This window comes from Zingiber officinale, chromosome 5B (assembly GCF_018446385.1).
Source record: "Zingiber officinale cultivar Zhangliang chromosome 5B, Zo_v1.1, whole genome shotgun sequence".
Taxonomy (NCBI): domain Eukaryota; kingdom Viridiplantae; phylum Streptophyta; class Magnoliopsida; order Zingiberales; family Zingiberaceae; genus Zingiber; species Zingiber officinale.
The window spans coordinates 127,345,840-127,417,928 of record NC_055995.1 but is presented as its reverse complement, the minus strand read 5'-3'; the positions used below and the strand labels follow the sequence as shown (position 1 = coordinate 127,417,928).

At 37.2% G+C, this 72,089-nt stretch overlaps 4 protein-coding genes across 5 annotated transcripts; 3 read left to right on the top strand and 1 right to left on the bottom strand.

Moving 5' to 3' along the window:
* The first annotated feature begins 11,797 nt into the window (after positions 1-11,797).
* LOC121985919 (ABC transporter C family member 14-like) lies at positions 11,798-20,713 on the top strand. Of its 2 annotated transcripts, XM_042539634.1 has the most exons (11): positions 11,808-14,086; positions 14,646-14,966; positions 15,066-15,152; positions 15,711-16,340; positions 16,623-16,787; positions 16,889-17,183; positions 17,440-17,654; positions 18,910-19,215; positions 19,293-19,356; positions 19,438-19,677; positions 20,145-20,713. In XM_042539634.1, the coding sequence occupies exons 1-11, from the start codon at positions 11,957-11,959 to the stop codon at positions 20,243-20,245; spliced, it is 4,554 nt and encodes a 1,517-aa protein (XP_042395568.1). In that variant the 5' UTR covers positions 11,808-11,956; the 3' UTR covers positions 20,246-20,713. The 2 variants fall into 2 exon arrangements, 1 of the variants encoding a protein (XP_042395568.1); XR_006113294.1 differs by lacking the exon at positions 17,440-17,654 and having other exon boundaries at positions 11,798-14,086.
* Positions 20,714-22,975: 2,262 nt separating this feature from the next.
* Positions 22,976-25,715, top strand: LOC121985918 (serine/threonine-protein phosphatase PP1-like). The gene is made up of 4 exons (XM_042539633.1): positions 22,976-23,311; positions 24,351-24,910; positions 24,980-25,171; positions 25,366-25,715. The coding sequence occupies exons 1-4, from the start codon at positions 23,116-23,118 to the stop codon at positions 25,387-25,389; spliced, it is 972 nt and encodes a 323-aa protein (XP_042395567.1). The 5' UTR covers positions 22,976-23,115; the 3' UTR covers positions 25,390-25,715.
* Positions 25,716-26,649: 934 nt separating this feature from the next.
* Positions 26,650-36,593, top strand: LOC121985917. The gene is made up of 6 exons (XM_042539632.1): positions 26,650-27,263; positions 27,356-27,573; positions 34,471-34,696; positions 34,775-34,860; positions 34,988-35,076; positions 36,062-36,593. The coding sequence occupies exons 1-6, from the start codon at positions 26,898-26,900 to the stop codon at positions 36,325-36,327; spliced, it is 1,251 nt and encodes a 416-aa protein (XP_042395566.1). The 5' UTR covers positions 26,650-26,897; the 3' UTR covers positions 36,328-36,593.
* A 2,854-nt stretch (positions 36,594-39,447) lies between these two features.
* LOC121985916 (protein disulfide isomerase-like 2-2) lies at positions 39,448-43,981 on the bottom strand. Its single transcript, XM_042539631.1, has 11 exons — positions 43,773-43,981; positions 43,164-43,248; positions 42,890-42,987; positions 42,733-42,788; positions 42,500-42,617; positions 42,364-42,391; positions 42,162-42,253; positions 40,977-41,133; positions 40,772-40,896; positions 39,845-39,944; positions 39,448-39,755 (listed from the first exon to the last, which is right to left on the bottom strand). The coding sequence occupies exons 1-11, from the start codon at positions 43,931-43,933 to the stop codon at positions 39,687-39,689; spliced, it is 1,089 nt and encodes a 362-aa protein (XP_042395565.1). The 5' UTR covers positions 43,934-43,981; the 3' UTR covers positions 39,448-39,686.
* Between the last annotated feature and the right edge of the window lie 28,108 nt (positions 43,982-72,089).

Genomic DNA, 72,089 nt, shown 5'->3' with positions numbered 1-72,089 from the left:
AGGCTTTTACACTGCAGCTACTCTTTTCTCGTGTCAGATAACATGCGATCCACGTGTTGTTGATATATTTTGAATTGACTAAATTTTAAACCAAAATAATATTAAGTATAAATATTAAATACTTTGACATCACTTTTAATTAAAATATGTTGCTTTGTAGATCGAGATGTAATATTTTATTAAAAAAAGTTGACAAAGTATATAATATTTACTACATTTAATTTCTTTTAAAACATTTTTAGATCAAATGTTATTCATCCTCTTCCCCACTTCTCCTCTAGCCTTTTTAATCTGTTACCATCGATTCAAATAGTTATTTCAATTGACAAATACTTTGTTTGGTCTAAATATCTCGAAAGATAAATTTATCATTATTCATCTCTTAATAAAATATATATTTCTAAATTCTCACTAAACATCAAATACCTTCAAATATACTTTCAAAGTATATTAAAGGGAAAATTTGCATGTGGTCCTTAATCAGAGATAAAATTTTACATATAATTTCTATTGATAAAAATTTTTATTTTCAATTTTTAATTCAATATAATGGATATTAATTTATCTAATTACTCTTGATATTTTTAGCTATAAAAAGTCTAAAAATAAGTATAATTTTTTTTAAATTTAGCACATTAAACTAGAATCTAGTGTATAAAATATACTAGATTTTCTGCTGAATTTAAGAAAAATTATATTAAGTAGGAAAAAATCGTGCCTTATTTGATAGAAAATATACTCGATTCTAATTTAAAATATTAAATTTAACAGAAATTATATCTATTTTTAGACTTTTTTTACTTAAAAAATATAAGGAATAATTTTGATAAAAAAAATATACTCGATTTTAGTTTAAAGTACTAAATTTAAGAGTAATTATACTCATTTTTAGATTTTTTTATACCTAAAAAATTTGAAAAGTAATTAGAAAGTCGTGCTCAATTTGATAAAAAAATATACTCGATTCTAGTTTGAAATACTAAATTTAATAGGAATTATACATATTTTTAGATGTTTTGTACCTATTAAGGGTAATTTTGATAGAAAATATATTCGATTATATTTTAAAATGTTGAATTTAAGAAAAATTATATTTGTTTTTAGATTTTTTTTTTTTTATCTAAAAAATTTGAAGGATAATTAGATAATGATATTTGTACGAAAGAGTTAAGTAAATAAAATTTTATACATAGAGAATGAAAATAAAATTTTTTAAACATGAAAATTACATATAAAATTAATATTATGATTAAAAAATATTCTCTAATTTACAGTATATTTATTAAAATAGAAATACTTTATGAGTTTGTTACATTATTGGACCTGGGACAGTCAAGCACATGCAAGAGTATTGGTAGGGAGTCAATTTATGTTACACTGTCATGAAAAAGTGTACCATATCAATCTACATAAAATTATTTAAAAATATTAAATTAATTAATTAAATTAAATACCACCAGAGTAAAAAACAAAAATAAAAAGTGATGAGATAGTTTATCCTGAGATAGCGGACCTACATGAGAATTGACTTTATTGTTAGGAATATAATTAAAATTTTATAATAAAAATCATAAGTTTAAAATACTGAGGATATATATACGGAAGATATTTATATTAGTATGAATCATTTTGAATATAACTTAAAAATAAATTAAAAAATAACTGAATATTTGAGGGGATTAACAAGTTGTATCAGAACGTTTAGACTGGATGTCATATGGGGTGATCTTGGATGAAGTTGAGAGAAGACACAAAATATGTCAAAAGTGACTGAATACTTTAAGGAGAGACCCAGTTCAAGTCAAGAGTGATCGGATATTAATAGGGAAGTCTAAAATAGGTTAAGAGTAATCGGATACTTGATGGGAGGCCCAGAGCAAGTTAAAAGTGACTGGATGTTTGTTGAGATACCTGGAACAGGTCAAGAGTGACTGGATATTTGATGGAAGGCCTGGAGCAGATTAAAAATGATCGGATGTTTAAGGGGATGCTCGAACCATACAAATAATGGTGGTCTTCATTTGAAGGGAGGATTATTAGGAATACAATCAAAGTTCTATATTGAAAATACATGAAAAAAAAAACATGAATTTAAATGAAGAAAGATATCTCCATTGATATTAGACTTTTTAACTAGAGACTAAAAATAAATCTATAATGGCTTAAGTCCAAAGTAAATAATACTATACTATTGTGGAGATATACGATTTTTTTTTTTGTCAAATTTCCATGCAGATACTATGGGGCATTATATAATATACCATGATCATTCAATTGTAGATTTTAATGTTTCACTTAATCAGAAATATATGAAATAAAGAGGTGAATAACTCGTTTCATTTATTCAAACTTAATTTACAATGGAAATTTGAAATGAAGATATTCCACAATGCTAACTCCTTTGATTTTTTTACTTAGTATCTATCTCTTTGAGATGATAAATCCAATGATCCACTTCTCACACTTACAATTCCACCATGAATGACTCCTTGGAAATGTTCTGGAGGCGGAGAAGCCCCGTATAAATTCAAACACGAGAATACAATAAGAAGAGTAAAAGTAAATACAAAGGAAATCTAAAACAATTTTATAATAATGAAATCTTGCTTAGATCATTTTCTTATTGCTTGGAAATACTTCTTTATCGGTTGAAATTCAGCAGCACTTCGCTTCTATCTTCAAAAGAACCAACTTAGAATAAACTCTACTAAGCCCCCTTTTTTAGGATTACCTTCGGCTTGGAAAAAACTTTTCAATCGATTGACCTTACCTCCAATCGATTATCATGTAGGATCCGACCATTCAAACCTGTAGAACGACGCTTTTTTGCTCGATCAATCGATTGGTGGGTCATACCAATCGATTGACAGCTTCTAATCGATTAAGCCAATCAATTTCTAAGCTTTCTGTTATCTCGTGTAGAGCCTATAATTGATTACCCCATCTGGTTAATAAGGTCCGAATCAATTGCCCCAATCAATTCCACTGTATTTTGTGCTCATGCGAAAAATTAGTCAATCAATTGGTTTCATCGATTGACACCTCTAAATTGATTAGGCTAATCGATTCAGAAGCCTCTATACTATGCTTCATGAAAAAATCAACTAATGTCCCCTCGGATGGGTCTAGTGGCTAGCGCATGAGGTGTTGCCACAATGAGGTCTGGGATTCGAATCTCAGCAAAGCCGAGGTAAATCATCCCTTATGTGCTAGTCACTATTCCAAAGGCTAGTAGTTTCCCGTGATTTACCTCCTCCGTGTTGGCCTTGGGACGGGTTGACAGGGGCGCTGGGGGCGAGCGTATTCGCCTTTTACCACAATAAAAAAATTAACTAATCAATTGCCCTAATTGATTAGGGATGTTGAAATTGATTACCCTGATCAATCGGCTATTTTCACAAATTAAGCTTCCAATTGATTGTTGATGACCACCAATCGATTTGCACCGATCAATCAATTATGTCAAACAATTGGAGAACAAAAACTTGAAGGTTCAGGTCTAGAGTTTGCCCATTGCTAACCCTAATTCAATCTTTTCAAGGTTGAATCCACATCTTGCTTGTATCCGATTGACTTGAACTGACCGGGACTTTCATTGCTCAACATATAGTCATTCGTGAGCTATTGAGACTTCCCATTGCTTAGCATTCGGTCATCCATGACTTGCCAGGGCTTCCTTGCCAACTGTCTAATCAACCTTTGACCTATTTGGACTTTCTTACCAAGTGTCCGGTCCTTCTTGATCCACTTGAACTTTTCCTTTATTAAGTATCTGGTCCTCCTTTACCTACTTGGATTTTCTCTTGCTAACTTTCTCGTTGGTTTTTCTATCACTAAGTGTCTGGTTCTCCATGACCTACTTAGACCTTTCTCACCAAGTACTATGAATATTTTCTTGTCAATCTTCCGGTTGGACTCCTCTTGCCTAACCTCCAGTTAGAACTAATCACTCAATAAACTTCTCGCTCTTGCCTAACCTCTAATTAGGACTTCATTTGCACTCGGTAGGTTTCTTACCCTTACCTAACCTCTATTTAGGACTCCCTAAGTTAAGTATCCGATCCTCCCTTGACCTACTTGACTTCTCTTTCATATATTGTCAAACATTGAAACTCAAGCTCGAGTCAATTTGAGATTAGTCAGCTGGGTCAACCTTGACTCGATGTCAATTTCACAAACAATCTTGTATCAAAAATTTGGGTATAAGAAAAAAATATACTGATATCATATCAAAAATTTGATATATTGGATTTGTTGAAATTGCAAGATTATAACAAAGTCCCACAATAAAAATACATAGGAAAGATCATGATAAGAGAAAAATATCTTTATTACTATTAGGTCTTTTGGTAAAGTCTAAAATTAAAACTATAAAGACTTAGACTTAAAATAGATAATATCATGTCAATGACATGTGCATAAGTTCTATGATTTGTTTATAAATTCTAAATTATTAAATTATTAAATTATATAAATAAAATTTATTATAAACATAATAATCTTAAATGTTTTTTAAAATTTATTTCCCCTTCGATTCCAAATAAAAATTAGAAAATCCCAGTAGAATTTTTAAATCTTAATTAAAAAAATAAGATTTATGAAAGAATTTATTTATATACTTATATATTAAAAAATAATAAATCTATATTATGCTGATACCGGAAAGTCGAATACAATATAGTGCCGTATTCAATTTTTTTTAAAATATAGAAGTTTGGATATAAATAATATATATGATACCTACGGCGATCTGTCATTTTAAATGAGGCTGGGGTGGTCACCACGTGTCATAACTTCGTACTCACGTGGTATGCAGTCGCTTTTTGGGTAAATGTTTCTATAAAAATTGATATTGCCTGAACCCGACAAACACGGTACTATTGTATAAATATAAATTATGATTTTTTTGTTTTATTATAAATTTTTCATTCATAATTTAAGTAAATTTTCAGTCGAACTGATGTAAAAGTGCTCAATAACGTTAAAAAAAAAATAAAATAAGAAAAATAAATGCATGTACAATCAGAAAATTACAAAAATGTAATAATATATGGAGTTTATAGAATCGGCAAATATTGTTTAACAAATTTTTTTTTTTTTTTTTTTTTACTCTAATTAGGTCTCAAAATAATAATAATAAAATGAATATAAATAGAATCAGTGAACAACAAAAGGATATTAATTCCAAAACTAAATGGACCCCTTTAATAAATGTCGATATATTAATTAATTTAAACTGTTTTGTGCAAAATAACATTAATTATCATCTCTTCTCTTGTCTGTCTTTTTTTTTTTGTTTTTTCAAAAAAATTAATTAATTTTACGCAAGTTTTTTGCGGTGCATGGCAACCCGCATAATGGCTGGGGACCATGCCTCATTTATTAGCTTACCGTGTTATTGAGCCCTCCCGTCAACCCCTTCAAATTTCTGTCCCTGAATCTCGTGTTTCCTCTATGGGCGAATGTAGTGTATATCAATAAATTACCATAGGCATCCGATCGACAAAGACACCTGGGAACACGGAATCTAAGGACATTTAAACTCTTCACCAACTGCTCTCCTTCAGTGGTCTTAGTCCCCGTGGCCTTAGGTTCTGGGTACTGGGTTACGGTGGGATCATGGTATTTATGTGTTTTTAGATTTTTTTTTATTTTTAACTGGACATTTAATTAAGAGATGTTGAATTTCTATGCCACGCGTCACAAGTGTTTTCTGATTGACTTTAGCGATCGATGAAATTTTTCATAAGATTAGATCAATCAATCAAAGATTCAATCAAAAGTTAATTTTTTTTCCCGCCTTAGGCAACTAATTGCAAGCCTCCATGAAACGCCAACTTGTTGTTTTATCGATCTGTAAAGCTATTTAACCCAGCGTGATCTCATTCATACTCCCGAAATAACTACATGTGTTGTTGGGGATGCATGACGATTAAAACCTCAGCATTTCTCTCCCGTCTCACTATTTATTCGTGAAAAAATAAATCTCCCAATTTCTTATTTATTCGATTCAAATTTACTTCTTCTTTTTAAAAAAAAAACAAATTTAACTATTAAAATCATATCTAAAATTTGATATCAAATTTATCTACTTCCAACTCTACTCTGGTATGTAATTATAAATTCATAAAAATTCAAATAGTCCAGGTGTATAGGTAAATTTCTATAAAAATCTATTCATCAATTACTTTGATTGCTTCCATTCTAAACCTTGTGAGTTTTTTAAATACATAGGAGTCAAAATTATTGGTACATTTGGCACTTATGATGAACTTTAAGTTTTGATTATTGGCAAATAAATTAAAGTTATAAATATTGTTTGATCTAATCTTGTTATCGAGTATGCAGAGTTGACTAATTTGACTGGTCAAGAGGACTTGACACTAGGCCGGAAGTCCAGTCGAATATGTGATTCCTAATTGGCGAAGTCCAAATGTGGGATTCTAGTAAGAGGTCGGGATGTTCGATTCTCGATAGGGAGGAAGTCCGGATGTGTAATTCTAGTAGGAAGACCTGATGGGTCAGATTGGACGTTGATAAGATAACTCGACACTTGTTAAGTAAAGGTAAATCACTAGAGAATAGTGACTAAGTGAGGGTGTGTCATGGTTGAAGGGATAGTAGGCGTCAGTCCGATTTAGGTCTATTTCAGAAATCTAAATTGAGACTCTGACTAGATGCTACTCTGGAGGGCAGGATCTAAGTTATAAATTAATCATAATTATTATGGTGCTAACCTTGTTTTTACAGGTTAAATATCTTTATATTAGACTAACACTTGTTGCAGGATAAAAGGAGCACAAAAAACCTCTACTGAAAGTACCCGAAACACCTTCCAAGCGATGGAATGTGCCTTCAGTATTATTTATGGAAGGTGCTTTTGGGAGTTTGGAAGGTGTCTTTCATCGAATAAAATTAGATTTCGTCGACGATAAGGAGTAGGATTTTTTGGGATAGATTTTTACCTATTGACGGCGCCTTCAAGGTTATGGAAGACACCTTCCACACCTTATAAAAGACTATCTCGACCAAGGCTTTGAAATCATCAATTCTACAAGCTTCTACGTATTCGATTGAGGTTCGGACTACTCCAACTTCCTGTTGATGCCCTGCTATGACTTTGCTACACCCAATTGAGGAGTCATCCAACACCTAGCTCGAGCTAACTGTCTACAAAAAGTGTTGGGTAACCAAGTTTAAATTATGTACTTAATTTGTGTTACACTTGTTCATATTCTTTTGTATTCGATCCCCTCTTCCAGCGGTTCCAAGAGAGGTCATTAATGAATTATCCATCAATAAATTCGTAAAACTTAATCTTAGAGTAGGGATCACCGAAAATCTCCAAATCAAATAAAATCGAATTTGTCTATTTTTTATTTTTATATTTTCCTGTTAGGTACTTATGTTTAAAAAAAATAGTAAAAATAAATACATACATACTAGAGAATTACAAAAAATGTAATAAATATATAAAGTTTATAAAATCATCAAATATTGTTTAATAATTTTTTTTACTCTATATATCTCAAAAATAAAAAAATAGAATCAGTGAACAACAAATGATGTAACCACAATCAAATACTCAGGGGAATATATTTAAAAAGTTATCAATATATTATAAAAAAAATAATTAATTGATCAAAAACTAAATGCACACCTTTAATAAATATTAATATATTTATTAATCTAAACCGCTAAGTTATCATTAAAAACTATGGCTTAAATAAAATTATTGCAAGCGGTGTGCAACACATGGCACCTGGCAATTAATTACCATCTCCTTTCTCTTTTTATTTTTTATTTTTTTTGAAAATTTTAATTAGCCTATCGGTCGCATAAATAGGCCATATGTACTGTTTAATTTTATCTAACTTTGTGTGACCTTCGGTGTAATAATTGAGACAGATAGGGCTGTAAATGAATCAAGCGTTCGTGAACAAATTTACTATTCAGACTTGATAAGAGCTTGTTTATGTTCGTTCAATATACATAAAAATAATTAAACAAACAAGCTTGAACAGTTCGTTAAGATAAACAAACAAACTTGAACGCATGTGTGTTCAACTCGTTAACGTTCGTGAACACACGAACCGCATTCATTAATAAAATATTTTTCAATAGGCTAAATAAATAATAAAATAAATAAATAAATTTAAATTATTAAGTTCAATAATCAATCAAACAGTAAAAAGTTTCAAACAATCAAACAAGCTTGAATTGAGAACATGATAACATCTAAACGAACCAAACTCGAACTAAACTCAAGTCAAGCTCGAACCAAACTTAAGCTAAGCTTGAATTGAGAGTTTGATAACATCTAAATGAACCAAGCTCAAGTCAAGCTTCAAATAAGTTCAAGCTTATAAAAAATAAACGAAGTCAAACATGAACACTCATTTCAAAAATTTAGTTCATTTTAAGCTCGATTCGGCTCGACTTGATTATCTTATCAAATAAATTTGAATATCCTAAAATTCAACTCGACTTGATTTATTTACAACCCTAGACATAGATATTGTCATATAAAATTTTAAAATTAAAATTTAGTTCTTCCAAGTATAGATATTAGTACTTATATGCACTAATAACGGATAGTCATTTATAATTTATGTTTTTTATATTAATTTAGAAATAAATTAACAGGAACAACACAAATAAGATGATCGTTTCGCCTGCTTTGAACAGTGGAGCACAAATAACGCTGGCGTCTACCTGTGATTGCTTCAATAGTAACGCACATAATGGCTGACCTTGCCTCATTTATTAGTGTGCCAGTTTTAGTGCGCCTGCCCGTCCTGGCTCTCGTTCCCAGGTTTGAATCGCCCCCTTCTCAATTTGGTTTATACAATCGTGGTAAAAAAAAATAATTCGCTCGTTTTATCAGTCCGTCTTCAAAGTCAATACAATAGAAGGTGATAAACACCCGATTACTAAGTAAGATTTAATTAGGGTGATAATACAGCCATGCACTAGTTGGACTCAATTTTTTTTTAATACGAAATGCGCATAAGTGGTAGAATCGTACCCTACTATCCAAAACTTATATAATTAATAATTATAATTATTTTTTAAAAATTAATTATATATAAATATATTCATAATTATATTATACATACCGATTTCTCAAATAATATTATTACATATATAAATTTAAATTAATTAGTAATTTAACTACCATTTTAACACAATAATATTTATATTTTAATATCATAAAAATGAAAGAGAATAACATTTTTAATAACACAATAATAATAATAATCATATTTAATCTTAAAAAATATTCTCTTGGTTCATACCAGATGATTGAATTTAAAGGTTAACAAAACAGTAACATAACGGAAACTATTAAAAACTTTATTTCAAATATAAACATCGAAAATAATTTTTTAAAGACATGTTGATTTCACATAATATCATGCAGCTAATAACTTATCGTTTGTTAAAAAAATGGTAGGATATTCTCCATTAAAAATTAACTCAAAATAACTAAATAGATATTTAAATAGTCTTGTAATCCTAATTTTATTTTTTGTAAAAAAAATAAAATACAACATAGTCAAAATATAGTAAAAAAATTGTTGGACACGCCGAGTCAACATATTTTTTGAAAAATATTATAAGTCGTGTATTTCAACTTAAGTCAAAAGTTATGGAAACATGTTCGGGCACACCGAATTTCAATCGTATGATCTAATATGATAACACTCCATATCTTAACCACTGCACCGTCTTAAAAAAAATTATGAATGTCATATAAAAAATCTTATTATATAGAGGAGATAAAAAAAAATTGATAATACACAGATAGGGTATGATTTTCTCTAAGAATCTCTTTCATTCTAGAATACATATATTTTTCTCTTTCACGAAGTCTTATTTAAACATTGGAAGGGTATATTAGGATAAAAATTGATGTCCTCTAAATAGAATATTCATACAAATTTCTCTACAATATATTTAATATTTGAGATAAATCATCCACTTTATTAAATTTAAACAATCAGTTTTAACTACGCACTACATCAGTTTTCTTAAAATTTTTATTATCTTTATATTTTAAATTATTTGATCCTCTTTCACTTTTTTATTATTTTTATTATTTTTTCTTTCTCTTTATTTAATACTTACTTTTTATTATTCAATCTAGTTTTTTTATTTTCTCTCAAATTAAATAATATTTTAATATTTAAGAAATGCATTTCAATGTTAAGTTTAAAGAAATATTATTTATAAAATATATAGGGTAATTAATGTAAATACTTTTTTATTATAAAATATAAAATTTTAAGTAAATTATGTATTTAGGGAAATTGACGTGGTATTGACTTCACTTTGAGTAGAATATAATTGCTGGATAAGGAAGTAGCAAAGAGTACTTGACAACACAATATCCGAATTTCACCTTAACTTCTCTCGCAAGGAGTTGCGTGTCTAATCTAACCAATTCGATAGGTCAGGCCAAAACATGAAGATAAACATCACTCTAGTTGGCAACACGAGAGATAATTTGACTACACGATCAGATCGGGCTAAACCAACTGACGGACATTAAACAACGGAAAGTGACCTAACACTATTTGAATATGTGGATGGTGATAATACAAATGAATAGATTTATAAAAAAAATTGACAATTAAATTCATTTTTAAAATATAGATAATCAGTTTTATATAGTTTTTATGGCGCGATTTAATAATTACTGCAAGTTTAACGCCCCTTGAGCAAGACTAGCATTGTTTAAATGATCGTGGCATATAATAGGATTTAAATTATTATTTGCTATTTTTATTATTATTATTATTCCATTTTGGTCAACTCGATTTGGGTTTAGATTATCAAACCACGTGTTGCTTGCTTGACCATGGTTTAATTAAACAATAATCTAACCAAAAAAAAAAAGGGGACAATTAAGAGATTAATTGATTGCCAGCTTCTATTGCTGCCTAAGTGCTAGGTTCCTTTGATAGGTTATAATAGATAAGTGAACCATGCTAAATTGTTTAGATCTTTTAGTCATTGGCTATGAATTAACTTGTAATATATTTTTAGTATAATCCGAAAGTGAAAGGTAACTTGGATGAGCATGATCCATTTTACTAGCCACATTATTTTGAATTTAATTAGATTAAAAAAATTATTATTAGATTAAATGAAATATTCTTATTGTTTTTTTTTCTTTAATACTATTTTTTTTAAAAGCTCTTCTATATTAATTTTGTCAGGTGACGATAGGGTTATAAATTAATCAAACGTTCATGAATAAATTTACATAAGATTAATTAAGTAAACAAGCTTGAACAGCTCGTTAAACTAAATAAACAAACTTGAACAGCTTATTAAACTAAATAAACAAGCTTGAACGAACAACGTTCATGAATAATATTCACGAACTATATTCATTAATAAAATTCTTTTCAATATACTAAATAAATAATAAAATAAAATTAAAAAAATAAATAAATTTAAATTATCAAGCTCAATAATAAATCAAATAATTAAAAATTTCAAACAATCAAACAAGTTTAAATTGAAAGTCAAACTCAAGTTAAATTCAAACTAAACTCAAATTAAACTTAAATTAAAAGCTTAATAATATTTAAATAAATTAAGTTGAAATCAAACTTCAATCAAACAAGCTCACCAAACTAAACTTAAATTCTCACTTCAAAATGTAAAATTCAGCTTATTGAAAAGTTTGAATATACCAGACTCTCTGACTTATTTACCGTCCTAGTTGGCGCCTGGCGGAAGCGCTGAGATTTCATGGACTATTTTTAATTAATTTAATTTTTCGTAGTATTTTTATGGGGCGACATTGGCCAAGAGGAGTCTGAGGAGCAGAGTAATTGCCGCACGTTCTGATTCTGCGAACGAGCTCGGATCGGAAACAGCGGCGGCGGTGTCGCCGGTGGTTCTTTTTTTTGTTCTTCCGTGATCCCGCGGACGATCGGCGATGTTTTCTGCTATCCCTCCATGGATTGGCTCGCGATCGTGCTCGCCGTCGTCGCTTGTGCTGCAGCCATCGCAGTCAACGACGGCGGCTGACTTCTTCCGATGGCTCGGGGTGGTGTTCCTCTCGCCTTGTCCTCAGCGCGTGCTCTGCGGGGCGGTCGACGCCTTCTTCCTCCTCGTTTTGGTTGTTTTTTCCGTGCAGAAGTTGTGGTATCGGTTCGGTCGGCGACGTGGGGATGGCGGCCGAGAGGAGGACGCTAGGAAGCCCTTGCTTTCGGAGGAGTCGCACCGCGTGGTGGTTAAAACCGGCTGGGGGTTCAAACTCGCCCTCGGCGTCTCCGTCATCCTCGCCGCCAGCTACGCCGCGCTTCTCGCCTTCGCGCTCGCGCTTCTTCCGCGGTCCCGGTGGCTGGCGGCCGAGTCGGTCTTCCTGCTCCTCCAGTTCCTCTCCCACCTCGCCGCTGCCGCACTTGTTGCCCATGAAAAGAAGTTCCGGGCGGCCGCTCACCCTGCGACGCTCCGCATCTTCTGGGCCGCGACCTTCCTCCTCTCCGCTCTTTTCGCTTCTTCCGCCGGACTACGGATTGCCGGCGGCGCGGCGATTCCCGTCGACGACGTGGTCTCCTTCGTTGCTCTGGCGGCCGCCGTCCCGCTGCTCGTCTTGGCGATCTCAGGGTCGACCGGGGTGTATGTCAAGGATGCTGCAACGACGGAGGGATCGTCGTCGTCGGCGGCGGCAGCAGGGGAGGAGAATACCAACGTAACGCCCTACGCCACTGCCTCTATTCTCTCCCAGCTGACGTGGGCGTGGATGAACCCGTTGATTAACAAGGGGTATCGCTCGGCGCTCAACCTGTCCGACGTGCCGACGTTGTCACCGGAGCACCGGGCTGAGCGCATGTTCCAACTGTTCAAGTCGAATTGGCCGGACGGCGCGACCCGGGCGGACAACCCGGTCCGCACCACCCTTCTCCGATGCTTTTGGCCGCGCCTGCTCCTCACCGCCGGTCTCTCCATCGTCCGCCTCTTCGTGATGTACATCGGCCCCAGCCTCATCCAGCGTTTCGTTGACTTCACCTCCGGCCAGGGCTCCTCTCCATACGAGGGCTACTACCTCTGCGCCATTCTTCTAGCGGCCAAGTTCGTGGAGGTGCTCTGCTCACACCAATACAACTTCCAGTCGCAGAAGATGGGTATGCTAATCCGCTCCACCCTCATCACCTCCCTCTACCGCAAGGGCCTCCGCCTCTCTTGCTCGGCCCGCCAGTCCCATGGCGTCGGCATGATCGTCAACTACATGGCCGTCGACGCGCAGCAGCTCTCCGACATGATGCTCCAAATCCACTACATCTGGCTCATGCCCCTCCAAGTAGGCGCCGCGCTCAGCCTCCTCTCCATCTACTTCGGCGCCTCCGTCGTCTCCGCCGTCGTCGGCCTCGCCTTCATCATGGTCTTCGTCCTCTTCGGCACCCGTCGCAACAATCGCTTTCAGTTTCAGCTAATGGGGATGCGCGACAAGCGCATGAAGGCCACCAACGAGATGCTCAACTACATGCGCGTCATCAAGTTCCAAGCTTGGGAGGAGCACTTCAACCGGCGCATCAACCAGTTTCGCGACGGCGAGTACGGCTTCCTCGCCAAGTTCATGTACTCCGTTTGCGGCAACATCATCGTACTATGGAGCGCGCCGGTGGTCATCTCCGCACTGGTCTTCGCCACGTGCATCATCGTCGGCGGCATCACCCTCGACGCTGGTCTCGTCTTCACCGCCACTTCCTTCTTCCGCATACTGCAGGAGCCAATGCGCAACTTCCCGCAGGCCCTCATCTCGGCCTCGCAGGCAGTCATCTCGCTGCAGCGACTCGACAGCTTCATGACCAGCGCCGAGCTCGACGACTCCGCAGTCGAACGCTCCGCCACCTGCGGCAGCGAAGACGGAGTCGCCATCGAGCTCACCGGCGGAGCTTTCTCGTGGGACGACGAGGCCTCCGACGAGAGCGCAGCCTCACTGAAACAGATCGACCTGCGGATTCAACGCGGCGAACTGGCCGCCGTCGTCGGCACCGTCGGTTCTGGCAAGTCCTCCCTCCTCTCCTGCATCCTCGGCGAGATGAACAAGATCACCGGCAAGGTACGAATCTTAACGTTCTACTCGCCGATCATTCTTTACTAAATAATTAAGCCGACAATTTTATATGGATGTGTGTTAAATCAAACTTTAAAGACAAGGACTAGAACAGGTATATCGTCCCTGCCTTGAGCGGCAGTGGCCCCTCGATTGGCCTTGCCGATTGACAAGTCCTCTAGATAATTAGGTGAAAACGGCGGAGAGTTGGGGTATGATCGGTTTAGCGAAGAGTTCTAGTCTTCTAGAAGAAAATACAGGCTTAAATTTGGTCTGACCAACTCTGTTGGGGGGGTATTCATTATCGTCATCGATGTCCCTTGCGTCACTGAGTGCGTATAAGAGCCGTAGACCTCTTTGAAACGATCGCCAGACGCCGTGGTGGGCACGGAAGAAACGATCTCCACATCAAAGCCAAAGTTTCTGTTTTTTTGCTGAATAACTTTTTGGATTTATCTAACTATTTGTTGTTTTTTACTGAAAGTAAATTTGTTTTAACATTCTTGATTTTGGAATTGCGGGGGTTTGAGATTTGTGAGTATGGCGATGCAATCGGCAATGGCAGGTGAGGGTGTGCGGGAGCACGGCGTATGTGGCGCAGACGTCATGGATCCAGAACGGCACCATCCAAGACAACATCCTGTTCGGAGCGCCGATGGACGGGAAGAGGTACGAGGAGGTCATCCGCGTCTGCTGCCTCCAGAAGGACCTCGAGATGATGGAGTTCGGCGACCAGACCGAGATCGGCGAGCGCGGCATCAACCTCAGCGGCGGCCAGAAGCAGCGCATCCAGCTCGCCCGAGCTGTCTATCAGGACGCCGACGTCTACCTCCTAGACGACGTCTTCAGCGCCGTCGATGCACAGACCGGCTCAGAGATCTTCAAGGTGCCTCCTTTCTTCCTCATCGATTCATCATCTCCTTGCGTCGAATCACAAGGTGTTTGCTGTTTTGCTCGCTTTGCCTAAATGATTGGGCGGTTGCAGGAATGTGTCAGGGGCGTCCTCAAATCCAAGACTATTGTGCTCGTGACCCACCAAGTGGACTTCTTGCATAACGTTGATCTCATTCTGGTACTCTTTTATCTAGACCGTGCACCTTTTTCTGTGGAACATCCAGTGGGCATCTTGATGGTTCTTTTTGTTTTTCCAGCCAAATACTGCTAAAATCCTAATTTCTTTCTTATTTCTCTCTGACTAAACTGGCATTAAGTGTGATTCGCAGCTCTATTCTACATAGATGATGATTTCCATATAAGTTCTCGATGTAGCTATTTTCCTTGCAGTTTCAAAGTTCTTGGCAAAACTTTTCTATTCAGTTAGTATTTCAATTGGTTGCCTTTTCTTTTCCTTCTAAAATACTTATGTGTTACATAACTCATACATATACACACTTTCTAGATTAAAATGTTAATGTATATTCTTGCTTCACTGGCAACCATCACCATAAAGGCTTCTTTTAAGACTTAATATATTTGATTGGGTAGCTACTATCCTATAAACTTAAGTGGTTAGAACCATTATCTTATAGCTAAAGGAGTTCACTTTACACGATGTTTAAGAAAATGTTGTATCCTATAAATTATCCTTTTTTCTTATTTTTCACTATTGTCATATTAATCTGAAAAACAGGTCATGCGAGATGGACAAATTGTACAGTCTGGAAAGTATGATGAGGTACTAAAATCAGGCACTAACTTTGCTGCACTAGTTGCTGCTCATGACAGTTCGATGGAGCTTGTAGAGAAAAGTGGGTTTTCACAGGAAAACCATGAGGAACAAGGGACCCAACAACATGCACCGGAACGTGAGCAATCTAATGGTGAAAATGGTTCCATAATCTCGCCAAAGACTGAGAAAAAGAAAGGAACTTCTAAACTTATAAAAGAAGAAGAGCGTGAGACTGGCCATGTCAGTTGGAATGTCTATATGGTGTACATAACTCAAGCTTGGGGGTGGTGGGGAGCAGCTTTGGTGCTTCTGATAGCATTAATGTGGCAGACCTCTCTAATGTCAAGTGACTATTGGTTGGCATATGAAACATCAGAAGATAGGGCTGCTTCATTTCGTGGGTCTATATTCATCGAAGTCTATGTCATCATAGCATTAATTTCTGCGCTACTTGTTGCTGCCAGATCTTTTCTTATTGCATACTTGGGTCTCAAGACAGCTCAAATATTTTTCAGACAGATTCTCAACAGTATTCTTCATGCTCCAATGTCATTCTTTGACACTACTCCTTCTGGAAGAATTCTCAGTCGGGTGAGGTTACTTATCCTCTAATTTCACTCTGCTTAAGCTTGCTTGATCTTGAAAAATTAAATGTAGTATATACTTATCTTCCATTCACTTAGATCATTATCCTTGTTTTTTATCCTAAATAAAAGGCTACATTCTTCACCCAATTAACATATGATAAGTGGTAGTAAAATATTATATAGTTAACAGTTAAACATTGTTTAGACAAAAATGTGAGAAGCAAATAGTATCTTAGTGTTATTGATTTATGGTGTTAACACTGGACTTTTCTGTTGCAAAATCCAGGCATCTTCTGACCAGACTAATATCGATCTCTTCCTCCCCTTCTTTCTGGGGCTTACTGTGTCGATGTACATTACACTGATTAGCATACTCATTGTAACATGTCAAGTTGCATGGCCTACAGTCATTCTCATACTTCCATTGATGTGGCTGAACATTTGGTATAGGGTACGTATACCATGCTTCAACTCCACTTTACCCTCTAAGTGTATGTTCGATAGAGATACTTAGTGGCCTTTGTTTAATCTTTCAATTAACATTATCTACAGGGTTATTATCTGGCAACATCTCGGGAACTCACTCGTCTCGAGTCAATTACAAAGGCACCAGTTATCCATCATTTCTCAGAGTCCATTCTTGGAGTTACGACAATTCGCTGCTTTAGAAAGGAGGGAGAGTTTTGTCAGGAAAACTTGGTTAGGGTTGATTCGAGCTTAAGGATGGATTTTCACAACAACGGATCCAACGAGTGGCTTGGTTTTCGTTTAGAATTGATTGGAAGTTTTGTCCTTGTTGTTTCTGCTTTGCTCATGATCATGCTTCCTAGCAATTTCATCAAACCAGGTAAAACTTAAAAATCTCAAGAGAAATCTTTTTTTTTTTTTTTTTTGTCTGTTTTCAGTTTTCCTCAAGGGTTGTTTACATATTGCCCATTTTGAAGCTTCAATATTATGTAAATATTGTTGGTGAAGCATAAGTTGGGCCGGTAAAATTTGCAAAACTATTGCTGTCAATTCACTTTACTATAAACATTGTAGAGATCAACTACCCCTTTCCTCCAGTCAGTAATGAATGAGATTGATGTATTTGTACCATGCAGAATATGTTGGTCTCTCTCTCTCCTATGGTCTCTCCCTGAATGCTGTGGTGTTCTGGACAATTTGGATCAGTTGCTTTATAGAGAATCGCATGGTTTCAGTCGAACGGATAAGGCAGTTCACCAACATTCCCTCAGAGGCAGTTTGGAGGATCAAAGATTGTCTTCCAACTCCACAGTGGCCAGCCCATGGAGATATACACATAAGAGCTCTAGAGGTTATTGTTACGCTAATACTTAGGGGGTGTTTGGTTCTTTCCTAGGAATAGGAATCGGAATGGGAATCATTGTATTGTGGAATGGGAATGGGTATGAGCATGGATATCACTCTTAAAAGCAATGTTTGGTTAGTTGTATATCTTCTATCGGAATAAATCAAAGTTTCCTTTTTTACCCTTAAAGGAAAATAAGAGAAAAAATTATATGTGAGAGAAAAATATGATGAAAGAGAATGATGAGAGAGAAAGTATTATGAGAGAGAAAGTGTGATAAAAAGAATGAAGAGAGAAAAAGTGTGATGAGAAAGAATGAAGAGAGAGAAAGTATGATAGGAGAGGATGAAGAGAGAGAAAATATAGTGAGAAAAAATTAGAGAGAGTGTGATGAGAGAGATTGAGGAGAGAGAAAGTATGGTGAGAGAAAAGAGAATAGTGAATATGATGGGAGAGATTGAGGAGAGAGAAAGTGTGATGAGAGAGATTGAGGAGAGAGAAAGTGTGATGAGAGAGAAAGTGTGATGAGGAAAAAAAAGAAGGAAGAGAGTGCAATGGAAGAGATTGAGGAGAGAGAAAGTGTGTGATAAAATGATGAGAGAGAAACTATGATGAGAGAGAAACTATGATGAGAGAGAAAATATAATGAGAGAGAATAAGGAGAGATAAGTGATATGAAAGAAAAAATAAATAAATATATTTTGATATTTGATATTAATGGAGAAAATTTTAGTTTTAAGTCAAGGGTATTTTTGGAATAAGGGAATATTTTGATTGATGAAAATAGGGTAATGACTCATTGAAGGGGAGGTACATGGGAATGAGTTATTACCCAATTTCAAGGATTCATTCCCTTATTTGCATTCCTATTCCTATAATCCAAACATTAACAATGGGAATCAATGATTCTCATTCCCATTCCCCACTCCTATTACCCTAAACCAAACGCCCCCTTAGTCTCTTTATCTTTCTTGAAATTATCAAGATAAACATAGTAACACCCACATAAATATTTTAAGGAAAAATCTCGAGTATCCGTCTATTTATACTGGAGCCTCATCTTTGGGTATTTTGTTCACTGTTTTATCTTTGTGCAATGCTAAATTTCTGAATTAAAGGATTATCAAAAAAAAATAAATGAACAATCATGTGAATCTTTGTAGTTTCTTTTCATAGTTCTTCAATTCATGTCTCATTTTGTTGTTATCAGATTGTAGTTAATTTTGACCTTATTAAGTTAATGCTTATGTTGTCTATTCAGGTCCGATATCGTCCAGACACTCCTTTAGTTCTCAAAGGCATCACAATCAGCATTAGAGGGGGAGAGAAAATAGGTGTTGTTGGAAGGACAGGCAGCGGCAAATCGACATTGATACAAGCTTTGTTTCGTATAGTTGAGCCTTCAAGGGGGCAGATAATTATAGATGAAGTGGACATTTGTAAGTTGGGACTTCATGATCTCAGATCACGCTTTGGCATTATCCCTCAGGAGCCCGTACTTTTTGAAGGTACAGTCCGAAGCAATATCGACCCAATTGGATTATACTCTGATGACGAGATATGGCAGGTATAAATCCTCTTATATACTCGCAAAGATAGATAGTTCAAGGCATGTGTATCTCATGTAGTGATTGATCTGTGCAGGCTCTGGAACGTTGCCAACTGAAGGAATCAGTGTCTTCAAAACCTGAGAAGCTTGATGCTTTAGGTATGTATATCCTTTGTTCTTACTTGACTCCAAATCTTAACACAATACCTCCACTTTAATCTATTCCTGCTCGCATTTTAGTGGTTGATAATGGGGAGAATTGGAGTGTCGGGCAAAGGCAGCTTCTCTGCCTAGGGAGGGTCATGCTGAAGCGCAGCCGTATTTTGTTTATGGATGAAGCAACAGCTTCGGTTGATTCACAGACCGATGCTGTTATTCAGAGAATCATCAGAGAAGACTTTTCTTCTTGTACAATTATCAGCATTGCCCATAGAATACCCACAGTGATGGACTGCGATCGAGTTTTAGTCATTGATGCAGGTATTCTTCTTACAACCTGTTTCAAGTTCCTTATAACTATCAAATCCTGTAAATTGAACAAAAATTTATGTATATTCCATCAACTTCTAAAAACTTGGATTTTTTTGGTATTTTCATAGAAAAAAGAAACAATATAGAACTTCACTAGGAAACGTGGGCTATTAATAACATGTGTAATTAACTTGAGCTTATTGGAGGCGATGGTTAATATATATTAGTTAGTGTAAACTCAAGTATGAGCAATATCCTCTCAAGTTATTATTCCTTCATGATAAGTAAATATGTTCAGGCGATCTATACTTGGTTATATATCTTTAAGCTACTTGGATCAATTAAATTGTCTGAAGTAATACACTGGTGATATTGAACTTAGTAGTATTTTTGAGATGAGATCACTGAAATATGTTTCACATCACATAATTTTTGTATTGTTCAACCTGAGTAACATGACCTTCCAATATGATCAGGATTGGCAAAGGAATTTGACAAACCATCCAACTTGGTCGACCATCCCTCTCTCTTTGGAGCTTTAGTGCAGGAATATGCTCATCGCTCTACCGATCTTTAAGCGGCACCTCATTGGTGCATGAATAAAGAGCACAACCCTCTCAAAATCCACAGAAGGGACCTAAATGCAATTCAACTGATGTTTACAAAAGAAAGCAGGAGGGAGATCAAATTCATAGACAGAAAGCCTTCCAGTTCCATGGTTGGTGTTGCATGTTTCGATATCCTAGTTGAGAGGAGAGCCGGGAATGAGAGTTTTCCCATCAAAAGTTAAATATACTTATTCTAGTATCAGAAACTTAAGCCATTCATTTTTCTGGAACAAAAAGAAGGATAGTGGCAGAGGAAAGGTTGCTTCCACAACTACTTTATTTAAGGTGATATCGAAGCTTGTTGAGATTGAGAAAAATTTTATTAATTATGAAACTGAACACTATTCGGGTATTACTGATACTGTATGTTTGTTGGCTACTCCTGCAATTGATTTATTTTGGTTATACAAAAGCCACCGTCAATTCTAGTTCTTCAATTGTACAAAATGAGATTTGTTCTAGCTTTTTAAAACAAATGGGGAGCTCTTTCTTAAGATGGTCTCTCTGGAAATCTTAACTTGTTTCATGGAGCAACTAGCGTACAATCTATATGGTGAAACTATACAAAAAGTAGTACATTATTCGGCAGCTGTTAGCCTGTTACCATTTTTTTTTTTGACTATTTTATTTTAATCATGATAACTATACTCAGAATATTATTATATTAAAATATTGTTTATTAATTTCGTCAAATTTATTTATTTATTTTAAATCATTTTAAATTAATAAAAGTCATTATCCAATTAGTTAATATAATGTGTAACAATAACTACATAATTATTATAATACTATAACAATATTGTATAAGGTGTTATACGTTATGGTAATGAGAGAGTACACTTTATTGTTGTACTTTTCAATTGGTCCAGAGGTATCTATAAGTTACCAGAGATCAAGTAAGAAAGTTTTCATTTGATTTATCATGTATTTACTTTTTGTTTTGAATTGTATGCTTGTGAGAGTCTTGTACGAGGTTTCTTCATCTCAGGTTATTTCGAGAAGGAGTTTGTGTTCATAGTGGAGAGTGTGCACCGTGTGGATCCTTTGATTAGTTATCTTTTTTTTGCGATGGATACCAAGTAAATCCTTATGTTAGCATTGAGAGCTTGCTTCAAGTCTATTCCGCTGTAAATCATCATTATCAAAGCGCGAGAAGTTATTCGCCCGTCCTCTCTTCTAGCTCCGAAGTGTCCCAACATTATTGATTTTTGGAAATTAGTTTTTTGAAGATGGTATTGATTTTCAGATGTTGTTGCTGCTGGAAATCAGCAACTAAGGTAAACAAAAATGTGGTTGAGAAGATTTTCCGTGTTGCCCATTTTCGAAAATTAGCAACACCTTTGAAAAGTTTATTTTCTGAAATCAACAATGTAATATTGTTGCTAATTATTTTAAAAAAATTATAACTTTTGACTAGGATTAAATCACGGAATGCATAATATATCAAATCGAAACTCATTCAGAAATCTTCAATTTAATATATTATGCATCTCATGATTCAATCTCAGTCAAAATTTATGGTCTCTCAAAATTTAAGTCAGCAATAACATTGTTGCTGGTCTTTGTGTTGCTAATTTTTCGAAACCAGCAACAACATTGTTGCTGACTTACACTGTGAGAGCATATAACTTTAACTGGGATTGACTATATTTTTATTTTTCATGGTTAAATATGAGTCTAAAATTATGACATCTTAAAATTTACTTAGCATATATATTGTAGCAGCTACGGAATCATAATTGTTATCATTACAAGTTCAATTTTAATAGATGATAATTTATAATTGTAGCAGTTACGATTTTATAGCTGTTACAATGTGTTATTGATCTTTGAAAGACCAGCAATAACGTGTTGGTGACTTAAATTTTAAGGAACTATAACTTTTGACTAAGATATATTGCACTTCTTGTGATTTAATTTTAATTAAAAGTTATTATTTTTTAAAAATCAGTAACAATATTGTGGTGTTGATTTTCGGTAATCAACAACATAATTTTGTGATGTTCCTGATTTTTAAAAATCAATAACACCAAAAATTTTCCGAACTACTTTTATTTACTATGTTGTTAATTTTTAAAAATGATCAATTTTTCATAGGTATTGTTAATTTTTAAAAATGAGTAACACCGTGTTATTAATTTTTGAAACCCAATAATATAGTATTACGAATTTTTCAATAACACAATATTATTAATTTTTAAATTATAATATTTTTAATTTTTTAAAATTAATAATATTAACAATAATATGTTGCTGATTTTTAAAAATCTATAACACCAATGATAATATGTTAGTAATTTTCAAACGCTAACAAGTAACAACATCACCAATAATCAGTAACATTGTCTGACTGATTTTTGAAACTCAGCTGATGTGACAGGATATATATATTAATATATACCTCAGCCCGGTCGGTCAAGCAACGTCACATCTTGCGGCCTGCAACCCAGTCTTTGTCCTCGTTTTACAATTATCCACTCACCCACTCATTTCTTTGTGTGTAGGACCCTTTGCTGTGTCGTGGTACATTTATGTGTGCCCTTACGCAAGTGCCACATTCGAGCGCGATTGAGTTTTCTCTCGGTTTGCCGGGTGCGGCAGCGCCACGCGCTTAATCGGACGGATGCAAGCTTCACAAATCTTGTTCCAACGGTGATGGCGCTTCGACGCGCTTTCTTCCCCTCAATAACAAAAAAGGCGTCGTTTTTATCGCCTGGAGCCTGGACTTGGCGTCGGAGCGGTGGTGCTCAAAGCTCTGATTAATTTTTTTTCCCCCACGGGAGTCGCCTGGCGCCTGCTTGGAATTGGGAATACTCGGAGCGAGGGCAGGGTAGCGAAGATGATGATGACGAGGGCCTCGATTGGGGCCATGGATGGCTCTATGCTCGACGACGTCATAAGCCGACTGCTCATCGGCGGCGGACGGCAGGTGCAGCTCTTTGAGGCGGAGATCCGGCAGCTCTGCGTGGAGGCGAAGAAAGTGCTCCTCTCGCAGCCGAATCTCCTCGAGCTCCGCGCTCCCATCAAGATCTGCGGTCAATTCCCATTATCCACTTCCGCTATCTGTGTGCAATCGAATGTTGAGTTTTTTCTTTTCTCTACGGATAACTACTCGAAGACGGAGAGATTGTGACTTTCGAATAATGAAATTGCTTTGGTCAAAGGGGAGTTTATACTAGAAATTAATATGATTTATATGATGTTCGCCGATAGGGAAGCGTAAACACTTCTTCTTCCCGTTGATCTTGTGGTTTCCGATTCATTATGCTAATTTTCTTTTTGGATGCATATATTTTGGCTTATATTTTTTGCATCCGAACCTATAGTTTAGTTTGAGATTCTATGCCAATTGGATTGGACTGAAGAAGGTTTAGGGTTGACTGTTTGTATTAAGAAGTCAAGGGAAAAGAGGAAAGACTACTATTGGGGAGCTCAGCTGTATATGAATTATATTCAAAGACTCTGCGTTCTGTGTTCCTCAGTCATTTTAGTTATGCATGATAAAATGCTCTCTCAAGATTTCAGCTGGCGCAGTGAATCCAGTTGTTTCATCACCTCCTGCATTTATCATTGTTTCATATCTTCTATCTTCTTATCTTCTCTCCGTAGCTTTCATTTTTCAAAAGACTGAGTTTCTTGCTAGGAGCTCTCTTTGATTATTCATGTTCTACAATTGACACAGATGATAAAGCTTTTGAGCTCTTGTTGTCTTTACTGTTTTCTTTGTTGGACAATTTCGAGGTATCTACACACCATTATCATGCCTCAACACTTCTTGTAATGAACCCAAAATAAGTAAATGACAAATATGGCATATCTGCAATGGTTTCCTTCTGTTAGTTCTAACATTGACTTACTATTCTAAAAAATCATTCAGAAGTCCCAACATTGACTTTTAGTTTTCTCTTTCGTTATAGGAGATGTTTGTTTTCCACAAAACTTGTGTGCCCAATTTGTAATGTGGTGATGTTGACTTCAAATCTATGTTAATTTAGCCATCTTATTTGCTATCCTGATTATTCTGTATGAGAAGCTGCACAAGAGCTTATTTTTGAAGTGTTACTTTCGATGCAGGTGATATACATGGGCAATATATTGACTTGTTGAAGTTATTTGAAACTGGTGGCTTCCCCCCTCATTCATCCTATTTGTTTCTTGGGGATTATGTAGATAGGGGCAAGTATAGCTTGGAAACTATATGCTTGCTTCTAGCTTATAAAGTGAAGTATCCCGACAAAGTGTTCCTTCTAAGAGGAAATCATGAAGATGCTAAAATCAACAGAGTGTATGGCTTTTATGACGAGTGCAAAAGGAGATTTAATGTTCGGCTCTGGAAAACATTCTGTGATTGCTTCAACTGCTTGCCATTTTCTGCCCTGATAGATGAAAAAATCTTGTGCATGCATGGTGGCCTTTCACCTGAGTTGCAAAACATGTATGATATTCGGAATATCCAAAGACCGACTGAGATTCCAGATTATGGTCTTCTCTGTGACTTGCTTTGGTCTGATCCTGATCCTGTTGCAAAAGCGTGGGGTGAGAGTGATCGCGGAATTTCAGTAACTTTTGGTGCTGATAAGCTTGTTGAATTTTTGGAGAAAAATGATCTTGATCTTATTTGTCGGGCTCACCAAGTGAGTATTGTGTTTTTTTTTCCCTTTCTCATCGCTCGGTGATGGTGGTAAAGTTGTTGATTTTTACAGGTAGTGGAGGACGGCTACGAGTTTTTTGCTCACAGAAGATTAGTCACAATTTTTTCAGCACCAAACTATTGTGGTGAATTCGATAATGTGGGTGCTCTGTTGAGCATAGACGAGAAACTGTTATGTTCGTTTCAGATTTTGAAAGCTTCAACACCCGTCAACTCCAACGCAACCACTAAGATACCTAAGAAGGTGATATTCTTACTCCAAATTCTTGTTCTTTCTTAATGTTTTGCAATTTGCTAATGATTTATAGCGAAATAATGGCTGCTTTTCTTTGTTTTTCTTTAGAGAAGATAAATGGTTTCTGAAAGTTTAAGCTTTGTTGAACTTAAAAGTATCGCCTTCTTCTCATTAACTGAAGTAATCTGATTTTACTCAAACAGCCATCGAAAGGAGCCAAATCTTGATGCCTCTATAGTCATCTTAGGACAACAGAAGATGTGGGCTGGTTCTTGTGTGTGGATCACCAAAGCTTGTCAGTCAGTACTTTCTATGGCTGCCGGATAAGGTTACGATAAGCAGCGGAACAGATTCAAGGCATTGTTTGATCTTTGGATGAAGTTTATGTGCTGTGACAACAAACATCTGTAAATTAGTCGATGCGTTATTAGGTGTACAGCAATTTAGCACATTGTTTCCCTTTTTTTTCCCGTTCTGGGCACACACGTATGTACTGACTGATGGGTTTCCTCTTTGAATTGTAACAAATTTCCTTGAGTGTTTCTATTCTTAAGATGAACAGTTAGTGTGGAGATTGAGTCGGAGGGCTTGTCGTCTATGCGCTCGATGATCCATCCACTCTACATTTGAGAATCTAAATTGTATGATATATGATGACAAAAGGTGAATATGTTCGTTCTAGTACTCCTGTCAATCTGTTCCAAAGTTAATACGGAGGAGGTAAATCACGGGTGACTATTAGTCTTTAGAATAGTGACTTAGGATTTAGGGTTGTATGATATATGATTACGCGGACGATGGGCGGTCTACTTAGGGCTATGGTGTGATAAATTATAAGATGAAAAATAAAATATTCTAAAGAATTTTCATTTTAGTGTAGGAAATGATGTGCATTGGTTGAAATTGAAAATTTTTTTGGTGTTTAAATGACATCAAATTAGTGTTGAAAGTACACTAAAATAGGTTTTATGGTTGGAGATGATCTTAGAGTGTTCCTTTGAGATAGTTAAAAGCTGTTTGATAGATGCTATGTGTGTTGGAAGGTCAAACAAACTAAAATAGAATCTTAATTCAACTTAAAACTTGAGTTGACTAAATAAGTTTACTATAATTAATTAAATGAAAGATTAAAGTTAATGACTGAAGACCAAGTCGTAATACTTTCTCAAAAGTCCACGGCTCTTTGACTATTTTCTTTTACCTTTCACAATTTCTCATGATTAATCTTGCATGGTTTCAATATTTTCAGCATTTTATCGATCATACATTACAAAAAAAAAGAGTCAAATATTTTTTTTTTTAAAAAATAAAGATGTAATAAGATATCAAATCTTATAAACTTTGTGAATAAAATATGCATATTAGAATATACATTTTTTATTACATAATTTATTAAAATATTTAGCCGTTTATTGCGCAGATGGTTGGAAAATCTATACTCGCCCAGAATCGAAGGAAGCGTGCGGTGTGGTTACCGATTGCGGTGACTGAATCTCCAAGTTTGCCTAAGAACCGAAGGGAGGCGGAGAACCACACTCGTCCTCCTCCAACAAAATCGCCCAATAGATCTCCCCCTGGACCCCCTCGCAGTTCTCCCCAAAACCCTAAAATCAAGAACAATAGAAGCAAAATCGATCGCCATTGACGCCTTCGCGAATCCTCCTATTCCATAGATCCATACGGGGATCTAGAGTGTTGCTAATTCGTCGAATTTGCCCTTCCGTCCTCCGCCGATATGGTCGCCTCCAGTGGCTCGTCGTCGGCCCGCTTCCACGGTGACGATCGCTTCTACAGCCCTCCTGCCCTCAGGAGGCTGAATGAACAGCAACAGCAGAGCCAAAAAGTCCAGAATCAGCAGCAGCAACCCCCGATGCAGCGGCCGGCACGGTCTAAACCACGGCCATCTCCGCCTGCGGCGTCGGCTCCTGTAGAGTCGCGAGAGGTTGCTGTGAACAGGGCCCAATCGGACGAGTCGTCGTCCAAGCCGTCGGTCCCGCCCTTGCCTGCGTCTCCCCAGCCGACGCTGCCGCCTACTGCAGGGAACCTCGACCGGCTCCTTACGGAGATCACACCAGTCGTCCCCGCTCAATACTCTTCTAAGGTTCGATGAAACACGAGAAAGGAGTTCCATTTCCTGTCTTCTGCAATTGTTCTATTGATGTTGCGTAGGTCTCACCTTTTGAGTTGCCGCAGACAAGCGTGAGAGATTTGAGGAATGGCAGCACAGCGCTGCATTATCAGCCATACTTTTGCCTTGGAGATCTGTGGGAGAATTTCAAAGAGTGGAGCGCTTATGGTGCCGGGGTGCCGCTGGTGCTGAACGGGGTCGACTCTGTCGTGCAGTACTATGTGCCATATCTTTCTGCTGTTCAGATATTTGTGGATGCCTCGAACTCCAGATTGAGCTCAAGGTATACATAGGAGATTGCTTGATTCATTCAGTGATTTTGCTTTCTAGTTCTCTACTGGAATTCATCAATCTGTTACAATTATTAATGCTTACTTTTAATGCCATGTGGATGTCTGACATTGTCTATGTCAAAATGCTGCCTAACGATTTCTATGTTTTTTCTGATATATTGTTCAATAAAGCTCATATTCTTTTGGCTGGACTCTGCAGGAGTTTAAAACTTAACCCAACTCCCCTGAATGCTTTGATTATTCTATTTTTATTCATGAAAATAAAAGCATCCTAATAGTTTGCGATGAGCTATTGTTAGCCATCTCGACATTCCTGCCATATAGTCAGGTGCAAAACTGTGATCTACAAGCACATTGGAAGTAGCCATCGTGAATATTATTGTGCACAAAGCTGATGTTGCTTCTGATTAGTCTTAGCATCTAGCTGCATTAATTTCCATATGTCTTTCTCCTATAAACAATGAGAATACCACTTTAAATAGATCATGAATGATGTATACTCATTTCTTGTTCTGTTGATATAAAAATGTTGGAATTTGGTGTACTAGTGAACATTTTGTATTATACTAAATGGTGCTACCGCCTAAGCATTCTTTTAGTTCTACAGCCTTGACTTTGATGATGTTATGACCACTTAATGCGAATGCTTTTTTTTGGTGGGTTGCATAAAAACATTGTTGTTACAAAAAAAAATTTGAACTCTCACCTTACACTTTGTTTTTTCCATTTCCATGGGTTTAAAAGGCAAATGCAATTTGTGTATGCTTGGTGCTATTGCATATGCACATCCTAGATTTTGTAGTTTTCCATTTCTTGCATAATATTAGATTAATTAACCTAAGCAATCAATCTAAAAATAACATATATGATTAATTGATGTAGCTGTTAATCACCCCTATGACCATGCAATGTGGGCCCTCACTAAGAGCTTGGTCTAGACTGCTAGTAGCAATCTTGGTTCATGACGCATCATGTGGGCACAGACACACATGCACATGCAACACAGACTAAAAATACATACGTTGAGAGCTTGATGCACATCCCAAAGAAGGGAACTCATGGTGAAACATTGCCTTACGTCCCCTACAGGCATACGAATACCCCCTACCTGGACTAGGAGGTAAATGGCCCTCAAAATTTAAAGGGTCCAACAATCTACCACATTGTTTTAGCCCCTGTTTCTTATTGTAGGCGTGATAGCAGTTTGGCACCGATCCAAGGCACCAGGGAGACCAACTACCAGTAAGACCTATTGGCTTGACAGGTTGCCAAGTTCTTTTCCCCTGGCTGAATCCAACTTTTTTGCCTAGATCAAGAAGAAACTCAGGCTCGGGCCCTGTTCCAGTTGAGTATAGTTGTATTTTGCCCACAACACAGCCTATTAAATAATTATCTTATTTTATCCATAATTCCATATAAAATATTGTACATATCTAACTAAACACAACATTAACAATGTGTGCCAACCAAACTGAAACAATTAGTCCATTCACATAAAAGAAAGTTTACATGTTGACCTGCCTATGATCCATGGGAGACATTTATTTGGGTAAAACTGGCTTAATCAATCAGGATTAACTTGGACATGCTTTAGTAAAATAAGTTTTAGTTTACCCAGCGTGATCCTAATGCAGCCATTGTGGATTCAATTTGATTCCTGCTACAGATGTGGTCGCTAAGGCGCTTATGTGGTGGTCTTGTTAAATAGTGTTCCTATAACTGCATTTTTATTTTTATTTTTTACTTTAGCCTTTGAAATGGCATATTGGATTGATTTCAGAATGGGTTTTATGCTTCACCTTCAACAATTGAGATATTCATCAATTTTGATTGTCTAAATTTTTTAAAAAAAACATGTGTCCAATATATGAGATTAGAAACTGCCTGGAACTATTTATCTCAATCATTGTGTTAATTCACTGCTATCTACTGCTCAATCATTTTCATTTCAAGTGTTTGTATGTTTGTTGCCCTATCTTTACTATGGTAGGTAGTTTGCTTAGTCAATGTATGGACTACCCTGTTGGAAAAGAACTTTCTTAATGATTTTATTTTAACTCCGCTTATCTCATCCTTCTTTTACTCAATTCATTTGTGTTTTCTCACATCCTTCGTTTGAAGTTAAGCTAGGATCATTATATGTTAGTGCATGCAAATGGTCTACACCACATCTGATCATTCAATATGCAATTCAGTTTTGTGGAGCACCTCAAACTTTTGTGCAATACATGTGTCAAGATTGCTGAACTATTATTGATCATTTACATTAATTATTTTTTTATAAAGTAATACAACATTAGGCAAAAAATAAAAGGAAGCAAATCTCTTAGTGTATTTTAGTACTACTACCTTGAATATAGTGGCATTCAACTGCAGAGTGACCTTTAAAAATTTTATCAATTTCAGCTCGATTCCACCTGACTGGTATCATTGATTTTAAATCAATACCACTAGTCATTGGACTATTTGCATCAATTTTAGAACTCGACCTTAATGGTATAATATGACAAAAAGTTTGAAAAATTAGGCTGATATTCCCTGATCAATTTGCTTTGACTTGGTTTCCTTTGTTTGATTGGTGTTTGACTTCTCTGGAACATAGTTGTTTTCTTAGTCCAGATTATGGTTAGGTTTGATGCAGGACCAACCCAACCTGACCCCTTGAACTTAAGGGTCATAACTTTTGACTCGAGATTCGAAATTGAGCTTTGTCGGCAGCCACACGTGCAAAATTCAAAGATCTACATTTGTTACTGGACCATAACCACCAAGTTTCGGGCCCAAAAAAGCAACTTTTAGGCCCTCGTTGGAGCCTTCGAAGATTTGATTACTATTTTTTTTAGTAATTTCCATTTTGCCTAATTGACCACCATATCACCTTAGCTCTAAGGAGACTGAAGAATTGCAGCAACAAGTGGTGGAATTACTTGTGAGGGGCTATATTTGTGAGAGCATGAGTCCATGTGCAATTCCTTCCCTACTAGTACCAAAGAAGGATGGTTCATGGCGTATGACAGCAGATCCATCGATAAGATTATAGGAAAGTATAGGTTTTCAATTCCTTGTCTGGACGACACGTTGGATCAGTTATTTTGTTCTAGGGTCTTCTCAAAAATTGACCTTAAAAGTGGATACCACCAGTTTAGGATAAGGCCGGGAGATGAATGGAAAACAACATTCAAGACGCAACATGAGCTATGTGAGTAGATGGTCAGGCCTTTTGGATTGTCCAATGTGCCAACACCTTCATAAAGCTTATGCATCGAATCCTGTGGCCTTTCATGGAAGAGTTTGTGGTGATTTACTTTGATGATATTCTCATCTACAGTCCGACATGGGCATCACACTTCGATCACTTCCGTGCTATTTTTGATAAACCGAAGACAATGTTTATTTATCAACATACAAAGTGTTCTTTCTTTACTACATCGGTAACTTTACTTGGCATGGTGTGAATGCAGATCAAGTAAAGATAGATGCATTTTTGGAGTGGCCTCAGCCATGGTTCTTGCACGATGTCCGGAGTTTCCATGACTTGACTTCATTAGAAATTTCAGCACTCTGATTGCTCTGATCATTGAGTGTCTCAAGGGATGAGATTCAAGTGGTTTGAAGAAGCAGAAGCTAGTTTTCAATTGGTCAAGCAGAAGATGATCAAGGCACCAGTTCTAGCATCCTGATTTTGACTAAGTGTTCGAGGTCAACTGAGATGCATCTGACATTAGTATTGGTTCTAAGTCAGTTTGGGTGTCTAATTGCTTTCTTCTGTGAGAAGCTGTCCGGATCCAAGAGGAATTATTCTGCCTACGATTTGGAGTTCTATGCCATTGTTCAGTACTTGAAATATTAGCGTCACTACCTAGTGCAGAAGTAGATCATCCTGTTTACTAATCATGAAGCATTGAAGTATATCAATGATCATCACAAGCTGAACAGACGATATGCCAAGTGGATGACTTACAGGAGTTCACCTTTAGACATTAAGCTAGAAGTCTGAATCGTGTCACAGATGCCCTGACTTGTCATTCTTCATGACTCACCACCATGAGTGCCAGCGTTGCTTGCTTTGAGGTTTTTCTAGATATGTACATAGCTGATCCATCATTCGGAAGGATATTCGAAGAGGTATATGATGGTTATGGACATGATTTTTTTTTTTGTATAATTGCGATCTATTTCGTGGATTGCAGTTGTGCATTCCATATTAGAGAGGCAGCAGATCATGAGTGAGTTTCATAATGAAGGACACTTTGGATCTGATAAGACGTTAACCCTTATCTTTGTCGATTTTTATTGGCCCAAGTTAACAAGTGATGTGGCTCACTTTGTGGACGGATGTTCTGTATGCTAGCAGTTTAAGGGGGTTCTCACCAATAGGCTCATACAATTCCTTATCAGTTCATGAAGCTCCTTGGTTCGATGTCAGTACGGATTTTATATTAGGATTACCATGCACCCAACAAACCTCAGATTCGGTTCTTGTTAAAGTTGACAGATTTGGCACATTTCGTATCTTGCAAGAAAATTAAGGATGTTGTCTGGATTGCTCATCTTTACTTTAAGGAGATTGTGCATTCACATGACGTTCCTTGATCCATGACTTTAGATCGAGATACCAAGTTCATCAGTCATTTCTTAAAGAGCTTACAGAGAAAATTGGGCACGTGGTTGAACTTTAGTAATGTCTACTACCCTCAGACAAATGGATAAACCGAGGTGGTGAATCGGAGTCTGGGCAATCTTTTGAGATGTGCCGAAGTAGTGAGACTTGGCGTTCAAGCAGAGTTTGCCTATAATAGATCGAGAAACAGGACAATAGGTTTGAGTCATCTTGAGATTGTTTAAAGGTGGAACACATCCGGGTTCTGGACTTGGCCCCTGTTCCACGTGTAGGACAATTTAGTTATAAAGCAGATGAGATGACACGGGACATTTATGAGCAGTTTCACAATTCTGGATAGCAATACCAAATATAAAACTCGGGTTGATCATCATCATCGTGTACTGTTTGAGGTCAAAGATTTTGTCTGGGTTGTTTTAACTAGTGATCATTTTCCTGTTGACGAGTACAATAAGCTGAAGGATCAGAATATTGAATTGTGTGAGATATTGTAGAAGATCAACGACAATGCTGTTGCGCCTTCGTAGTCATTTGAAGACATTTGATGTCTTCAATGTGAAGCACTTGACTCCTTACTCGGTGGATGCTGATGAGGCTACTATGAATTCGTGGGTGAGTTCTTTTCAACCAGGGGAGCGTGGTGCAGGACCAACCCAACATACCCTTGAACTTCAAAGGGTCGTAACTTTTGACTCGGTACTTGGAATAGGCTCTGTCAACGACCACGTGTGTAGAATTCAGAGATCTACATTTATTAGGGGGAACTCGTAACCGCCAAGTTTCGGGCAAAAAGCAATGTTTAGGCTCTCGTCGAGCTCCCAAAGATTTTAATACTATTTTTAGTAATTTTCGTTTTTATGATTTTTAGGGTATTTTTGATATTTTTGGTATTCATGTGTTAGGGCTTGTCTATATTAGCATCCTATTTTATTAATTTTGATTTCTGTCCGAGAATTTCCTTTTTTGGTAAGATTTTTTTTTTTTTACAAGATAGGAATTGAGTTCCATAAATTGGGATTTCTTTCCTTTCTCTGTCTTAGCGTATAGGGTCTATATAAACACATGTTTAGTCGTATGAATATTCATCCCTCAATTATTAATAACGTTCCCTTCTTGCCTTCTCCTCAATTCCTCTTTCTTGTTAGCTCGCAAGATAATCACTATCCGCTTTGGCATCAAGGTCCAGTCAAACTAGCTGGTGGTCATTAATTCAACTAAGCTATGAAATCATTTGTTTTTTAAAAAATAGTCCACGTAGGTGGAAAACACAAATGCTTCTTGAACTAGAAGGCATGCAAGTTAAATGCTGATAATGATCAAGTTTAGGGTACAGCTGAATAGCTATATTAATTTGTAGAATATGAGTTTCACTTCATACATAATGAATTTTCAATTTATAATATCATGAATTTGTGGCCTTCGTAACTTTTAGCATTCTACATAGACTTCAAATATTCTTGACATAATAACTGTCTTTCTCTTGTCAAGCTTGACATTGCAATCTGTCTGTGTTCGTTAAATGCACTAATACATGTCTGTTGTCTACCTTGCTCCACAAAAGGTTTTTCATTTCAACATTACCTACTGAGTGTGCATGGGATATACATTTTTTTAATTTAGTGATTCATAATTCTAAGTCTAAGTATGATCTTTAATTTTTCTACGATCTGAGCTAAAGATATATTTCAACCATTGACCATTAAGCATCTAGTTATATGGTTTACTTTAGTATTGAACAACTGAAGGATATCTATTGAAACATTTTGATGATGGAGGGATAACGGAAGTAGATCTTTTCAGCATTAATCAAAACATATCATAAGATGATACATATATTTGCAAATGTTCTAAGCTAATCTTGGTGTGAACAGGAATATTACAACTTTACAAATAGTAGGGTATTAAAATAGGATTCTTGCACTATTAGGTTTGCTAGTTGCTATACATGAAATCTAATTATAGCATGATCAGGAAGTTTTTTCTTTGCAAGTATGAATAGTCTCAAATGCCATCAGTATTACCTTTAATCCATGATACTTCCATAAGATGGCATGCAATGATTGATTGATAATTGTTCCATTCCTAAATATAAATACTATTGGTACTCAAAAGTTCCCCTCCAAAGATGGGCACCATCCTCCTGAACTAAGGACACTTTTCCTTGTCTGTATCTTTTCATTTGGGCTATCAATGTCAAGTTTAGGGGTGCTATAACCATAACTGAATACAAATGTTCATACAAGTTAACTCTATTGCTTGTGGTAAGGCAAGATGATGACGAAAGTGATGGAGATCATTGCCTGGATACTAGCAGTGATGGCAGTTGTTCAAGTGTAGATCGAATACAACAAAGATTTGCATCCTTGGAAACTACCAATCATAATGCACAAGGAGGCCCTAGTGATGATGGCAATGCTGGCACTCCACTAACTCCTGCATTCCAATACCTAGAGAGAGACCCACCATATGGAAGAGAACCTCTTGCTAACAAGGCAAGACTGGTCTTGAATATACTGACAAATAGATTTGTCTTATAATGCTGTATTTTTCACTACTTATATCTATTGCAGGTAAATGCCCTTGCAAGTAAATTTCCAAGACTTAAGACATACAAAAGTTGTGATCTACATTCATCAAGTTGGATGTCTGTTGCATGGTATGCTTCTTCAGTATACCACCATATATTCTTCATCAGCCAAATTGTTAAGATTACATGTACTTGGATGTTCCTCTCTGTACTCTGATAGGTTCACTCATAGTATGAAATCTTCTTTGTATTGCAGGTATCCAATATACAGAATACCTACGGGCCCAACATTAAAGGATTTGGATGCTTGTTTTTTGACATTCCATCATTTGGCAACTCCTAAACGTAAGCAGCTATTGCCTTATTATAAGCACGACTTTTGGTCCATAATTCCATTATCTCATTGTAGTAATTAATGATATTTACATCCTGAACCAATGGCAGTAAAGCTTGCATCTTGAATTTGTTGTTAGCTTGCGCTATGACTAAATTTGGTTTTGCTCCAATATGAAGAACTGGCTGATGCTTTCATTAAATTTTTGTTCCAATATGAAGTGATTAAAATGCTTCAATGACCTCACTCACTTCAAACAAGTCTAATATGTCCACATTGAGAATTTAAAATGTAGGCATTGTCGATTAAATTTTGAAAATACTTCTTAAGTAGCATTGGCAGAGAAATTATGTATCCTTAAGAATGAATGAAGATTGATAATCAAATTCCTAGTTGCTAGTGTGAAATAAGATTAGTCTCTTCCTCTATTTGTGGACTCGCTAATTTGTGAGGATTTACTTTGTTATTGCTGTGAAATATCTATAGCATCTGGAGGATACAGCTATTGCTCTTGTTTATTAAATGTACTTCGGGTATCTCTTGATAGATGGAGTTGTTTCACAATATCTGGATACAAGAGCTCATTCTCTTAGTAGTGCTTAGAACTGTTGATGTGGTATCTCATTCTCTTAAAAGTGCCTACAACATGTACTTTTTTACTCCTTGATGAACTCTTACTGCATTGCAATATCTTTTGGCCATAATGAGGAAAAACACTTTTGATAAGTCTAACACGTGATCACCTGAGAACTCAAAAGTTAAGCATTGTTGTTAAATTCCGGAATAATTTTTAAACTGCAGTTTCAGTTATATTTTTAGGTACTCCTGATCATTATTCAATACTGTTTTGTATGAGCAAGACATATTATATGATTTAGTTCCTCTGACAACCAAAGACCAATTTGAAGTTTTACCATTCTGCATTCATGAAAATAACACCGGGTTCTATTATACTCGCTCTTGGTTTTCCAACGTACTTTTTTTTCCCCTCCACAGATGGAACCATCCCACAATCTGCTGATGCTGGAGCTCGTTCTGTTAGAAGTGCCCAGAAATCAGACAAGCCATCGAAGCTAACTCTGCCTGTCTTTGGACTTGCTTCGTACAAGTTTCGAGGATCCCTTTGGAGGTCTGATGGGCAGCACGAGCAACATCAATTAAGCTCACTGCTTCAAAAGGCAGATGATTGGCTTCGCCTTCGTCAAGTAGAACATCCAGACTACAATTTTTTCATCTCCCGATACGGCGCATTCAGAAGATGATATTTGGAGACACATGAATGCCCCTTAGAATTAAGTGATGCATCTACCAAGCCTTTGGTGTTGAACCCCCTTGGGACAGTATTAGCTCCATTTTAATTACATTAGTATCATTTCTTACTCCACCTCTCAATCATTTCTTACTCCACCACTTAGTCTGTGTTTTCGAGAGATATACACCACATAATTTGGTATAGCTTTTAGTGTACCAGGAACTGTATGCTTTCAGGAAGAGAACTTGCATAATAAAATTATATATTAATGGGAAATGAAAGGGGGAGAAATTTGATGGTGAAATATATGTGATACCCAGCGTCAGTGATGACCTGACTCTCCCCATTATAATTTGATTGTTTGTTAAAAGTCCTGTGTGTTCTTGTGGCATGGTTCTATTGTGTGGGCATTGGAGCAGTGTGAAATTATTTCTCCTCATTTCTACTGAGTTTTTGCTTTCGATTCTTCTTGATTTGAAGGCTTTAATGAGTTGGTTATAAATATTCAGTTTCCAAAATAAGCCACAAGACTGTAAATTCAAAAAATGCTGAGTTGCTTTTTGCTAAATGGTTTGACATTGTTGTTCATAGAATACCACATTGTTTATTTATTTATTTAGGTATTTTCATAGTTGAATAAGCTGCTTTATTATTTTAGTGAAAGCATTCACAAACTATAGCATTTTTATTTATTTTAATGAAAGCATTCATAACGGCAATTTATCAAATCACGAACCTATAAATCTGAATTGACCAAAAGATGTATATTACTTTATTATTTACTAAAAGATACATTTTTTTAAATGCACTTCTTTTTTTACTCTTCTGACAAATCTAATTTTTTTTTTATCGTTTTTTTTTTCTCCCTCTTCTCTTTCCTATCTCCTATGCATGCAGCTTCTTTTATTTTTTTATTTTTCCTTTCCTCTCTTTCCTCTTTTTTAGTCTAACGACATATAAGATTTAATTAACCTTTTAAAACATTTTAATACATTTAGAGAAGTACAAAAAAAATCATGAATAGCAAATTTGAACTCTTTGTAATCTCAGCAATCCACAGTAATTGAATAAGTGCAATCGGAGCTCTCTAAGTCCATTAGTGAGTTTTGGTCAAAACTCACTGATGGATCTAGAGACCTCAGATTACACCCATTTCAGTTCCTGTGAATTTCTGAGGTTACAAGGAGTTCAAATATGCTATTCATTATTTATTTTGGCTTATCAAGGATGTTAAAAATATAATAAGGTAAAACTGGTAAAAATCTCCATGTTGGGCCTGATATGTATCATATCAGGCCTAACGTGGAGAGAATTAAGGTACAATGCCTAATAATGAAAAATTCTATTTTACTTCTTTGAGGATACAACAATGAAAAGAAACTTAAATAAACTAACAAGTTTATCATCTGGACCAACCTTACCTATGATGATTTGAAGTATAGAAGGATTAAGTGCAAATATAAGGTTCTTCATTAGATAAACAAAGACAATTAACTGACAACGAAATACTCTAAAATACCAAGCTAACATGTTTGTGCTGAAATTGTAGATTTTATGTAAAGCAAACAGTATAGAATCACTCATGGTCCACTAAGGGTTAATGACACAAATTTTAGATAAGAGCAACTTGTTAAAAGTAGGTGGGTATCAATAAAATAACAAAACTATGCAAATAAATCAAAATTATTTAATCACTAAAAGCTATTAAATATCTATAAAGAAACCTTATGTGGTTAGAGAAATTCGATCTCTCAATATGGTAAGCTCAAATATTATCACTTTTGATCAAAATCCACATTGGGCCTGATATGATTTGGTAAGCTCAAAGATTATCACTTTTGATCAAAACCCACATTGGGCCTGATATAAAATCATATCAGGTCCACGTTGGGCCTGATATGGAATCATATCAGGCCCAACATGGGCCTGATATGATTCATATCAGGCCTAATGTGGAGGTCTTTTGCTGATTTTTTTCTTATTATATTTTAACACCTTATAGAAGTCAAAATAAACAATGGATAGCATATTTGAACTCCTTGCAATATCAAAAATCCACAGGAACTGAAATGAGTACAATCGGAGTTCTCTAGGTCAAAACCCACTGATGGACCTAGAGAGCTCCGATTGTACCCATTTCAGTTCCTGTGGATTTCTGATATTGCAAGGAGTTCAAATATGCTATCCATTATTTATTTTGACTTCTATAAGGTGTTAAAATATAATAAGAAAAAATCAGCAAAAGACCTCCTATTGGGCCTGATATGATTCATATCAGGCCCCATGTGGATCTCACTCTATTAGGAATGCTCAACTATTTTAGGAATTTTTCATTTCATAGAAAAGGTGAGTAGGTGGGTAACCGGTTTGTACTGAAATTGCAGATTTTATACAAAGCAAATAGTATAAAATCACTCATGGTCCACTAAGGGTTAATAGCACAAATTTTAGATAAGAGCAACTTGTTAAAAGTAGGTGGGTATCAATAAAATAATAAAACTATGCAAATAAATCAAAATTATTTAATCACTAAAAGCTATAAAATATCTATAAAGAAACCTTATGTGGTTAGAGAAATTCGATCTCTCAATATGATAAGCTCAAAGATTATCACTTTTGATCAAAATCTTATGGATTTTGATTCCATATCAGGCTCAACGTGGACTTGATATGAAATTTAAGATTTAAATCTCAACGAAATCAAAATAACTACCTCTCTTATATCACTTTTCTATGTTTATCCTAAAATAAATTAACAAGAATATTGAAGACGAACATATTCACCTTTTACCATCAAGAACTATAAATGATATCTAAAATAAACATAATCGTTTTACTACAGTACTATACAGACAAACAAAGTTAGGAAATGGATTGTTTTTTATTTTATTTTACTCTATTTCATTCCTTCTCTCTTTTAAATATGGCCATACTTCCCGTTTAATAAATTAAAAACAAACATTTTTCATAAATAAATTATTTTTGAGTAAAAAAACGAAATCTAAGTTTTAATGCATTCGCAATTTAATAATTTATCATAATATTACATTTTCTTCTAAATAGGGGTAAGTTACTCGAGATGTTTTTTTTCAAAGAAAATGGTAATTATCTTTTTGGAACCGTAAGATAATTTTAGTAGAAAATAAAATTATTTTGAGTAAAGAACAGGCTCCTTCAAAAACATAATAAAAGCATAGTCCTCAACACTTAAAAAGACAATCTTTCGTGAAGAAAATTTAATTTATAATCTCTAACTCAAAAGACTAAAAGGTTTCCTGCTGTAACTATTCGTCCCAGTAACTCCATTTCCCTCCCATATTGTCTGATATCAAACCTCGGTGTAAAGGAGTTCTTTTGGATGACTCCATCTCAAGCAGCAAAAGTAGAGAGAATGTTCTTCTTGATGAAGAACTCGTCGGCCTTGGCAGCGCTAACCGACTGATACAGTGCATAAGCAAAGATTAGATTTGAAGATGAAAGGGATTCATACTCTACGACAGATAAAAGCTAAGAAGCAGTCTACTCGCCTTTTCCAAGATGCGTTGCAAGCGCTCAATTTCTTTCTTCGCGTAGTCTGCGCCTTTCTCCAGTGTGCTTTTTGCGGCCTTTAGGTATGTCTTGCCGTACCTGAAGTTTCACAAACCAAATGATCGACAAGCCTTAAATCCATGAAAGTAGGATGTCAGTAGCTGAATGATCGAATGTTTATGAGCAGCATGTCTGAATCTGGAATGGGCCTGTGTTATTTATTTAACTTAGTCATCTATGTTTCTTTCAGAGGATGGCAAAGGCATGCGAAATGGTGCAAGATAAAGGAATTAAGTGGGGAAATTAGGGATCAGTGCAGCAACATGTAGTGATAACAAACAGAATGAGAAGCAAATGGAAGAGAATTCATGTCTTCCTCAAACAATCAACTATTTTGAAATAATACAAGGAAACTTCGACTCAGTGGATGCTGTACACAATCTTGGGTCATTTACATGGCAAATGGGAATTGTATCTACGTAGAAAAGCCACCAGAAATTAGGAAGAATGCTAAGGTTAGACTATCTAGCTTCGACTTGTCCTCTAGAGCTGAAGGTTACACCAGTTAATTGACACACCGTTCTGATGTTCTGCTCAAGTTGCAGATGCTCCTTAGGAATAATGGAGGTTTGAGGACCAAAAGAGAGCATGGAGGAACAAAAAGTAGACGACAAAACACAGTTGAACTGGAGATATAAAAAAAAAACAAAAACCATGCAACCATGCAACAACTAGAAAAATATCGAGCACAACATCTCAAGGTTACACCTAATCTTTGTTCACTCTTTATCAAGCAAAATGAATTATGTTATATATGATAGGAAATTCTCAGAGAATAACAAAACAAAGTAACATGGTGTCACAAAGAAACTGTGGAAGAAAACTAGTCGTGAGTGCTATGGCTCAAAACTTGAAAAATGTGTTACCTTGCAGAAGAACCTGTTAGCTTCTCAATCTCCTCTTCCATTCGAGAGAGAATTGCCTTCTGCTCCTCATTGGAAGCACTCACAAATTCCTTCACTAAAGCATCCAAACTTGCCACAATACCAGCCTGCATTAGTCAAGCCAATTTTTAAAATAGGTTTGAAGAACAAAATTTGTCAATTTGACCTTTCACAATTCATCACTCACCTGGGAAGTAAGTTGACCATTTGCATCACGGTTAGTACCACATTTCTCATTAATAAATACTACAAAATCATCCAACTCACGTCCAGCCTCATAATCTTCACCAGCTTTGTTTCCCTTGGGGAAAAACTTCAAGGTAGGATAACCACTAACTCCATACCTGAGATGCAGAGGGAATCCAGCTTAATAAGCTAATCTCAGCACCACAAAGTTAAGATGCTGGTCCTCCCACATATGAGATGACTAAATAATCTTTAATATAGTGAATTGCTAGATGGAACCATTTATACCAGACTGAATGATTATGAACGCCATATCATAGTATGGTGATATACCAAAAAATAAACAAAAAAATATTGATTGAAGAGGACTTCATCATGACAATTTGAGAAATAATAGTCATAAAGAGCAAGATATAACAGGTCATAATACACATTTCCACACAATTTCATTTCAATAATAAGAGGCATTCACAATATAACCAAAAAAAAATATTTTTTTCATGCCAGATGAATGCTGGAAAGGTTGGAAGTACTTCAGGATATTGTTGGACCATACTTCCTCTCAAACATTCAATTATTATAGCCCAAGCTTAAATCCACATAATATCAAAAAATATAAATTAGCATGTAGCGATTCAGGTATTCAATCCCTATAAAACAAGGATTGTGAGTGAACCTGATCCTCTTCTCAATCAGATGTTTCTGCATGAAAATATTAATTGGAAAAACCGCACCACAACTTACCAAATCTAAATCTACTATATAGGTGATTAGCAATACAGGACTCTCAGTTTGACAAGTACTATATCAATATGCAAGTTGCAAAATACAAACAATTCAATAATCATAATTTCAATTTACTTTACATATCATATGATATTTCTCTAAAATTTAAATAGCTAACAGAGCTGATAAAGCATCCAAGGTACACTTTGACTAAATCCTCATCAATGAATACATCAATTTAACCTCAATTGTCAGTTAGCATAAAGAGAAACTGTCTAGATTGTGATCATGTATGAAACTTAAGTATAAGATATCAAAACTGCATATTCCTCAAATGTGGGGGTTGCTCTCATTCTACCCGACGGGATTCAAATTAGACCACCCCTTCTCCCGAATTGAAAGAAAAGATTAGAAATTTGTCTTTTCAGAGTTATTGTCCTAAAAAAAGAAAGACACTTACTTTTCTGCTAAATCCTTGTATTTATCGGCATCCAAGTTAGCAATGACGACATCCTCTTCCAATTTGTATGCATTGGCTACCTTTTCATATATCTGCACCAAAACAAAACAGGTTAGATCTGATAATTTCACAAATTTAAAGCATGTCAAATGTGGCCTAAGGTTAATCTAAGGCTTAAGGTTGCCTCTACTAAAATACTTACAGGAGCAAGATGCTTGCAGTGGCCACACCTGTCGACAGATTGAAAAAATTGTGTCATCTTATAGTAAGGAAAAAAAAACATCGAGTACTATAAAATGGAAAAAGGGGGGGAAATGAAACTCCATAAAATAACTAACCATGGTGCGTAGAATTCAACAAGAACATCCTTATTTACATCAAAGACAATTTGGTCAAATGTCTCTGAAGTCAATACTACTACATTAGAAGGAATAGTTGTCAGCTTCACATTTGTTCCTGCAACAATAAACCCACAGGTAGAAAGAAAAAATTAATCCAGATGATGGAAGACTTTAACTATATTTGAAGATGTCATTTTAAGAATAATTAGTAAATATAATCTGCACTGTACCTCCCTCGGTATTCACAAACTCAACCAGTGCTTCTGCAGTTCGTGGACCTTCGTATCTGCATGATTATTCATCTTCATTATGTATCATATAAAAAGGAAACCTTTCTGCAAATAAAAACAAAACAAACATAACATTTCAGAACAGAATCAATCTCACTTTTTTGGTTCCAAGGACCCTTTAGGAAACCACTGAATTGTTGGGTATCCAGACACTCCATACTTGCTGCATAAGCTCTTATGTTCATCGCAGTCCACCTAAACATAAGCAAAAGAAAACTAAGACCAGTCACTATATACCACAGCAATGTAATGAGTGACATTCTAGACTCAAAACAAAGATAAAAGATATAGCAAAAACAAGATGAACCAGAACATGTCCCATTTAGCAAACGAGATGATAATTTTTGCGCCTGATTTAGAATGATGCTAACCTTCCCAATCAAAACAGATTTAGCCTTTTTAAAGCTCGATCCAAGCTTTTCATATTCAGGGGCAAGCTTCTTACAGTGCCCGCACCTGCAGATGAAATCGTATTAATAACTTGAATCAGATTCGCATTATTTTTTATTTAAAAAAAACTCCTTTTCTTTAAACTTGCTATTCCTCAATGGAATCTCCATTCACGTATCACAATCGACCATATAAGTGTCTCTCACGAGTTAATGTTCCAAAAGAAAATAAATAAATAAATACAAGTTCCAGTTACGATTTCCATACAAGTAGTAACCAATCGTGAATAGTAAACAAAAATTTCCAGCCAAAAAGGAGTACCACACAATTAAGTTTTTTTGTTCCCAAACAATAAGCTAAGATGAATATGAGACACTTTCAAGTTCTATCTTCCTCTGACCCAAATTTTTCCATCAAAGGTCGAGTCAACGTCCCCAAACAACAAGATCCGCCCGATAATCAGTAAACACCAGATCAGTCTATTTAGACCATCGGGATCTGACTGAAGCATTCTTCCATATTAAGAGGTTGTAACCAGCGGTCCAAACAAACAGAAAAAATAATAAACACTGTCAGGGAGAAAGGAGTACCATGGGGCATAGAACTCGACGAGGGCGCCACGATCCTGGCCGATCTCCTTCTCGAAATTGTCCTCGGTGAGGACGAGCACGTCGCCGTCGGCGAAGGCGTAGGCGAATAGAAGAGCCAGGTTTATGGCTCCAAGAACAACCCAAATCTGAGATCGTTCCATGTCTTCTCCTCCTCCTCCGTCTCCCGATCTTACTAATGGAGTGGGTGAGCAAGGGAAAGAATTGGGGACGGCCAGTGCTTTTATAGCAGCGTAGATCCAGATGGTGACTGTGAGTAGATCCAAAGGTGAAAACTGCTTGAGACACCTCATCCAGACACAACATGACCGTCCGATCTGATTTCACCATTCTCACAGGATTTACCAATTCTAGATATCGTTTTAAATAATTTATCTATCACACCTCCATCAATAATTTTTTTTAAAAAAAGCATTTATTTGCCACAATAAATGTTTTAAAAAAAATTATAATGGTCCCGTGATTTATCTCCTTCGTGTTGACCTTTTGCAATCATAAATGTTTTTTAAAAAATAATTAAATGTTACTCTTCATGATAAAAAAGTAAATACGTTCGCCTAGTACTCCTGTTTATCTGTCACAGGACCAACACGAAAGAGGTAAATCACGAACGACTACCCGTCTTTGGAATAGTGACTAACACATAAGAGAGACATTTTACCTCGGCTTTACCGAGATTTGAACCCCAGACCTCATAGTGGTAGGGGTGTAATCGAGCCGTGTCAAGTCGAGCCGAATTCTTGAATGTTTGAGCTTGACTCGTTTATAATCAAGCCGAGCTCGACCTTTATTTAACGAATATATTCATGGCTCACGAGCTTATTCGAGCTTTTATCAAGCCTAAACGAGCTTAATAAATATAAATCATAAATTTAAATATTCATTAAAAATTAAATTATATATTTAGGAAAAATTATAATAATATTATTAAAATTTATAATTTTATTTTAATAAATAAATTTAATATATTTGTCTATATTTATTTTTCATAGGTAGAGTGTAAAATCTATAAATTCAATATCAAAACTATTATTTTTTATTTAAAAGTTGCTTAATGAGCTTAACGAATGTGTTCACGAGCTAACGAGCCGAATATTGCGAAGCTTGAGCTTGGTTTGTTTATCTTAATGAGTCTCATTAAACGAGCTCAAACGAACTTTTATCGAATTGAGCTTCGAATAGTTCGCGAGCGGCTTGGTTCATTTACACCCTACATAGTGGCAATACTTAATACACTAGCCACTAGACCGCCCCAAGGGGACAAATGTTACTCTTGATTGTGGCAAAAGGTGAATACGTTCGCCCCCAGTGCCCCCCGTCAACCCGTCTCAGTGCCAACACGGAGGAGGTAAATCACGGACGGCTACTAGCCTTTGCAATAATGATTAGCACATAAGAGAGGTATTTATCTCGACTTTACCGAGATTTGAAATGTTACTCTTGAGTAGCAAGGCATGGAGGATATACTCCATTTCGATTCCAAAATTTTATATGATAATATTTTATATTTCAACTATCGCACTATTTTAAGGGGACTGATTCAATGTTATTCTCATGTGGCAAAAGACGATTCACTCGCCCCTAGCGCCCTCGTCAATCAGTCCCTATGTCAATACGGAGGAGGTAAATCACGGGTGGCTACTAGTCATTAGTACAAATGGCCAAGACATAAGGGAGGTTATGCTCGGTCACGTCAAATTTTGATCCCAAGATCTCATGTAATAATACCCTATATTTTAACTATCGCACCGTCTCGAGAAGACCTGATTCAATGTTATTCTCGATTGTTACATGTGTTGTTACTTTAATATAAATGATAAAATATTAAGGAATTATACAAAAGGCGGACCTAAAATTGAGAATTGTCCAAAAATAAACATCAAAATTTGAGAATATCCAAAATATATTTACGTACCAGATATTTTAATTGGACACATTTAAAGTCATATAGATTTTTAAAATGATAAATGGTCATCTTCTATTATTTATTTCGATCTTTTTAGAGTTAATCCTGACCTATGTGAAATTAAATTCACGTTGGATCTTATCTAAATCAAATCAAAGTCTTTGATAATGTTAATTTACATCATCCGGACTTAGATGTGATTCAGATAAGCTTAATATGCGCGTTTCAATATTGCATTGTGAGATGAATCAAAATGTTTGTTCATCATTTATTATAATAAAAAAAACACTACCAGAGGTAACGATAGTGAGGTTCATGACTATTTCATCACTATAGTGAAACTACATGCACATGTGGTCATGATGTATGGAAAATCAGATGCACATTAGATCTAATATGAATTAAATCAGGTCCATTATAATATTGATATAGATATATATATATATATAATGAGGTAAATATCTTTCTTATATGTTAATTACTATTTCAATGATTAGTAGTCGTTCGTGATTTACCTCCTCCATATTAATTTTGAGATGGATTGACGGAGGTGCTGGGACGAATGTATTTATCTTTTATCATAATTGATATAGATATATAAAGGAGAGATAAAAATGAATTTAATTTAAAATGAAAAATTTTCTTGCCAACTTTCACAGGAATAAAATTGCAAAGAGGTACACCTTTGAATGGATCTAAGTGCGTTTCTTCATAAAGTCCTGAATGACTTTTTGTCAAACAAATGAATTAAATATTAATATATTTAGCAGGTAAATGTTTAAGAATATTGTTCTTGAATAGTTTGTAAATTAATTTATCTGAAATTAATGGATTTAATTATGATATTATTTCATTATTCAATAGCTTGTATACTTATTTGCTCCTTGATATCTTACATTAAAATTAAGACAAAATAAAATATGTCTTCATTTTTTTTTGAAGTGAAAAGACTAGGGTTGTAAACGAGCCGAGCCGAGCCGAGTTGAGATTTGGGATGTTCAAGCTTGTTTGATAAGATAATCGAGCCGAGCCGAGCCGAGCCGAGCTTAAAATGAACTAAGCTTTTGAAATGAGTGTTCAAGCTTGGCTTGGTTTATTTTGTATGAGCTTGAGTTTTTTTTAATCTTGGCTTGAACTTGGTTCGTTTAGATGTTATCAAGCTCTCAATTCAAGCTTAGCTTGAGCTTGGTTCGAGCTTGGCTTGAGCTTGGTTCGAGCTTGATTCGAGCTTGATTCGAGCTTGGCTTGAGCTTGGTTTGAGTTTGATTCATTTAGATGTTATCAAGCTCTCAATTAAAGTTTGTTTGATTGTTTGAAACTTTTAATTATTTGATTGGTTATTAAGATTGATAATTTAAATTTATTTATTTATTTATTTTTATTTTATTGTTTATTTAGTATATTGAAAAGAATTTTATTAATAAATATTGTTCATGAACATTGTTCGCGAACGTTAACGAGCTGAACACATATGTGTTCAAGTTTGTTTGTTTAGCTTAACGAGCTGTTCAAGCTTGTTTGTTTAATTAATCTAATGTATATTGAACGAACATAAACAAGCTCTTACCAAGCCGAACACTAAGCTTGTTCACAAACGCTTGGTTCATTTACAGTCCTAGAAAAGACATTATTTTTGTAATCGCTCACTTCATATCATCCATTATATTTTTATATTTATTAAATTACACATCTTTTTCTTAAAATATTCGATTTGTACCTGCATTTGTCCATATTTTATAGATTTTAAAACTAATATTTATATCCTACGAAAAAAAAAATTAAAGGTGCAAAAGTAAGATTAGACAATATTATTTGTAGTCAAATAGACTTTTACAAATATATTCATCTTGATTTAGATTAATTAAATCTCATAAGAATAAGCCTATCAGTGAATTTTATCCAAAATTCATTAATGATTATATAAAGTCCAAATTTAAGTTTTTTTCAATATGATGAGACGCACAAGATTTCGAATGATACATAAATGTCATTTTTGAATATGAATACTGATCCTGTCTGAAAGCTAAGAAGATGAACCTGTCGGTATGACGTGTCTGGAAGGTTGACCGCATCCTCATGACCCGGTTGATGATCTGTCCTCTATGTTTACCGAGATTTGAAATGTTACTCTTGAGTAGCAAGGTATGGAGGATATACTCCATTTCGATTCCAAAATTTTATATGATAATATTTTATATTTCAACTATCGCACTATTTTAAGGGGACTGATTCAATGTTATTCTCATGTGGCAAAAGACGATTCACTCGCCCCTAGCGCCCTCGTCAACCAGTCCCTATGTCAATACGGAGGAGGTAAATCACGGGTGGCTACTAGTCATTAGTACAAATGGCCAAGACATAGGGGAGGTTATGCTCGGTCACGTCAAATTTTGATCCCAAGATCTCATGTAATAATACCCCATATTTTAACTATCGCACCGTCCCGAGAAGACCTGATTCAATGTTATCCTCGATTGTTACATGTGTTGTTACTTTAATATAAATGATAAAATATTAAGGAATTATACAAAAGGCGGACCTAAAATTGAGAATTGTCCAAAAATAAACATCAAAATTTGAGAATATCCAAAATATATTTACGTACCAGATATTTTAATTGGACACATTTAAAGTCATATAGATTTTTAAAATGATAAATGGTCATCTTCTATTATTTATTTCGATCTTTTTAGAGTTAATCCTGACCTATGTGAAATTAAATTCACGTTGGATCTTATCTAAATCAAATCAAAGTCTTTGATAATGTTAATTTACATCATCCGGACTTAGATGTGATTCAGATAAGCTTAATATGCGCGTTTCAATATTGCATTGTGAGATGAATCAAAATGTTTGTTCATCATTTATTATAATAAAAAAAACACTACCAGAGGTAACGATAGTGAGGTTCATGACTATTTCATCACTATAGTGAAACTACATGCACATGTGGTCATGATGTATGGAAAATCAGATGCACATTAGATCTAATATGAATTAAATCAGGTCCATTATAATATTGATATAGATATATATATAAAATGAGGTAAATATCTTCCTTATATGTTAATTACTATTTCAATAATTAGTACTCGTCAGTGATTTATCTCCTCCATATTAATTCTGAGATGGATTGACGGAGGTGCTGGGACGAATGTATTTATCTTTTATCATAATTGATATAGATATATAAAGGAGAGATAAAAATGAATTTAATTTAAAATGAAAAATTTTCTTGCCAACTTTCACAGGAATAAAATTGCAAAGAGGTACACCTTTGAATGGATCTAAGTGCGTTTCTTCATAAAGTCCTGAATGACTTTTTGTCAAACAAATGAATTAAATATTAATATATTTAGCAGGTAAATGTTTAAGAATATTGTTCTTGAATAGTTTGTAAATTAATTTATCTGAAATTAATGGATTTAATTATGATATTATTTCATTATTCAATAGCTTGTATACTTATTTGCTCCTTGATATCTTACATTAAAATTAAGACAAAATAAAATATGTCTTCATTTTTTTTGAAGTGAAAAGACTAGGGTTGTAAACGAGCCGAGCCGAGCCGAGTTGAGATTTGGGATGTTCAAGCTTGTTTGATAAGATAATCGAGCCGAGCCGAGCCGAGCCGAGCTTAAAATGAACTAAGCTTTTGAAATGAGTGTTCAAGCTTGGCTTGGTTTATTTTGTATGAGCTTGAGTTTTTTTTAATCTTGGCTTGAACTTGGTTCGTTTAGATGTTATCAATCTCTCAATTCAAGCTTAGCTTGAGCTTGGTTCGAGCTTGGCTTGAGCTTGGTTCGAGCTTGATTCGAGCTTGATTCGAGCTTGATTCGAGCTTGGCTTGAGCTTGGTTTGAGTTTGATTCATTTAGATGTTATCAAGCTCTCAATTAAAGTTTGTTTGATTGTTTGAAACTTTTAATTATTTGATTGATTATTAAGATTGATAATTTAAATTTATTTATTTATTTATTTTTATTTTATTGTTTATTTAGTATATTGAAAAGAATTTTATTAATAAATATTGTTCATGAACATTGTTCGCGAACGTTAACGAGCTGAACACATATGTGTTCAAGTTTGTTTGTTTAGCTTAACGAGCTGTTCAAGCTTGTTTGTTTAATTAATCTAATGTATATTGAACGAACATAAACAAGCTCTTACCAAGCCGAACACCAAGCTTGTTCACAAACGCTTGGTTCATTTACAGTCCTAGAAAAGACATTATTTTTTGTAATCGCTCACTTCATATCATCCATTATATTTTTATATTTATTAAATTACACATCTTTTTCTTAAAATATTCGATTTGTACCTGCATTTGTCCATATTTTATAGATTTTAAAACTAATATTTATATCCTACGAAAAAAAAAAATTAAAGGTGCAAAAGTAAGATTAGACAATATTATTTGTAGTCAAATAGACTTTTACAAATATATTCATCTTGATTTAGATTAATTAAATCTCATAAGAATAAGCCTATCAGTGAATTTTATCCAAAATTCATTAATGATTATATAAAGTCCAAATTTAAGTTTTTTTCAATATGATTAGACGCACAAGATTTCGAATGATACATAAATGTCATTTTTGAATATGAATACTGATCCTATCTGAAAGCTAAGAAGATGAACCTGTCAGTATGACGTGTCTGGAAGGTTGACCGCATCCTCATGACCCGGTTGATGATCTGTCCTCTACGTTGACCAGATCGTCAGAAGTCCTCCTCCAGTCAACTGTACCTGCATCCAGCGACCGGGTTCCCCCGGTCTCTGGTACCTCGGTGCTCGAGGCGAATCCCACAGACATATAAGTAACCGCATAATAGTATAGCAATAAAATGAACATATACCAAGTACGGGAACTTACCCTGGCCCAGGGGGGCGCCCTCGGATGAATGAGCGAGCGGGTAGTGGTGCTGATCGAGTCATCGTGTGACGACATAGGATCTAATGTAGCAAGGGTCCCATGAGACGGCTCGCAGGCGGGATATGATAGCGGCTCGTAGGCCGACACACGGCATGCAGGCCGAATAATACCAATAACTCATCGGCTCGATGGCCGGCACACAACATACAAGGCATCTCACAAATCATGAAGGCCGTGAGTCGACCGGTGGCTATCGCCGGAGGTGGCACCGGAAGGTGGCAGTGCCGACTAGAAGTGTCAGCGGCGGCTGCTAGACTAGGCAGCGGCGGCTTGAAGCGGCATCAAGGATGGTGGCGGCTAGCAAGGGCGACAACGCTCACAGGGATATCGACACCTGTGGCAGCGAGCAAGACCGGCGTCGGAGGCGGCGAAGGTACCCTCTGTGCACACCTCTACCTCGATGGCCGGACACAAGGAAACCAACACCGGAAGGCAGCGCCTCTGCTCCAGTGGTTAGCGGCAGATGAAGGGGGATACGGCGAGCCTTCCTCGAGGCGACGGCGGGTCTCTGCCAGCGGCTGCCTGGGTCGAAGAGGAGAGGAGAGGAGCGATCGGCGACCAACGCTGACGAGGAGAGGGCGGCTAGCGGGCGGCGTGAGGTGCTAGGAGGAGTCAAAGTCGGTCCAGTGGCGGCGGCGGCGATGAAGCCCAGCTCCTCTTCTCGTTGGCGGCGTTGGGGTGCGGACCGGATGAAAGGAGGGGGAGTAGAGAGGCGGCCGGCGGCCGGCGCCGGCAAGGAGGGAGGAAGAAGCTCTTCCTGGCGGTGGACCAAAAAACGCGAGCCCAAGAAAAAACCCCCATCTCCTCCCCTCGCCTGCGGCGGCCTGTGAACAGTGCTTAAAAGCACTCCAAACCCTAAAGCTTTACCCTCCCAAATGACCAAAATGTCCTCTGACCCCACTTTAATTCCTCTTATGCCCCATTCATATCCGGATCACAAGCCTCCCCTTCAAGTCTAGTCGAAGGAGGCGTGAGTCCGACTGACTGGACAGTCTATCGCAAAGGATTGGACCGCTTTCGATACCAAAGTCACATCGCTGAACACAATGTACGCTGTCCTGCGAGCGGTCGCTATAATAACGGCGTCGAATGAAATAGCAACGATGCCGAGCGGATCAAGTCGATAATTGATCGGACGTTGAGCGACGCAACGTCAGGTGAGATGCCGAGCAAGCTGAGCGACCGAGTGATGTCAAGCGCGGGCCCTAGTTCAAGCGTACGGCCGAATGGACGACCAAGCGGTACCAATCAGATGGCTACGAGAGTGACGACCGAGCGGTGAAAAATGGTGCCAACAGGATGTCAAGAAATCGATCAAGCACCGAGCAAGATTGAGTGATATCGAGTAGACGCTCGGGCGACGTGGAGAAAAGCGATCGGCACGATCGAGCAAACGACCAAGTGATACTGATCAGATGGTTCCGAAGATGCTGAACGGACGATCGGAATGATGTCGATCGGATAGATGCCGGGCGAACGATGCCGAGCGTGTAACCAGAACGATGGCAATCGATCGACCGGAATGATGTCGATCGGTCGAATATATGCCGGGCGGACGATGCCGCGCGTGCGACCGGAATGATGTCGATCGGTCGAATAGATGCCGGGCGGACGATGCCGCGCGTGCGACCGGAATGATGTCGATCGGTCGAATAGATGCCGGGCGGACGATGTCGCGCGTGCGACCGGAATGATGTCGATCGGTCGAATAGATGCCGGGCGGACGATGCCGCGCGTGCGACCGGAATGATGTCGATCGGTCGAATAGATGCCGGGCGGACGATGCCGCGCGTGCGACCGGAATGATGTCGATCGGTCGAATAGATGTCGGGCGGACGATGCCGAGTGGATAGAATATCTGAATGGTTCGACGATCGAATAGATGCCGGGCGGAAGATGCCGCGCGTGCGACCGGAATGATGTCGATCGGTCGAATAGATGCCGGGCGGACGATGCCGCGCGTGCGACCGGAATGATGTCGATCGGTCGAATAGATGCCGGGCGGACGATGCCGCGCGTGCGACCAGAATGATGTCGATCGGTCGAATAGATGCCGGGCGGACGATGCCGCGCGAGCAACCGGAATGATGTCGATCGGTCGAATAGATGTTGGGCGGACGATGCCGCGCGTGCGACCGGAATGATGTCGATCGGTCGAATAGATGCCGGGCGGACGATGCCGCGCGTGCGACCGGAATGATGTCAATCGGTCGAATAGATGTCGGGCGGACGATGCCGCGCGTGCGACCGGAATGATGTCGATCGGTCGAATAGATGCCGGGCGGACGATGCCGCGTGTGCGATCGGTCGAATAGATGTCGGGCGGACGATGCCGCGCGTGCTGCCGGAATGATGTCGATCGATCGAATAGATGCCGGGCGGACGATGCCGCGCGTGCGACCGGAATGATGTCGATCGATCGAATAGATGTCGAGCGGACGATGCCGCGCGTGCGACCGGAATGATGTCGATCGATCGAATAGATGTCGGGCGGACGATGCCGCGCGTGCGACCGGAATGATGTCGATCGGTCGAATAGATGCCGGGCGGACAATGCCGCGCGTGCGACCGGAATGATGTCGATCGGTCGAATAGATGCCGGGCGGACGATGCCGCGCGTGCGACCGGAATGATGTCGATCGATCGATCGAATAGATGCCGGGCGGACGATGCCGCCCCTGCGACCGGAATGATGTCGATCGGAAGAATAGATACCTGGCCGCGACGACTGCTCGACCCCAAACGGGGGAGATAGATGATCATGAATCTGGTCCGTGACTAGTGAAGGCCGCTCAACCCCGAACGGGGGATATAGATATATGATGCGCTGGTCCGCTGAACTGGTCCGAAACCGGTGATGATCGCTTGAATATAATCCTCCCGGATGCTCGGCTCGGGGGTCTTCGCCATCGAGCCCCTGGCTCGTATATAATCCTCCCGGCTGCTCGGCTCGGGGGTCTTCGCCATCGAGCCCGTAGTAGCTACGGGCTCGTATATGTTGGAGTGTATACTAAAAGCCTAGCTTTTGGTATAAACATTTATCTAGAAATAAGAATCACATTGGTCGAATGTCTACATTTATGATAAATGTAGTTGTTCAATTAATTTATATTGTAGATGACATGGTGTGTGGTGTCACACACAGAAGATCATGTTATCAGTAGCTTATAAATTATAAACAGTAGCTCACGACCATGATGGAAAGGAACAAACCATTGGAAGGTCGTAGTGTAATTAGGTATTAGTTTATCTTGACTATATAATTACACTAGTACACTCAGAGTGTATTGAGTAGGACCATTTGAGGTCGTTTTCTTTTATACTGACTTTATAAAGAAACAAAGACCTCGGTTATTATGGAAGTGTGTGCTCTTAATCCTAATGTAATAACAAGCACATATATTTGATATTTATTTCTTTAATTTATCAATGGGTGAGATTTAGTTCGTTAAATCAATAAACCCGATAAGTTGGGAAATGGTATCACTTATAGTGTGTGTTGTTGATTATAGAAGGAAACTGTGTCCTAGAGATACTAGGTTGATAATGTCCTCAAGAGGAGCTCATAAAGATTGTCATGTTAAACCCTGCAGGTGGACTTAGTCCGACATGATAATAAGGTTGAGTGGTACTACTCTTGGACTTAGATATTAATTAAATGAGTTGTCAGTAACTCACTTAATTAGTGGACATTTGATATCTTAAACACAGGGAGACTAACACACTCATAATAAGAAGGAGCCCAAAAATGTAATTTGGGATTGGTGCGGTAGTTCAATGATAGTTCTCTAGTGGAATGAATTATCATTGATAAAATTAAGTTGTGTATTCGGGGCGAACACGGATGCTTAATTTTATCGGGAGACCAAAACCAATTCCTCCTCTCGGTCCCTATCGTAGCCTCTTATTTGTAGAGTTCTATACCCACCTATACCCACCTTCTATACCCACCCAATAGGGGCCGGCCAAGCTAGCTTGGGATCAAGCTAGGGCCGGCCTAGGTATATTATTGGGTGGCCGGCTCTAGCTTGAACCCAAGCTAGTGGGGCCGGCCAAATTAAATTAAAAGGGATTTTAATTTTAGTTTTTATTATGTGGAAGAAATAATTTTTAAAGATAATTAAAATTAAAATATCTCTCTTGTAAAAGATCTACAAAAGATTAAAGAAAGAGATTAGATCTCTTTCCTTATTTGTAGATTGATGAGTTATTTTATTTTCTCTTTAAAAATTATCCACATGTTGATAAAATTAAAATTATAGAAATTTCCTTTATCAACCATGAAGAGATTTTTAAAGAGAAATTTTATTTTTAAATTTCCGGAAACAAATTAGGAAGTTTTAATTTGTTGATTAAAACTTGTCTAATTTATTTCCTCTAGTGGCCGGCCATTAGAGATTAAATTGGGAAATTTTATTTAATTTTTCTCAATTAAATCATGTCAAGGAAATTAAGGAAATTTTATTGTAATTAAATTTCCTAATTTGCCTAGGCCAAGGAATATAAAAGAAGGGGTGAGGGTGCCTTCACAAGATACAACATCTATTATTCCTCTCCTCTTTTGTTCCTTGGTGTGGCCGGCCAACCTCTCCCTCTCTTCCTCTTGTGGTGGCCGAACCTCTCCCTTCTATTGGAGCTCTTGTGGTGGCGGATACTACTCGGAGAAGAAGAAGAAGAAGGAGAAAGCTAGCATCTCTTGGAGCTTGGTTAGTATTTTGTTTTTCTTCCTTGGTGAAGCTTCATCTTTGTTGGCGAACCTAGCTAGGAGGAGAAGAAGGTGATTGGTGGTTTCTCGTCTCGGAAGATCGTTGCCCACACAACGTCCGAGGTTAGAAGAGGAATACGGTAGAAGATCAAGAGGTTTTTCTACAAGGTATAACTAGTAAATTTTATTTCCGCATCATGCTAGTTATTTATGGAAATAATATCAAATACAAGAGGCTTACGTTCTAGAATTTCGAATATGTTTTTTCGAAGTTGTGTTCTTTTGTTTCTTTCTTTTCCTTGTGATTTGATTGTTCTCTTTGGTTAACCTAAAGTTATTTTAGGAAATTAAATATTAGCTTTCTATTAAAGGTTTTGTCTAGTCGGTGGTGGTTGCTCCCATATCCAAGAAGGTCATGTGCCTCGCCACGTCAGTACTGGGAACCTTTTATGGAAATTAATATTTAATGGAATTAATAACTTAAGGAGACTTGGGTCGAATGTGTTAAGTTCCGCAGGAGATCCAAGTCAAAACCTAAAAGAACAAATAGATTAAGTTTTGGATCAAACGTGTTAAGTTCCGCAGGCGATCCAAAATTTAATTTAAAAGAACACATGGTAGCTAGGAAAAGGTTCGACCTTTGTACAAAATTTTTGTACAGTGGAACCTATAGGTTTTCCGAGTAGCAACCAACAGGTCGTAGTGTAGTTAGGTTTCAGTGTATTTGGTATTTAATTACATTAGTACACTCATAATTTATTGAGTAGGATAATAGTAGGATGTGCTAACTTTGTGGATGCAGGATCCAACTATTATGGCTTTTAGTTAATTATGTGTGTGATTGGACCCTTGGACATGTCAAGGGCAATTTATATGTGTGTGTATGATTGTATTAAAATACAGCAGGAGCTGTATTTAGTTTTATTAGGATTTTATTTTTGATCTAGATACATGTACATTCCTTTTATGGAATATAGGATCAAAAATGTAAAATTCTATTTATGTCGCGGATCGAATCTTGCAAAGCGTGGAACCTTCTAAGGACCAGAGGCGCAGCGGAACTAGAAGCAAGATGGATGCGACAGCTAGACCCGGTGGCGGTGGCCAAATATGGCAGCAGCTTGGAATGACAACACACGGAGGACAACTAGAGATAAAAGCCATAATAGTTGAAAATTAGATTTTCTATTTATTGCTTTTATATTGTGCTATGTGTGCATGTTAGTATACATGACTAGTAGGCTAGCATAGTTAAAATTCCTCGTTTATAAATAACTAAGTGGGAGAGGGATTTTTAAATAAATCCCATGGTCTCCATTACTGGTTTGTAAGTGATGCAAACAAGCTTGCGCGTTGGCTCTGAGTGCCTTCCTCCATAACGGATGAGCTTGTTTGTGGATCACTAGAACAGACTTCCATTTTTGGATGACTATAGGAAGTTAATTAAGAGTGTGTGATCTTCCCCAACGAAAGGGGCATAATCTTATTAATGGACTTAGTGTCAAGTAATGGTATACACTTAGACACATCTAATAGTATCCTCCCCATCGGAGTCACTGCTATTATTTGTGTGACCAAATGAAACCAACTATTAATTTGTCATAAAACTAGGTTGACAAGATAATAAAATTAAAGGGTTAAAACCCCTCTTACAAATGATTGATTTTGTATACGTCCACACTAACGTGGCATACAAAATTAACGGTGTTTGAGATAATTTTATTTGTCATAAAGATACGTTGACAAGATAGTTAATGAGTAAAACCCTCCTTTTACAAATGTTGAATTTGTATACGTCCACACTAACGTGGTATGCAAAATTCACGGTGTTTGAGGTGTTGGTGAATTTAAATAATATTGTTTGAGGAATCAATATTTTATTTTAAATTCAAAGAGTTTTGACTAAATATTTGATCAAAGACAGATCAACTATTAATTTTATTCGTCATAAAGTAAAGTTGACGAGATAATAAAATTAATGAATAAAATCTCCTCTTCGATTTTGTATACACAAAATTCATGGAGATTTTAAGGAGTTGATCTTGACCAAATATTTTTGTGATTCTTAGGATGTTTGTCAATCCCTAGTAGTCATACTATAGAAAAAGACTTATTAGTCCCAATTGTAATGATTGGAAATAGGACTTGGACATTAAGGTAGACTGTCTTCTTAGAACTAAGAACAATTTAGATGTATTTAATTCATTAGTTGAAACATGTCCAGTGGTGTTATCTACCAGAACCTGGAGTGTAGATACAAGATGTCATTAATCATGTCTGCAATTCATTGCAGGGTTCCAGGAAACCCGACAACTAAATGAAAGGTAAATCACCGTCCACATGGGCACTACTGTAATAGTGGTAACTGTTGCAGTGGGAGATGTTTTGATAAGAATAAAATATGGATTTTAAGTAATTGTCTTTACGTACCAAGTTTAGAAAGAACCTGATTTCAGTTTCTAAACTATTATAGATATTGTGTCTATTTTGATAACAAAGTTGTTATCAAGAAAAATAGGAAAGTTATCTATTCTGGTACGATGGTTGACAATTTATAATCCAATAACTCCCACGATGCAACAAATGAAAATTAGTAACACATCTTCTAATTTTAAGAGAAAGCAACCTTCGGAAATGAACCAATTATATCTTTGGCATATAAAGCTAGGTTATACTTGAGTAGGATTCATTGGTAGCTGATGAACTTTTGGGTTCATTGGTAGTGGAAATCTTTCCAACCTGCGAGTCTTACTTGGAAGAAAAATAACCAAGAAGCTTTTAAGTCCAAGGGGTATGGAGTCAAAGATATGTTGAAATCGGTTCATTCTGATTTGTGTGATCCTATGACTATCCAAACAAGAGGTAGTATTGAATATTTTGTCTAATTTATAGACAACTATTCAAGATACAAATAAATTTACTTAATGTACCGCAAGACTAAGTACTTTGATTAGTTCAAAGAGTACAAGGTTGATGTGGAGGAATAAAGTAAAAAGTCACTATGGAATATCGTAGTGGCAAGTACCTCTTGAGAGATTTTAGGAGTTACTTATCAGAAGTTGATTTCAATCTCAACTAACTGCATCTGGTACACCCCAACAGAATGGTGTAGTAGAAAGAAGGTAAAGAACTCTTATGGAATAATTAGATAGATGATGAGTTATTCAGAAAATTACCAAATTTGTTTTAAGGATAAACTCTGAAAATGAAAGTGAACATAGTGTCTTCCAAGTCATAACTCTCTACTCATATAGAATTGCTGAATAGGCGTAAGCCTATTTTGAAGCATATTCGGATTCAGGTAATTCAACATATATGTTAAAGAGAGATAATGATAAGTTGGATAGGAGTTCACTTGTTTGTAAGTTATCCTAGATAAACAAAAGTAGGTTTATAGTCTTAAAAATCAGAAGGTCATTGATAACATCAATGACTGATTTTTAGAAAAGGACTATATAATGAACCACGTGCTCATAAGTAAATTTGTTCTTAAGAAAATAATAAAAGACATGTCTAATCTAGTACCAACTGTACAAGATGAGATACCACAAGAAAACTGCAACACGTATCACAAATGATACACAATTGCAGAAAATGCCTTGTCGTAGTGGGAGGGTTGTTAAGCAACCTTAAAAGATTCATGTTTTGGGAGAGTTTTTGAACTCGATCCCTGAAGGACATGAACCTGATCTCCGGACATATGACGAAGCACTCCAAGATAAATATGAAGCATCTTGGCAAAGAGTAATGAATAATAGAATTAGAATATATGTATTCTAATAAAATCTGAAAGCTTGTAGAACCACCAAGTGGTGTAAAAGCCTTTGGGTGTAAAAGGTCTATAATAGAAAAAGAGGGATAGACAGGAAGGTAGAAACTTTCAAAGCAAGGCTTGATGAAAAAGGAAACCTTTTTCACTGGTAGCCATGCTTAAGTCTATCCGGATTCTTTTATCTATTTGGCAAGTGGATGTCAAGACAGCATTCCTTAATGGAAGTCTTGAAGAAAGCATCCATATAAAGCAACCAGAAGGGTTCATTGCAAAGCGCTAAGAGCATCTTGTGTGCAAGCTCAATCAGTCTATGGACTGATACAAAGCTTCAAGGTCTTGGAACATCCAGTTTATCAAAGTAATCCACACCTATGGATTTATTGAGTAAACGGATAAAGTTTTGTGTATACAAAAGATGTGATGGAAACGTGGTGGTATTTCTTGTACTATACGTAGATAACATTTTTGGTAGTTGGAAACAATATCAAAATGTTGTCAGAAGTAAGGGTATGGTTGTCCAAATAATTCGATATAAAGGACTTGGGAGAATGTATATATTTTTAAGATCAAAGTAATAAGGGATCATAAGAAAAATATATTTATTCCAAGCTTGATACATCGGAAAAATCCTTGCTCGTTTAAGCATGCAAAACTCCTCAAAAGGTTTCTTACCTTTAAGCATGGAGTGTCTTTATCTAAAGAGATGTCTCGATGACATTAAAGGAGATTGAGGACATGTAGGCGGTTCTTTATGCAGTTAGACAACCTAATGTATGCTATGCACGAGAACAAACTGTTTTGCTAAGAGCATAGTTAGCGATATCAAAGTAACCCTAGACAAGGACATTGATCTGCGGAAAGCATATATTAAAGTACCTTAGAGGCACTAAAGATTATATGCTAGCTTACAAGGCGATTAATTTGGTTCCTATGGGTTGTATGGATTTTGACCTCCAATCGGATAGGGACAATAATAAGTCAACCTCGGGGTTTTGTGTTTATTTTAGGAGGTAAAGTCATAACTATGGAAGAGTGATAAGCATAGGTGTTTTTCTGAACTCCACCATAGAAGCTTAGTATATGGCAAGCCTCTAAGGTAGCCATTAAAAGCTGTATGACTCAATAACCTCAAGATAGACTTAGATATGATTTCTGGTTTGTCCAAAGATTATTACAATTTATTGTAATAATGTTGGTGCAGTAGCAAACTCGAAGAAACCATAAGTCTATAAGGCAAGTAAACACAATAGAGCGCAAGTACCACCCAATACGAGAAATCGTATAAACGAGGAGAAGTTGTTGCCGCCTAGATTGCATCAGGTGATGACCTATTGATCCTTCCACTGAGGTCCTTAAGGCAAGAGCTTTTGATGGGCATGTTGAAGGGTTAGGAATCAGATGTATGGCAGTAGATATAGCAGCTTAGTCTTTTAGTATAAGTGGGAGATTGTTGGAGTGTATACTAAAAGCCTAGCTTTTGGTATAAACATTTATCTAGAAATAAGAATCACATTGGTCGAATGTCTACATTTATGATAAATGTAGTTGTTCAATTAATTTATATTGTAGATGACATGGTGTGTGGTGTCACACACAGAAGATCATGTTATCAGTAGCTTATAAATTATAAACAGTAGCTCACGACCATGATGGAAAGGAACAAACCATTGGAAGGTCGTAGTGTAATTAGGTATTAGTTTATCTTGACTATATAATTACACTAGTACACTCAGAGTGTATTGAGTAGGACCATTTGAGGTCGTTTTCTTTTATACTGACTTTATAAAGAAACAAAGACCTCGGTTATTATGGAAGTGTGTGCTCTTAATCCTAATGTAATAACAAGCACATATATTTGATATTTATTTCTTTAATTTATCAATGGGTGAGATTTAGTTCGTTAAATCAATAAACCCGATAAGTTAGGAAATGGTATCACTTATAGTGTGTGTTGTTGATTATAGAAGGAAACTGTGTCCTAGAGATACTAGGTTGATAATGTCCTCAAGAGGAGCTCATAAAGATTGTCATGTTAAACCCTGCAGGTGGACTTAGTCCGACATGATAATAAGGTTGAGTGGTACTACTCTTGGACTTAGATATTAATTAAATGAGTTGTCAGTAACTCACTTAATTAGTGGACATTTGATATCTTAAACACAGGGAGACTAACACACTCATAATAAGAAGGAGCCCAAAAATGTAATTTGGGATTGGTGCGGTAGTTCAATGATAATTCTCTAGTGGAATGAATTATCATTGATAAAATTAAGTTGTGTGTTCGGGGCGAACACGGGATGCTTAATTTTATCGGGAGACCAAAACCAATTCCTCCTCTCGGTCCCTATCGTAGCCTCTTATTTGTAGAAGTTTTATACCCACCTATACCCACCTTCTATACCCACTAATAAGGGGTCGGCCAAGCTAGCTTGGGAACCAAGCTAGGGCCGGCCTAGGTATATTATTGGGTGGCCGGCCCTAGCTTGAACCCAAGCTAGTGGGGCCAAATTAAATTAAAAAGGGATTTTAATTTTAGTTTTTATTATGTGGAAGAAATAATTTTTTAAAGAGAATTAAAATTAAAATATCTCTCTTGTAAAAGATCTACAAAAGATTAAAGAAAGAGATTAGATCTCTTTCCTTATTTGTAGATTGATGAGTTATTTTATTTTCTCTTTAAAAATTATCCACATGTTGATAAAATTAAAATTATAGAAATTTCCTTTATCAACCATGAAGGGATTTTTAAAGAGAAATTTTATTTTTAAAATTTCCGGAAACAAATTAGAAAGTTTTAATTTGTTGATTAAAACTTGTCTAATTTATTTCCTCTAGAAGTGGCCGGCCATTAGAGATTAAATTGGGAAATTTTATTTAATTTTTCTCAATTAAATCATGTCAAGGAAATTAAGGAAATTTTATTGTAATTAAATTTTCTAATTTGCCTAGGCCAAGGAATATAAAAGAATGGGTGAGGGTGCCTTCACAAGATACAACATCTATTATTCCTCTCCCTCTTTGTTCCTTGGTGTGGCCAACCTCTCCTCTCTTCCTCTTGTGGTGGCGAACCCTACCCTTCTATTGGAGCTCTTGTGGTGGCGGATACTACTCGGAGAAGAAGAAGAAGAAGGAGAGAAAGCTAGCATCTCTTGGAGCTTGGTTAGTATTTTGTTTTTCTTCCTGGTGAAGCTTCCTCTTTGTTGGCGAACCTAGCTAGGAGGAGAAGAAGGTGATTGGTGGTTTCTCGTCTCGGAAGATCGTTGCCCACACAACGTCCGAGGTTAGAAGAGGAATACGGTAGAAGATCAAGAGGTTTTTCTACAAGGTATAACTAGTAAATTTTATTTCCGCATCATGCTAGTTATTTATGGAAATAATATCAAATACAAGAGGCTTACGTTCTAGAATTTCGAATATGTTTTTTCGAAGTTGTGTTCTTTTGTTTCTTTCTTTTCCTTGTGATTTGATTGTTCTCTTTGGTTAACCTAAAGTTATTTTAGGAAATTAAATATTAGCTTTCTATTAAAGGTTTTGTCTAGTCGGTGGTGGTTGCTCCCATATCCAAGAAGGCCATGTGCCTCGCCACGTCAGTACTGGGAACCTTTTATGGAAATTAATATTTAATGGAATTAATAACTTAAGGAGACTTGGGTCGAATGTGTTAAGTTCACCAGGAGATCCAAGTCAAAACCTAAAAGAACAAATAGATTAAGTTTTGGATCAAACGTGTTAAGTTCCGCAGGCGATCCAAAATTTAATTTAAAAGAACACATGGTAGCTAGGAAAAGGTTCAGACCTTTGTACAAAATTTTTGTACAGTGGAACCTATAGGTTTTCCGAGTAGCAACCAACAGTATATAATCCTCCCGGCTGCTCGGCTCGGGGGTCTTCGCCATCGAGCCCGTAGCAGCTACGGGCTCGTATATAATCCTCCCGGCTGCTCGGCTCGGGGGTCTTCGCCATCTAATCCTCCCGCCGCTCGGTCTTCGCCATCGAGCCCTGGCTCGTATATAATCCTCCATTGCTCGGGTTCGCCATCGAGCCCCGGCTCAGATATAATTTTCCTACGAACGGCTCGGGGTCTCGCCATCGAGCCCCGGCTCGTATATAATCCTCCCTACCGGCTCGGGGTTCGCCATCGAGCCCCTGCTCAGATAATCCTCCCACGAACGGCTCGGGGTTCACCATCGAGCCCGTGGCTCGATATAAACCTCCTACCGACGGCAGACGGGGTCATCGAGCCCGTGCGCCTACGGCTCAGATATATCCTCCTACCGATCGGCTGGGGCCTTCGCCATCGAGTCCGTGGGCTCGATATAAACCTCCCCGACGGCAGGGGTTTCGCCTCGAGCGTGGCTCGGATATAAACCTCCCCGCCGAACGGCTCGGCTTCGAGCGCCTGGCTCGGATATAAACCTCCTAGTCGATCGTCGAGCGCCTGGCTCGGATATAAACCTCCCTACCGACGCACGGGCCTTCGCATCGAGCTCGCACTGGATATAATCCGCCCGGCCGATCGGCTCGGGGGTCTTCGTCATCGAGCCTGCAGCTCGGATATAAACCTCCCGGCCGATCGGCTCGGGGGCCTTGACTCGAAGAACTAATACAGATCATATAACTAACCGAGAACAGATAACGGAAAAACTGACCTAGGTCATGAGAATAGCAGAACTCTCCGGCGTCGTCCATCTTCACGTTCCAGATTAGGCGCGTTCCCACAGACGGCGCCATTTTGATCCTGTCTGGAAGCTAAGAAGACGAACCTGCCGGTATGACGTGTCTGGAAGGTTGACCGCATCCCCATGACCCGGTTGATGATCTGTCCTCTACGTTGACCAGATCGTCAGAAGTCCTCCTCCGGTCAACTGTACCTGCATCCAGCGACCCGGTTCCCCCGGTCTCTGGTACCTCGGTGCTCGAGGCGAATCCCACAGACATATAAGTAACCGCATAATAGTATAGCAATAAAATGAACATATACCAAGTACGGGAACTTACCCTGGCCCAGGGGGGCGCCCTCGGATGAATGAGCGAGCAGGTAGTGGTGCTGATCGAGTCATCGTGTGACGACATAGGATCTAATGTAGCAAGGGTCCCATGAGACGGTGTTAGAGTGTATACTAAAAGTCTAGCTTTTGGTATAAACATTAATCTAGAAATAAGAATCGCATTGGTCAAATGTCTACATTTATGATAAATGTAGTTGCTCAATTAATTTATATTGTAGATAACATGGTGTGTGGTGTCACATACAGAAGATCATGTTATCGGTTCCTTATAAAGTATAAACAGTAGCTCACGACCAAGATGGAAAGGAACAAACCATTGGAAGGTCGTAGTGTAATTAGGTATTAGTTTATCTTAACTATATGATTACACTAGTACACTTAGAGTGTATTGAGTAGGACCATTTGAGGTCGTTCCTTTTATACTCACTTTATAAAAGAATAAAGACCTCAGTTATTATGGAAGTGTGTGCTCTTAATCCTAATATAATAACAAAGCACATATATTTGATATTTATTTCTTTAATTTATCAATGGGTGAGATTTAGTTCGATAAATCAATAAACCCGATAAGTTAGGAAATGGTATCACTTATAGTGTGTGTTGTTGATTATAGAAGGAAACTGTGTCCTAGAGATACTAGGTTGATAATGTCCTCAAGAGGAGCTCATAAGGATTGTCATGTTAAACCTGCGGTGGACTTAGTCCGACATGATAATAAGGTTGAGTGGTACTACTCTTGGACTTAGATATTAATTAAATGAGTTGTCAAGAACTCACTTAATTAGTGGACATTCGATATCTTAAACACGGGGAGACTAACACGCTCATAATAAGAAGGAGCCCAAAATGTAATTTGGGATTGGTGCGATAGTTCAATAATAGTTCTTTAGTGGAATGAATTATTATTGATGAAATTAAGTTGTGTGTTGGCGAACACGGGATGCTTAATTTCATCGGAGACCAAAACCAATTCCTCCTCTCGGTCCCTATCGTAGCCTCTAGTATATGAGATTTATACCCACCGATACCCACCTTCTTACCCATTCAATGGGGGCCAAGCTAGCTTGGAACCCAAGCTAGGGCCGCCAAGATCAAGTGGATGAGTCATGTAGGTGGCCGCCAAAGCTTGGGTCCCAAGCTTGGGTGGCCGACCACTAGAATATTAAAAGGATTTTATTAAAATTATTTCTTATGTGGATATCATGATTTTAAAGAGAGTTTAAAAATTAAAATTTCCTTTTATAACTTTCTACAAAAGATTAAGAGAAGAGATTAATCTCTTTCCTTATTTGTAGATTAAAAGGATTGTTTTAATTTTGGTAAAAACTTTCCTTATTTGTAAATCATCTACATGTTTAAAGAGAGTTTAAAATTTGAAATCTTTCCTTATTTGTTGATTAAAGGAGGATTTTAAATTTTAAGAAAACTTTCCTTTTAACCATGTTTATGATTTAAAAGAAAGTTTAAAAATTAATAATTCTCTTTTATTAGTTTCTACAAAAGATTGAGAAAAGATTTGATATCTTTCCTTATTTGTAGATTAAAAGAGATTTTAATTTTTAGAGATAACTTTCTTTTTATCCACATGTTTAAAAGAAAGATTTTAATTTATTAAATTTCCTTTTTATAAACCAATCATGAAGGGATTAAATTATTGGAGAAATTTTATAAATTTCTGGAGACAAATTAGGAAGTTTTAATTAATTAAAACTCTCCTTGTTTGTAGCTTTGGTGTGGCCGGCCATGTAAATTGAGAAAAGGAAAATTGTTTTTAATTAAATAAATTTTTCCTTTTCATGGCAAAAGAATTAAGGAAGTTTTTAATTAAATTTCCTTATTTACCAAGACCAAGGATTATAAAAGAGGGGGTAGAGAAGGCTTCATGGTGAACAACCTCTATTATTTCTCTCCCTCTTTTCCTTGGTGTTGTGGCCGGCCAACCTCTCTTCCTCTTGGTGGTGGCCGAACCTTCTCTATTTGCTTGGAGCTCTTGTGGTGGCCGGATACTACTTGGAGAAGAAGAAGAAGAAGGAGAGAAAGCTTGTATCCCTTGGAGCTTGGTTGGTGGAAAAAGATCTTCATCTTTTGGAAGCTTTGTGCTTGGCCGAAACTTGAAGAAAGGAGAAGAAGGTGCTTTGGTGGATTCTCATCTCGGAAGATCGTTGCCCACACAACATCCGAGGTTAGAAGAGGAATACAGTAGAAGATCAAGAGGTCTTTCTAAAAGGTATAACTAGTATTTTTTCTTTCCGCATCATACTAGTTATTTTTGGAAATAATACCAAATACAAGAGGCTTACGATTCTAGTATTTCGAATATGTTTTTCGAAGTAGTGTTCTTTTGTTTTATTTTTCCTTGTGATTTGATTGTTCTTTTCGGTTAACCTAAAGTTATTTTAGGAAATTAAATATTAGATTTCTATAAAAGGTTTTGTCTAGTCGGTGGTGATTGCTCCCATATCCAAGAAGGCCATGTGCCTCGCCACGTCAGTACTGGGAGCCAATTATGGAAATTAATATTTTATAGAATTAATTGTTAGGACCGAAAAGTAGCTAGAGGGGGGGGGGGGGTGAATAGCTTCGCGTGTGCTCGTCGTGCTTCGTTGCTTGTTTCTTCAAAGTGATGCGCAGCGGAATACAAAGAAACAAACTACAACAATGCTAACAATAGGAGTTTACTTGGTATCCACCTCACAAGAGGTGACTAGTCCAAGGATCCACGCACACACACACACCTCCACTAATAAACACTCCTTTTCGGTAACTACCGAAGGCGGAGAAGCCCTACAAGACTCTCAATACAAGTAGAAGAAAGGGTAGTAAAGAATAAGCAAAAGCTTACAAGAGATGCAGTAAAAACCCTAGCTTCTTCTTCTTCTCGTTACAACTCACCTCTTGACTTGGATGAACCTCCAAGAACCTTCAAGAACTGGCGGTGAGGAGCTTAGAGAGTGCTGGGGAGGAGCTGTGATGAATCTGGAATGAATCGGTGAAGTTCTGCCGAAGGAAATGAACGCTTGCGGCTTAAATCAACGCTAACGGTCAAATCCCGATCGATTGGAATGCTCCCAATCGATCGGGGAGGCTTTGGATCGATCCACGGATCGATCCAGAGCGCCTCTGTGCTCTGGAAAAACTTCTGGATCGATCCACGGATCGATCCAGCGCTTATCGCGCGAAGCAGCAGCGTCCCAATCGATCCACTGATCGATCCAGAGGGGTTCTGTTCGCGGGGACTCACCGGATCGATCGGTGGATCGATCCAGATCTTCTGGATCGATCCACTGATCGATCCAGATCTGCTGGATCGATCCACGGATCAATCCAAACCTGCTGGATCAATCCACGGATCAATCCAAACCTACTGGATCAATCGGCTGATCAATCCAGATCTTGGTTTTTGCCCAAAACCAAGCCCAAAGCCCCCTAAACCAACATCTAGTCAACCATGACTTGTTGGTACATAAGACCTAGCATCCGGTCACCCTTGACCAGCTAGGACTCTCTCACCAAGTGTCTGGTCAATCCCTTTGACCCACTTGGACTTTTCTCTTCTTACCAAGTATCCGGTCACTCCCTAAGACCTACTTGGACTTTTCTTCCTCGTGCCAAGTATCCGGTCAATCCCTTTGACCTACTTGGACTCTCACCAGATGTCTGGTCAACCTTGACCCATCTGGATTTCTCTTGCCTGGCTTCACTCACCAGGACTTTCCCAATTACCTAGCTTCACTCACTAGGTCTTTCACCTGGCTTCACTCACCAGGATTTTTCTCCTGCCTAGCTTCACTCACTAGGTCTTTCACATGGCTTCACTCACCAGAATTTTCCTCCTGCCTAACATCCCAGTTAGGACTTCCCAGTCAAGTATCCGGTCATCCTTGACCTGCTTGACTCTTCTTCAATCAACCTTGCATTGTCAAACATCGAAATCCAAACCAAGACTCAAGCTTGGTCAACCAGGTCAACCTTGACCTGAGGAATGTTGCACCAACAATCTCCCCCTTTTTGATGTTTGACAATACCAACACTATCACTTACAATACCACATGTAAGTTAGGCTAATCCCATAGCCTAAACCTTCTTCATGCCACTAGGTAATGAATGCATAAGTTAAGCCCTTCATCCTCCCTCTAAGAGGGCAAACTCCCTCTAGGTGATAAAAGCCTAACTTACTCCCTTTCATTCTCCCCCTATTGGCACACATCAAACCATTCCCCATTTTTGGGCACACATCAACAGATTCACTTGTTGAAAACTCTCCCCCTGAAGAGTTGCTCATCGTCGTTCACAACTTCACTCGTTGTGATCAGCACGATAATGAAGGTCCCATACCCTTCATTAACCTTAACCCTACATTCTCCCCCAATGTAGGCAAATGCCCATCCTTGAGCATTATCCACTTGAAACCACTTGAACAATGAGGATATCCACTCCCCATTAAAGTTCAAACGCTCAACCTTGAGCATGTTCTTAACGGAAGGTTAACCACCTTCCAAGGTTCATGAAAAATAAATTTTATGTCTTTAAAGAGTCCCTCCCCATAAAGACATGGTGGTAACTTCTGTCATTGCACCAACAATGACTTGGAATCCCCAAAACTTTAGGAAACCCAATTTTAGAAGTTTTGAGGTTCAAATATTCAAAATTTGAAATAAACCTCAGCCTAAACTTCAACTTAGCCTTCCTTAACCAATCCATCCTTGTTTTCCACACGAAAACACCCTTTTTTATGTATACAAATGTATTTTCAGGGGTTTGGAATGGTTACCTAGACTAAAATAGGTTCAAAATGCTGAAAATAAGCTTTCCCAGCCAAAATCAGCATCTTCAATTGATTGGAGTTGGGTTCCAATCGATTGAACCCTGCTGAATCGATCCACTGATCGATTCAATCTTCTTGGATCGATCCACTGATCGATCCAGCGAGCTTCTGCTCGCGAGAAATGCCTTCTCAATCGATCGGCTGATCGATTGAGGCACTCCAATCGATCCACTGATCGATTGGAGGCCTGAAATTGCTGAAATTCAATTTCAGCCAATTTCAGAAACCCCTAGAAAATTCTACAAAATTCCAAAAATCGTAAAAATTTGTGTAGACATTATTTAGGGTATAATTTATCATGAAAAAATAGTTTTCTATGAAAATACATCATATTTTCAAAGATTGACACAAACTTGAGAATTTGCAAAAACTTTAGTGTTTCCTTCAAGTTTGTGTCTAACTATTCAATGGTGATTACTATTAAAAGATAGCCTTCACCAAGGTTTTCCAAAATTATTTTAAAAACATTTTCAAAACCAATATCCCACCATGTTCCTTGGGCTTAATGCACATGACTTGTACATTAGCTTTCCCAATGATGGGAAAACACATAACTATGTGTTTTGATGAACTTAAAACTCAAGGAAATGCACTAACTCAGCATGTTGAGTTTTGTTCGTCTTCCTAACATCTCACTTGTATCTATTATGCATAAAACACATACAAGTCATCTTATAGGTCTTTGTGAGATGTTAATTTTATTTTTGCTCTAACCTAGGGTTCATGCATATTTATCTAGGCATCTTGTGGATATTGACCATCCACCTAGGATGTCATTTGGTATGCCACTTGATGATAACTGCCATTTGTCCTTAATTTTAAGGAAATAACATAATGCATGATAATGTTATGGCATACATCAAAAAGAAATAATTTTCAGAAGAAAATTTCCTATAACTACATGATGTATGTATGTCATGACATGGTATTTTTGAGTTTTTCATAATAAGTCATGAATGCACAAATAAAATATGATGTCATGGCATATAATGGGCAACCAAACATGGCAAGATTTTGCATAATTAAAATATACCTAGATTATCTATCTAAGTATCATTAACCCTTAGCTAATCCTAAAGCATAAACCCTAGATTGCCCAATTTCCTTAAGAAAATGCCAAAACCCAACTTGACATTTCTTTAATCTCTTGAATTAATTATGCCAATTAAAAATTTAAAACATTCCTCAAATATTGGCATATTTCATTTTCCCATAAGAGTAATCACTTTAAATTAAGGCTTAGATTTGCCTTAAATTCCTAAGACAATACCAAAGTCCCAATTTGGTATTTCTTAACACTTGATTTCTTGTGCCATTTAAAGTCATCTCAAATTTCTTCCTTTATAGCACATTTTACTCTTTCCAAGATTAACAATAAATCCATTTCATTTTCAAAGGTTAACAAAAACCTTGAAAATGCTCCTTGAGTGTCAATTTCTTCAAAGTTGGGTTAACTACCCTTCTTCTCAGAGTTGACACTCTCTAACCCATCTATGGGATAGAGAAAATGCTCCTAGGAACCCAAAACCTATTGGTGCTCCTTGGATGCTCTAGGTATTCACTAGGGATAACTTCCCTAGATACCTTCCTAGTGACCTTGTTTGGTTTCTTAGAAGTCTTGGTCACTTTTTCTAGGTCAACTCTAGAGATTGCTTCCCTTGTAACCTTCTTTGTGACTTTCTTACACTTCTTAGAAGTCTTAGTCACATTTGTTGTAAAAATACTCTTAGGGATAACTTCCCTTGTATTTTTGGCTTGACCACTAGACCTAGGGTTGGTTCCATAACTATATGGAACCCTATGGTAAGAGATTACATCCTTCTTAGCCTTTGGTTTGTATCCCAAACCCCTATGGCCATTAGATGACCTTTGTGCTCCTAGACCTAGGCTATGCTCATTTTGCCCTTTTAGGATATTTTCCATCCTTTTTAGGGTCTTTTCCATTTTATCAAGCCTTGACCTCAAGACTTGATTTTCTATCACTAAGTCCTTAGTTTTTGGTTTTCCATTAAATTTATGAGCATTTTTATTTCTAGGCTTGTAGCTAAGGTCCTTAGTGTGATTGCCTAAATTTTTATCTACCTTCCTAATCCTAGGTGTGGTAGTTTTAGCATGGTAAGCTACATTATTTTCCTTAATTTTACCATGCTCTCTATTCTTATGGTAAATAGCATTAAAATGATATAAGTTAGAACTAGCATGCTTTTTACCATAATGTAAAGGGATAGGCTCAATAAAAGTTACATTCCTTTTTACCTTAGAGGCTCCCCCTTGACTTGAGCTTCCTCCTTGAGCCTTGACCATCTTCTTCCCCTTAGGGCATTGACTCCGGTAATGCCCCTTTTGATTGCAAGAGAAGCACACAATGTGCTCCGTGCTCTTCTTTGTTCCGGGGATGGTCTCCTTTGGCTTCTCCTTGCCCTTAGGTGCCACTTGACCCTTCTTCTTGGCCAATTTAGGGCACTTGCTTTTGTAGTGCCCATGCTCCCTACATTCAAAACATATAATATGATTCTTATTATTAATTGAACTATTTATACCTTCTTGTGTAGGGGTGGCACTTGCTCCTCCATTTGATATGAATGTAGAGACTTCCTCTTGATCCGAAATCGATTTCCCTCCAATTGATTTATCTTGACTTGTGGAGGTGGAAGCTTCTTCATCCTCTTCTTCTCTTGACCCGGATGTGGAGGATTCTCCTTCTTCTTGATCCGGTGTCACCAAGAGTTGCTCCCCCTCAATCCTAGAGGTGGAGGCTTCACCTTCTTCTTCATCCTCTTGTACATGAAACAAGGAATATGCTCCTTCCTTGCTCTTTTGATTACACTCCCTTGAGAATGAAGCTTCTTGGATTTCCTCTTCTTCGGAAGTTGAGCATCTCTCAACTTCGGAGTCCTCCTCTTGATCTTGCTCCAATGAGTCACCCTCTTTGGATTCTTCTTGGTTAGGTACAGTGGAGGGGATCTCATGAGCCTTTTCCAATTTGCTCCATAGCTCTTTGGCATCTTCAACTTCTCCAATTTTCTCCAAGATGTTGCTCGGCAATAGATTGACCAAAAGCTTGGTCACTTTGTCATTGGCCTCACATCTTTAGATTTGTTCTTGGCTCCATTTGCTCCTTTTGAGAACTTTGCCCTTTGAATTCC

Excerpts from the sequence above, each read along its gene's own strand:
- LOC121985919 (XM_042539634.1), top strand. The coding sequence starts at position 11,957 with ATGTTTTCTGCTATCCCTCCATGGATTGGCTCGCGATCGTGCTCGCCG. Across the intron at positions 16,341-16,622 it reads CTGGAAGAATTCTCAGTCGG|GCATCTTCTGACCAGACTAA; the intron begins GTGAGGTTACTT and ends TGCAAAATCCAG. Across the intron at positions 17,184-17,439 it reads TAGCAATTTCATCAAACCAG|AATATGTTGGTCTCTCTCTC; the intron begins GTAAAACTTAAA and ends TGTACCATGCAG.
- LOC121985918 (XM_042539633.1), top strand. The coding sequence starts at position 23,116 with ATGATGATGACGAGGGCCTCGATTGGGGCCATGGATGGCTCTATGCTC. Across the intron at positions 23,312-24,350 it reads CGCTCCCATCAAGATCTGCG|GTGATATACATGGGCAATAT; the intron begins GTCAATTCCCAT and ends CTTTCGATGCAG. Across the intron at positions 25,172-25,365 it reads CCACTAAGATACCTAAGAAG|CCATCGAAAGGAGCCAAATC; the intron begins GTGATATTCTTA and ends TTACTCAAACAG.
- LOC121985917 (XM_042539632.1), top strand. The coding sequence starts at position 26,898 with ATGGTCGCCTCCAGTGGCTCGTCGTCGGCCCGCTTCCACGGTGACGAT. Across the intron at positions 27,264-27,355 it reads CCGCTCAATACTCTTCTAAG|ACAAGCGTGAGAGATTTGAG; the intron begins GTTCGATGAAAC and ends GAGTTGCCGCAG. Across the intron at positions 34,861-34,987 it reads AGTTGGATGTCTGTTGCATG|GTATCCAATATACAGAATAC; the intron begins GTATGCTTCTTC and ends TTTGTATTGCAG.
- LOC121985916 (XM_042539631.1), bottom strand. The coding sequence starts at position 43,933 with ATGGAACGATCTCAGATTTGGGTTGTTCTTGGAGCCATAAACCTGGCT. Across the intron at positions 42,988-43,163 it reads AATCTGTTTTGATTGGGAAG|GTGGACTGCGATGAACATAA; the intron begins GTTAGCATCATT and ends GCTTATGTTTAG. Across the intron at positions 42,392-42,499 it reads GTTGAATTCTACGCACCATG|GTGTGGCCACTGCAAGCATC; the intron begins GTTAGTTATTTT and ends ATCTGTCGACAG.